Source organism: Platalea leucorodia (genome assembly GCF_965183815.1).
Source record: "Platalea leucorodia genome assembly, chromosome: 4".
Lineage (NCBI taxonomy): Eukaryota > Metazoa > Chordata > Aves > Pelecaniformes > Threskiornithidae > Platalea > Platalea leucorodia.
In genome coordinates, this window is record NC_138826.1 from 72,811,209 (window position 1) to 72,871,460 (window position 60,252).

The window sequence follows — 60,252 nt, forward strand, 5'->3', positions numbered from 1 at the left end:
TGTGGCGCTCAGAGGATGTTGCTTGTGGGTACAAGTTCTCAGAGGTGAAGTTCCCCATGCCCTGGGGACATGTGGCAGCCAAGGCCTGGGGACCCTAGAGTGATACCCGGTGCTGTGCTTGCATGGCTGGCTGGACAATGCCACCACCTTTGATGGCTTCATTCCACTGCTCCCCAGAGGTGGGTCTAGCTCGCAAGGATGGGCCGTGTGTCATGCTTCAGGTCTGCATGCCTGATGCTCCCTCCTTTTCAGATTGCAGTTAAGTGACAATGGATTTTCCTCGCCATGGTCCATTGTCCCACCAACTGCAGAGGCTTGTGCAAGGGGTCTGCGTAACTCCTGCTCCTGACACAGGGTCCTCTTCCTCAAGAGCCACGCCATAGACAGAAGAACTGCAAGCTTAGCAGCCACTGCCTAACAATTACACTGCTTTCTGGTGGCTTGTCATGAAGAAATCCCAGCAATTCACAGGAAGACCCTGCCCTCCGAAACAGCAGCAGCAGCGATTGATTATTGAGTGCATTTTACAAATCTGTTCTATCAAAAAAAAGCTGCCTCTTGCTTTTCACCTTTTGTAATCAGACACCCACCTCTTGATGGTTGTAGGAAAAGCTGTGGATGGTACTATGGCCTCTCCCTGTGCATGGTTCCCCAGTGCTTGTGGTCTGCTTTCCTGCTCCTCTTCTATGGAAGCCTAAGAAAAAGCAATGCACTGGACTTTCCAAACCTATAAGAATTCATGTTCTGATTTCCTTTCTAATGGCTCACCTAGAGGGGAGGTTGTGAGCTGCATAGCTTTCTTATTTCTTTTCTGTGATGGGTCCCCAAGGTTACCTTTCAACTGCTGTGGTGCAGAGCCTATTTTGCCAGGATGAGTTTGAGCTAGGCAGGAGAAACAGGGCGGTAAGTTTCTATGCTGGTTTCTTTCAAGCTTTGCAGGCTGTTCTGAAAATGTATTGTGTAATTTAGGAGACTGATGTGCTGAACTGAGCAGAGAGTTTTCAATTACCAATATAAAAATGACTCCTTAAGAACAGACATTCATTCTGTTCTCTCCAACTGTTCCAGCAAGATGTCCCACTGCTCACAGCGCAGTTTGACTTTGCTTCATTTGACTGCCGAGTCCTTGACTGAAGGGGAATGGTTGTGGTCTGCATTAGGCCTCCTAGACTCTGCTGGAGGGAACGCGAGGCACCAGCAAGCAGTATTCCCAGACAGACTCGGTTATCGACTTTCTCAAAGCCTGGTCTCTGCAGCCACCCCCTTTCTGGGCAACTAATGAGAAAAACTGTGTAGAAACCTCTCCGGCTGAGAGGGGTCTGTTTTTGCAGAAGAGGAGTGAAGCGGCTAAGGCAGTGCTGTCTGCTGTTCATCTGCTGCAACTTGGCCCCGCAGTAGTCAGTTCACTGCGATGGGTCACAGTATGGGAGAGTGACTCTCACCCCGGGAGCAACGTGATTCCAGCAAGCCTTAGAATTCGGAAGAGTTTCTCCATCAGAGAGCGACAGAAGTTCAGCGCTGGTGTCAAGCACTGAGCCTGTTTGATGTCGCTACAACGCTCCTGGGTCACAGTTAAAACATCTCACACTGCGACGCTGTGGTACAGGCGGTTTCCATTATCAGTAATGTGTCTTCTGGAGGTAGTCAAGGACGCAGCCGTACCTCCATGACTGCGACTCCTCACAGGTCCCTATCATGTCCAGTAGGTTGATGGCAGCCTCAGACCCCACGGACATCATTAACTCCTCGTCACTCTTACAGAGCCCCATCCCAACCCAGGCTCCGTGCAAGGCACCGGCTACCTCCCCACAGCTGCTCCCTGCCCCAGAGAGCTTGCAGGAGCTGGGTCCGGCCGGGGGCTCAGGACCAGCTGGAGGAGGCAGAGGCTGCTGTGGTTTTACCCGTTTGCACAGGCGAGAGGCTTTGGGGCCTGGAGAAGGGGGCAGGCTGCGTGCTGTGACTGGGGGAAGAGCCAGGCCAGGAGGAAAGCAAGTAGGAGCGGTGCTGTGGAGGGTGGCGTTTGCCAGGATGGCCCCTTGCTGTAGGGCCAAGGGTGGGGAGCGGTGGGGAGCCGGGAAGCGCTCCCCAGGCGGGGAGGCCGCGCTGGTGTGCCCCCACCCGCCCACCACCCCGTTTCCCAGCTGGACCCCGGAGCCGTGAGGTGATGAGGGAAGTCAAAGATGGCGGCACTCCCCCCCCCGCGCCGCCTCCCTCGGGCCGTGGCGGCCCCGGGCTGGCGGAGCGGCAGAGGCCCGGGGCGCCCCGGGGAGGCGGGGAGCAGGGCGGCGCAGCCGGCCCGGCCCGCCCCGCCGCCGGGCTGCGTCCTCCTGCCGCGGCCTTACTCTGCCCGTCCCGGCCAGACAGAGCGGTAGGAGGGGGCCGGGGCGCAGCGTGCGGGCGGCGCGGGGAGCGGGGCCGGGGCGGCCGCCAGCAGCCGCGGCGCTCCGGGGACCGCTCTCGGCGCCGGACGGGGGTCGGTCCCCGGGCGGCCCTTCCCCGCGGCCGGGACCAGGTGCCCCAGGGCGCCCCGAGGCGAAGGCCCGTGTGTAGCGGCCCTTCCTGCCCGCCTGGGAGGCTCCCACCCCGGAGGTGGGGGCGACCCCAGGGCCGAGCCCCGCTAGGCCCAGGGAGGGCAATGAGGCTCTGCCAGGAGCCCAGGTGGTCGGGCAGGTCTGTGAGGAAAGGGCCGGTCCATGGTCACGCCAGGCAGTCAGCCCACGGCTGTCAGTATCGGGCCCGGCAAGGGCAGCCGGGGTCAGACCCAGCCCCAGGATCAGCAGGCCGGGCCTGCAGCATGGCCGGGGCTGGTCCTCGGCTGGGCTTAAACAGGAGGGAAAGATGTAGAGGGGGGCCGAGATGTGCCCTGACAGCAGCCTCCCCTCTCAGCCCACCACCTCTGTCCTCACACCTTACAGAGGTATGGGCTCGGGAGGGACTTGCTGTAGAGTGATTTAATTGCTGTGGGGTCTCAGGGGGCTATTTAAGAGAGCAGACACCTGAGACAAGTCACTGGGAAGGGGATATGGCATGAGAAACGTGAGGATGAGGATAGTCAGGCTGCCCATGAGGGACCCCGGGGGTCAGAAGGGCTTGGGGATAAAGGGGAGATACTCAGCCACCCCTGGAAGGTCCCGAGAGGCTGGGTAGTACTGGGGGGTTCACTCAGGAGCCTGGGGTTGCGTAAAAGTCAGATGTAGCTCAGTGATTGCCAGGCCGATCGGCAGGTTTGAGGTCAAGCAGGTGCCTGGCAGGTTGTGGACCCGTATCCCATGCAGGGTTCCTGGCCCTGAGGAGTGCACGGGAGCGTGGCAGCAGTGACCTGCTGTGTGGCATGTAGCCAGCTGCTCTCTCGAAGGTGCTGACTGGTGGTGTGAAAGAGGGGAAGCACCAAGGTAAAAGAGGAGAAGGTGCTAACAGTCTAGTACTGGAGGCAGCATCCTTATTCCTGAAATTTCCTTTTTGGTCTAGGACAGGTGCCTGGCTGACAGCAGCTAGTTGGGGGAATTCTGCGTGGTTCCCTCTTGCCAGATCTCCTGTGCCTTCTGGTCGGGTTGCAGCTGCTGCAGAATCACAGAGAGGAGGCTTTCAACTTCTGCGTAGAGAAAGCTTGTTTCTTCCTAGGAGCATCGCTAGTATGTGCTGGGAGGAGGATTCCCCAAACAGGCAGGCAGGGACGGCAGCTTGGGATGTTGAATGGGGAGCTATAAATCAGCAAGCTGCTAATTAAGACCACAGGAGGCTGGTGAGTTACTAAAGACCTGTATTACTCTTTTCAGAGCTCTGGGCCATTAATGAGATCCCTGGGACCTACTTCCAGCACGTGGCTCTCCAGGGACATCACTTGCAAGCACTCTATTTTGGGCATGTTCTCAGAGTTGAAGTTCCCTGTGCCCTGGGGCCACGTGGCAGCCAAGGCCTGGGGTCCCTCGGAGGGACACCCCGTGCTGTGCTTGCACGGCTGGCTGGACAACGCCAACACCTTTGACAAGCTCATTCCACTGCTCCCCAGAGGTAGGTCTGGCTCATCAGGATGGTTCTTGTTGTGTTGCAGGGCTGCACACTTGATACTCTCTCCCTTTCAGATTGCTATTATGTGGCAATGGATTTTTCTGGCCATGGCTTGTCATCCCACCGACCTGCAGGCTCCCCCTACCATTTTCTGGATTACGTGACCGATGTGCGCCGGGTGGCAGCAGGTGGGTTGTTGAAGGGACCCCTGAGGGGATGTTTATGCAGGGGGTGCTATATTGCTCTGCTCCTTAGAACGAGCAGGCAGCATTTACTGCCAGGAGAGGGGTCAGTTCCCGCTGCTTCTCCCCAGCCCGATGTTATCCGGTGCTCTGTGACCACAGAGTGAATAAGCATCCCTCTTTCTCACTATTTTGTGAGATGAAGAAACAATAAGCCCTGGGAAGCAAGTGTTTATACTAAAAAGCAGTAGTGGCAAAGTGGTGGCTGCAACTAAATAGTTTTGCCAGACTGACTTTTTGTAAGGAGCCAGTGACCTCTAACCAGTGTTGGGTGGAAGCTGGAGACTCTTCTTGTTCTCCCTGATGGCAGCTTGCTGCTTGCTTTAGTATTGTACAAACAAATCTGAAAGCCAAGCTGTCTTGGGCTCCTAATAACTCCTGATCTAACTGCCCGTCTGTATGCTGATCTTGTGGGAGGTTGTGGCATGTGCAGTTTTGCATCCCTCATTCAGTATACAAAGAGCCTCTAGAAGTTCTTTGACATGCCAGAGGGTAAAACACATCTTTCAGTGAGGTATATTTCAGATGGGCATCATTGATGAAGCAGTATTTTCCGATAAGCCTCTCAGAGTGCCCTAAAAATGGACTGAAGAGCCTGATGTGCTAAATGGTGCAGAGAGCTTCCACTTGGAATAATCATACATTCCTTAAGGCAGTGGACCTGGCTCTGTGTCCTCACAGCTCCTGTGGAATGCCCTGCAGCAGGATGCTCTGTCAGGGTCTCTCTCTTCCAGCAGATGCTGCCCAGTCAGGCTCCTTTGCTTCTTGCCAGTCTCGTATCTGGCAATGAATGGGAATTTGCTGTAGTTTGTTTGCAATACAGAGAGAGTTCGAGAGCTGCGTGACTTAACTACCAAGGAAATGAGGTGGTGGATGTTCTTTTTCTTTAAAACTGGCCTACTTAGCCACCTCATTTCTGGATTAGGAAGCAAATTAAGCAGTGCAAAAGCCCTCCCGGGAGAAAGGGCCCGTGTTGGTGGAGAAGCAGCAAGATGCCGCTGCTCTGGTTTCTAACGGAGCACTGTCTGTTTTTGTCTGTTGCCACTTAGCCTTGCAGTGGAGACGGTTCACCCTGATGGGTCACAGTATGGGTAAGTGGCTCTTGTCCTTGTAAGCTGTGAGATTCATGGAAATAGGAGTAGATAATTAACTTACAAGACATGCTGCTAGGAGCTGGGTTGGAATATTTATTATATTGTGTCAAGTACCAGGTTCCTGCTTGAATGATTTAAAAATCTGTGTCCTTGTTTGAAATGCCTCTGCTGTCAAGACCCTGTAGTACAAACAGTGGTAACTCTTGCTGTGGGCCTTTCCCCCACGCCCAGGAGGGAACAGCGATGGGCAAAGAGGGGTGGTCTACAGCGGGAGAATTCACAGCAGACCTTGCTGCCTGGTCCCCACAAGGCCACAAAGCCTGGGGACAGCAGGGCCCTTCTTGGTGGGTCATGGAGCTTGCTGAGGGGAACCGGACTCCAGGCTCTATCCCTTTGTGCCTGGGACATGATTGGGTTTTGCCATGATTTGGGTTTTGCTCCCCAGGGCTGCTCTGGCCACAGCTCATGGGACCTGCACACCACACTGTTTTAACTAGTAACCCCTCCCTGGCCTTTGCTGTCTGAAAGGGAGATGGGGATGGCGCAGGACGGGGAGTCCAGCTGGCCAGTAGCCTTTCTCTCTGCCTTCATCCTGCCTGCTGGGAGAGCTTTAATCTGTAGCTGGGGCTTTGTCCCTTGGTACAACATGCATTTGTGCTCCTAAGGCAGCTCGTGCTGTGGGGAAGGGGAGTTTCTGTTACCGGGGGAGGGTGTCCAGTGCATAACTGAGCACACTTCTTTCCTTTGCAGGTGGGTCTGTGGCAGCAATGGTGAGTAAAGCATCCGTTCTTCGCGGGGTTTGTGATTTCTGCAGCTGGAACAACAAATGGGAGAAGAATGAAGGGACAGACTATGTGGCACTTGGATCTCAGGGGAGGATAGGCCCTTCCCTGACCCCCTCTCCAGTGTAGCAGGATGAAGACATCACTCAATGCTCAGGTTTTCTCTTTCTCTCATATTGTTTCATCTCTCCTCAGTTCTGTTTCCTTTATCCTGAGATGGTGGACAAGCTGATCCTGCTGGAAAATCTTGGCTTTCTGCTAGCTCCAGAGGTTAGATTTCATGTGTCCTTCCCCTCCCTTTTTTAAATAAAAAATGGAGAGGGACTGGGCTGGGCTGGAAGGTGCTCGTAAAAGGAACACGGTGAAGTTAGCTGAGCTGTCTGACCATGCAGGGTGAGGACTCACACCAGGGGCTTGGTGCTACATTCCCAACCTGTCATCATCGCTACCAGATACTGGGGCTTTGGCTGGCAGAAGTGGGACAGAAGCCCAGGGTCAGAGAGACGAAAGATACCAGCTTTCCCTTGTTCTTTTGGGCAGTTGTCCTCAACTCAAGAGTGAGGTAGGAAGGGGTAGAAAAGATTGCAGGGGTAAAAAGTTAATAAGTTCTTTACAGCAGTGCTTAGCTTTCTGTTCCTACCTTGCCTTTTAAGTATTGCTGCTCCCTTTTTCCCAGAAATGGGCATTTTTAATATGATGTCCATAACTGGTAGCAGTTATGAGGGATGCTGAAGGGTGAAATGCCCTCTTCTACCTTCTGATAAGGGGTCAAATGATTCAGAGGAGAGGCATTACTCCTGTTCCCTGCCTCTCTTTGTTTCAGGACACTGAGGCGTGGGTGACATCAAAACGGATGGTGATTGACAGATTACTGAGTCTAGAGGCAAAGCAGCAAACTCCCAAAGCACGGAGTCCCAAAGCAGCATTGCAGAGGTGGGTTCCCATCTCTCGTCTTCATTTGCTGCCTGCCCTCTCCTTGGACAGTTACGGCTGCACGAACAAGAAAGGGAAACCGTCCCTGCACTTCCCTGTTCAGGTCCTCTGGAATCTCAGCGAGACCTTTTGCTTCTGCTGCCAGAAGCTGCTGCTTCTTCCTGCTCTTTTCTGAAGCAGCCTGAGAGCTCGCTGTCACCTTGTCATGCCATTTTCGCTTCACTTCCTCCCTTTTCCAGCAGAACAATCTCTCTGCCATGTCTCCCCCAGGCTCTTAGAAGCAAACAGACATCTGACAGCAGAGGGTGGGGCAATCCTGCTGCAGCGAGGAGCAACTGAGACACCCGCTGGTAAGGGGCTGCTTGGAGACAGCTCATCACGGTGCTGGGCCAACGCTGGGTGTGGGAAGGGAGCGGTGCCAACAGCCATTGTCTTCCACGGGGTACAGGGTGCTCTAGCTACAAGTTTACACAGCCTGAATGTGATCAATTAGGTCTGGAGGCAGAGCGCTCTATTCCCAGCAACTGGGGCTGGTGCTCGAGTCCTAGAACGGCGAAAGAAAAGAAATCAAAAAAAGGGAAAATCTGAATTAATCCTGTTCCTCTTGTCTCAAAAAGTCTTCGGCAGACCCCAAAGGTGAGGAAAAGGAGAGCAACTCCTGCTCGTGTGAGACGTGAAAACCTTCTCTTGTTTTTTCATTCCAGGCCTGGTGTATAACAGAGACATGAGAGTCCGTACGGTGAGCATTGCTCTTTGGATGTGCCCCCTGCTGCTTCTGAGCCCCGAGCTTGCTGAGCCCAGGCCCTGCCTCCACCCAACTGTTTACTTTCTGCTTCCCTAATTCCCACCTCTCTTTTAAATGCTGCTGTTAAAAGAGCCTGCACTTGATCAGTAACTGAGTCAGCTTACAGTCACTGGAAAATGTTACAGATTTTTTTAGCAGTTCCGCTGCCCCAGGGCCTCCTGGCCACATTTTCCTGCCATTTATAACTCTTCAGGCAGCAGATGGATGGATGCTTTCGGTCGGCTTCTTTGTCAGGTCACCTGTATAAGAAGGGGTGAGAGAGTGGAGCAGAGTCCTGATGTTTGATATTCTGATAGCTTTGTGGTACTTTTGAGCAAGTAGGGCCTCCTCTACCTGTGCCACTGCCAGGCTATGAAAGCCAGAATATTGTACTGTCTCCTTTTTAGTAAAAGGATTTTTAAAGCTTTTCTCTGCTATGAGATCATTCCCATATGTGCTGCATCCTAGCAGGCAGCGTTGTTGGCAGCCCTGAAACACAGCTGGACAGAAGGAGCCTTTGCAGAGCCAGCTACTCTTGTGCGCAGCCTGGCCGCCTGTCATGTCTCAGCACTGCAGCTTTGGGGCCACAGCCACTTCTGCCTTCAGAGCCGCTGGTGCGGCAGGGGTCAGGGACACCCTCTGCCCCCAGCTGCTGTCCCTGACCTTTGCCGTTCTCTCTGTCTTTGCACCTGTAGCAGAGTCGAGAGTCCTTCACAGTGGAGCAGTGCGTGAAGCTCCTGCAGAAGATTCAAGAGCGCGTTCTCATCATTCTGTGAGTGAGGCACAAGCCAAACCAACCCTTGCTGCCTCCCTGTAGCCCTGGGTGGAGGGGATGAAGGTTAGAAGGGAGTCCTCTGCTACCCCCTCCTCTGCAGCGGCCACCCAGACCTTTGGGCCAGTTGGCGCAACAGTACAGCCTCACACATGAGAAGCGTTTCCCGGTTCCCCACCACTGCCCTGGGCTGGGCAGGCTCCTGGAGCAGGCAGAGAGCAGCTGGCACATCCTCCTCCCAGCCTGGCACTGCATTTTCAGGCTGGGCCTCCCTGGTGCAAGGCTGACCAAGGAAATGCTGGACCTGCCCTGGTCATGCCTTCACACTGCCATCCCACGACTTTCTGTCCCTTGGCCCTACAGCAAGCGGCCATCCTGGCATACACGCAACCCTCCACAGCACCACTCCTACTTGCTTTCCTCCTGGCCTGTCTCTTCCCCCAGTCACAGCACCCAGCCTGCCCCCTTCTCCAGGCCCTGAAACCTCTTGCCTGAGCAAACAGATGAAACCACAGCAGCCTCTGCCTCCTCCAGCTGGTCCTGGAGCCCCTGGCCTGACCCAGCTCTTGCAAGCCCTCCCCTGCGGTGCCCGGGGCAGGGAGCAGCTGTGGGGGCATAGTCAGTGGCTTGCACAGAGCCCCGCAAGCTATTAGGCTGCCTGGGTGGGTAGCTGGTTCTGTCACTCCTCCTCTGCATTTTTCCCATCTCCTTGGAGGGCAAGATGTACAAGGCTCTGGCTACCTTGGCCTGTGCAGCGCTGTTAAAAGACACTCTAGGAAACAAGAGGAAGTGCTAGAAGTTGAGAAATGAGGTGCAGTTTTGGCTTCCCTTGTCTGTTGAAATCTTGTAAGAGCTTAAGGATTTTCCTGCTTGCCCAGAAATGCAACATCGTGGTGAGGACAAGCCCTCTAGGCCATACACAGTACACCCCTTTGAGCCTGGGCTGTCACCTTGTCCCATCACCTGCATCACAGTAGGAGACATCATGACCTTAACTCTGCAGGAGGTCTAATGGTGGTTTCTCTGGGAGGACTGCCCTGGTATTTCCCTCTCCAAGCAGGGCACACCCTGTTTAAAACAGCAGCATGCAGTAGAGAAAGGGACAGAAGGGAGGTGTAGAAGCTGGCTGGAAGGAAAAAGTTAAGAGTAGAAGACAGGGTGGGGGCAGGCAATGATGTACTCAGAGCAGTTAAGGAGCCAGCCCTGGGGGGATAATATTTAACCAATCTCCACTCTGATACTACTAGGCAGTCACCCAAAACCAGATAGTTTGATAGAAAATAGCTGCTTAGCCAAGCTGTGCGCTGCTCCTCTGACTACCATGTATGACCCTGTAACCCTGCTGCTTACAAGGAGCCTGGAAAGAGCAGCTGGGTTGGTTGCCCCAGTCTTGGGGATACTGCTGCTGCCCAGGACAGGAGCAAAGACAAATGGAGGCACACTGTATGCTGTACTGAGCCTTGCTGTTGCTTTTCAGAGCAGAAGATGGACTCTTGGCACCGCACAGCCTAGAGCGCAGAAATCACTTTGTGAAAGCCTTTTGGGAGGTGTTCAAGTCTACCCTCAAAGAGGTGAGAGCAAACTCCATCCTTGCACCTCACTCTATGCACCACCAACCTGGGAGCAGCAGCTAGGAAGCAGCTCACCTTGGTGGACACCCCCCCACTAGGTGATTTGTCCTGACACGGGAAGGAAGCCAACTTTGCCCCTGCTGGCAAAGTCCCAAGGCAGTAATGCCCTCTGGACCCAGCTCTTCCCTTAGTCCTCTCATCCCTGTCCTGCCTCACCCCCCGCGGAGTGCCACACAGCAAGCAGTGTGCCTGAGGGAATGCTTTTTAGGGCCACGTCTTCTTGTGTCTTCTCCCTCCAGCACATCCAGCTAGTCGAGGTGCCTGGGAGTCATTTTGTGCACCTGAACGAGCCTGAGGTGGTGTCTGGGATCATCGGCAACTTCCTGATGGCGCAGAACACCAGAGCCAGGCTCTAGGAAGCCCTCACTGCTGCAGCAGTCTGGAACAGGGAGCTAAAAAGCAAGCTGTGGAGGAATTGTCACCATCCTACCTTGCATCCAGCATCAGTTTCATGACACCCTTCCCTAAGCTTAGCTCACTGCAGGGTGGAAGCAGGTCTGCTGGGGGTTCCCTGGAAGAGAGCTGAGCAAAATATCTCAGTTGTCAAAGGGAAAAGGAATCCTTCCTCCACTTCCAGCTCTGTGAGCACAGGGGTAGATGCCTAGAGCGGCTTTCCCCTTGCTTGCTCCCAACTTGCACCCCAAAATGGAGCAGGATACAGGCAGAGGCACCCTCTGTGGGAGCAGCAGCAGCACCAGCTGTAGCATTTCAAGAGAGAGGTGGCTTAGCCCACTTCCTCCTCAAGGATGGCGCGACCAGCCTCCTCCCAGGGTTAGACCTACTGAAAAAACAGGAAAGCATTCTGCTTCTCTGCTTACTTCCATGGGTGCCTGAGCTCAGAGGGCCTCAGTGTCTCTGTTCTGCTCTGAGAGCTGCTGCTTGTTTAAAAATCAGCTTAAATAAGAGCCCACCTGGGCATGGAAGGCCATTTCAATGAACTCCTAGGGAACGAGTCACTAATCCTCTAGCTGAAGCAGCTAGGAGAACTACTAATAGTGGAAAAGTCGGCAGATGATTTCTGTCCTAAATAAAGATTAATCTCCCAATGTTAACTCTGTCTTCTTGACTATATAGAAGAGTGAACCTCCTTTCTTTTAGGATGCTCACCCAAGCAGCTAAAATGCCAGTCTTAGGAGGCAGTGATTTTTACATGCATTCTGCTTTAGATACAGCATATTAAGGATCCATCTGCCTCGTAGTTAAACTGATGCAAAAAGCCAACTGAAGCAAGCAGGCCTGGCAGCCTCCCCATACAATGGAAGCTGCAGCTGCAGTGGGTTTTCTAGGGGAGGGTAAACCCATTTTAACCCAGCTCTGTGGAATTTACCAGCATTTCTACCTTACACACCCATATTGAGGCTGCAGGCAGTAAAATAAATGTGTAAAAGCCTGGGGGTAGGTGGGTTACAGCCCCTTTCCGATCACAGAGTGTGCTAGGGTGAACAGTCGTTAAGTCCAAAGCTGCACAAATGGGTATGTGGGCAGTACAAAAGCGTTGCCCCGCAGCTGGATGTGCCCGTCACCGTCCTCACCTGCCTCCTGCAGGCTGGTGACAGGTTAAGTGGAAATGGGCCTTGGTGAGAGCCTGGTTTCTCCCTCCAAAGCCAGGCTGCCGTCTCGCCTTGCTCCAGTGATGGTGCTGAACAGCAGAAGTTCCCATAGCCCAGGCTATGGCTGTAGAGGTCCACGCACAGCTGGGAGACGGGGCACCTCAACACCTGGCTGAGAGGGAACTGCCCAGGAGGGAAACGCCAAGGGAAGGGGTAGGGCTCTGTACCGCACCGCTGATCTTTGCTTGTGACAACAGGTCTGGGAACTTCCCAGTTGGGCTTTTCCCAAGGTCACTTCCCTCCTCTTCTTACTCACCCCAAGACAACATGTGCAAAGGAGCACTGGCATACAAGCCATGACTTTAATCGCCACCCCAGCACACAAGAAGCTGTCCCCTGCAGCAGACCGCGGGAGAGAGTGAGGCACTCCCATGTTCTGAGAACATAGCAGCAGTTTGTTTACAGTTCTTCAGCCATTCCCTGCTCCTGCAGAGGCTGTGCTAGGTCAATCCCAGCTCTCACCAAGCTTTAGGAGGGCCTTGGATGGCTGGGAGATACAGGTTGCCCCAGGAAGTGCCTCAGCCCCTTGACCTGAGCACCCTGGGAAGTGGTGCCACAGGGCTGGAGGATGGCTGGGAGAGCAGGAAGATACCAGTGCCAGTGCAGGAAACTCCCCCTCCAGCGGTGGTTGCTGGGATCTCCCATTTCAGATCCAAAGGCAGGGACAACCTGAAGCTGCCTCAATTCCTTGAAATCCTTGGAGTCCACAGGCATCTGAGGAATAGCTCAGCACAGCTTAGTATGGCCGAAACTTGCGCTGGGCTCGCATCAGCGCGATCCTCTGCTTGTCCTCCTCAAATTTCTTCCTTAACTGGGCGATGTCTGAAACAGGCAGAAAGAGGACAGGTCACAGGGGAGCAGCAGATCTCCCTCTCCTGGGGAGCTTCGCTTCATGCACTGGGAGGGGCTCAGTCCCGACACTTGCAAACACACGCTTCCCAGAGCAGGTCCTTTTGCGCCTGGGCTGAGTGCCAAGCTGGGGCTCTGGCCATTCACCTCCGGCAGTGCTGCAGCTCCCTCTTGGGGAGGAAACAGGCTAGTTTTCCCTTTCAATTGCCTTTGCGCAGACTGAAGAAACATCTATTGGAAAGCCACAACTTGTGCACTCTCCCGCAAAATATTCCAGCAGCCCTTGCTAGGACAGGTGGTGGCGAGGGGCCCCCAAGAGCTGGCAAGGCCATTCGCACAACCACCCAGCCAACTGTTCACCTGCAGCTGGATGTAGCCTCCACTGAGGGAAAAAGGACGCTCTTTGGGCCACAGTGTGAGAGACAAGAGACACGGACAGGGGTAGGAGGAAACTCGGACACTCACGCTCCCTCTTGGTCTCACGATGCTGCCAGGCATAGAAGTTGAGCAGCTCTTTGCGGGCCCTCTTCTGCTTCTCCCTCTCCAGCACCCGCAGGTTGGCAGCCTCTGTCCGGGGTAGGCCAGGCTTCCGTCCCTTCCGCGTTACCTTCACCCAGCCCTCCTCATCCGGAACGCCCTCCTCCTCGGCCGCTTTGGCTTCTTCCTGTAAAGACAGGAGGGTGAGGCAGGCCAGGGCAGACAGGCTGCCAGCAGCCCGATGCACGGCTCCCCCACAGTCCCCCTTACACACATGCAAAGCTACAGCTCACGCTTCCGCACAAGATCTGAAGGCAGGCGTGGGACCAACGGCGCAGGTATTCAACTCCCAGTCACAACACTGCACGCCAGCCAGGACCCAGTTCATTTGTGGATACCTGTTGTAAGCCCTGGGTCAGGTGTTGTGGACCAAACCAGGACCTGACTGCCCACTAGCAACTGGGAGTAAAATGCTGCCAACCAGTGTGTTTCCCTCTGTCCCTTCCACTGAGACATCTTCTCTCATCCCTTCCTCTCCCCAAACGAACTGCTTAGCTGGGTTCCCTCCCCAGCCTGGCCTCACCTCTGCTATCTTTTTGTCATAGTCTTGCATGTAGGCATCCACCTCAGCCTTCAGCTCCTCCTGATCCACGACTGAGGCCGCATAGTTGGCGATCCACTCTGAAACAGAGAAGGCTGAAGTCAGCGGTAGCCTCTGTTAGAAGCAAGCCCTAGTGTGATGCCTTTGGGCAGCACTAGAGAGAACTGCTGTGGGGAAGGACACACTCTGCTCCCATTCCTGTTCAGCCTCCCCACTGCCACAGCTCAGCCAACTTGCGGTCCAGGCCACGGCCAGTAAGCGATGGGAAGAGCTTGCAACTTTCCCAAGCAGGAGTGGGCTAGCCTTAAGCCCAAGAGGTGCAACATTCAGGGCTGCGTTCCGGTCAAGGGGTCACATCTGAAGTGCTGTCATCTTGACAGGCACCTGGTGCCTGTTATTGAGTCTGGATTCTATTTTGAGGGCAAGACACAGCCAGTTTCTCTGAACCTATGTGATACTGAAAAGATGTTGGGAAAAACCACCCTTCCATTGAACCAAGTGACCCCATTCTCCCATAGGGTCACTGGACCAGATGACAACATCCAGTACAAGACTGCTACCTTGTGAACAATAAAAGCAGTACAATGAAACGCTAGATGTCTCCTGGCTCAGTACAAAATGGTGAGAATTAATCTGGGACACGCACGGTAGGATTCAGCAAGGAAGGCGTATAGTTTTTTCCCAGCACTAGCTAGCAGGAAGACAGCTAGGGCTGACTTACTGCTAATGCCGGTTTTCACAGGGTGACTCTCTGTTGATATCAGCAAGGGACCTTCCCGTGACAGGGCCTTGGCTGCCTGGACACCAGATGGTTTCCTGAACACCACATACGCCACTCGAAATCCCTAAAAGAAAAAGACACCCAGGCCAGTCAGATACACCAAGGAAACTGGCGATACAGCAAGGAGCTGCAGTACAAATAAAATAAAATAAAATAAAATAAAATAAAATAAAATAAAATAAAATAAAATAAAATCAAACCACAAGTTACAGCGAGATAGCAAAAAACCATAATGTAAACTTAAATAAGCGATCATGTCACCCAATGCCCCCAAATGATTTTCCATATCTCATGTTCCAAACAGCACCATCCAGTGCTTGCAATCTGTTCCCGTTCTGACCACCAAAGCATCAGCATTCCCCCCTCTCCCCCGAGCTTTACCGTTGCAGTTTTGTGGTTGAAGAATTTGGATGTGAGTTTTTCTTTTTTCTCTCCTGGCCCTGGCTTCTCACATATGTCCACAGCCTGGACGTGCCCGCAGCGGGAGAACAGCCTAGACAGAGAGTCCTTGACGCGGAGAATAAGGAATAACAAAGGGTACGGGAAAGCAGGAGTAATTTCTCTCCCCACCCTCTCAGGCACGGACTCCAGGGCGCACCGGGAGGCTCCCCGGCACGACCCCAGCCCCTCTGCCCGCGGCCACCCCGGGGCACGCCTGGCTCCTTCGCCCGCGGCCCCGCGCCCCTGAGGCGATGCCCTCGGCCTCCAGCCGCCCCCCGCCGCCAGGGAGACGCCCCAGCCCCACTCACCGGGCCGCAGTACGGGGGGACGTTGAGGACGAAGAGGGTGCGGCGAGGCGGGTGCGAGGTGCCGGCCCCTTCCCGCACCTGGTGCTCCTTCACCAAAAGACAGTGGGGCGAGCGCTGCCGCTCTCCGAACTTCACCGCCAGAGCTGCGGGCGACGCACCGGTTAAAAAAAAACAAAACAAAACAAAACAAAACAAAAAAACAAAACCCCGCTGCCGCCGCCCCGGTCCCTCCCCGCTGCCCCGCGTCCCCTCCTCACCCGTGTAGCCCGCCGGCGCCGCTCCAACCACACGCTCCATGGCGGCCGCCATCTTAGCTCGGCGGGAAGCGGCGGGGCGCGGGGGCCGCCGGGAGTTGTAGTTCCCCGCCCCGGCGCGGCACCGCTAATGGCGGCGGCGGCTCCCTCAGGGCGGGCAGCGCCTGCAAGGCGCTGCCCGCCCTGAGGGAGCCGCCGCCGCGGATGGTTGAGTGCAAGAAGAACTAAATCTTCAAAGATATCTAAAACCATTCAAAGACAACTGTAAGAACAGCTGTTTTTAAAGACTCTTGTTCATCGGGAAAAGAAAAAAAAAAGATGACGCCCTTTACAGAGGAACTTGTATTTATGACTGAATGGAAGACAGAAGCACTCCGAAATAAAGATATCCCGGCAAGACATATGTACAAGGTGAAAAAAGGGTCAGTGAAAGCAAGAAATAACATGGAGAGTCGACTCACCAAACAAATATCCAGGTTAATCAACATAATCAGAGGAAATGGTACATGCAAAAGCCATGAAAATATACCAGACAAACTTGGAAATTGTGGCATGGCTTCAGAAGCCAGCATGTTTTTGAAAAAGCCAAGGGAAAAGAGAGAAACACTATTACAAATTGCCTACCACCCATCTTGGCCAGCCATATTGAATTACTGCAAGCAATCAGTGTTTCATATGCGAGTTTATAATCTCTTAACAGCCCAGAAAAAAACTGAACAAAAATATATAACCACGCTGCATGAGGGCAAATGTGCAGAGATGCGAGGTCAGAAGGTGGTAGGTGAGCTCAGTGGAATGCAAGCAAGATTAGGATGACAACTGCAGGACAGCCAGAAGTTGGAGAGCTGCAAGGTGAACTGCTTGAAGGTTAGTCTTCTTTCAGTGCCCGACCAAAGAAACCACGCTATTAAGTATTAGAAGACTAAGATAACTTCAGAGAGCTGACTGAGAACAAGAGCAGCAATGCACACCAAGACATTGCTGTAAAACAAATCATGGAGTGGTGTTTAGATAACCATTGACTTCACCAATTTAATAAAATTAAAAAAAAAAAATACTGCCATAGATCGCAGAGCTAGAGAACAGTAGTTCTTCCAAGGAAATATGTTAATGTCATCATAATTTCTCACAGCTAATCTAAACACAATGCACAACTTAACAGCAAGTTACAAAGTGCATCTTGCTCTTTGGCTTTTGGAGTGGATATGAATCTATTAATAAAAAAAAAATGCTTGAATCTCCCCATTCTTTCAGAAGAGGCAAGATATGCACACACAATATAAGTGTCTTCACATTTCCGCAGCTTTGTGTCTAGCTGATAATGAAAGTACCTGCCTTCACCTAGAACAGGTACCCTGATTTCATGGCTATTTTTTTTTTTAATTACTTTTTAAATTACTAGGCTGTCAATAACAAAGGCCATTCTTTTTCTTCTCTGTGACAACAGAATTGGAACTAGGTGGGGACACAAATTGCTCCCACTTAGTAGCAAGAATCAGATACTAATTTCAATGATCCAGATTAAAAGGCTTATGAGCATCAATTCTCTTATCCATATACTCCTCTTGCTCTTCATCACATTATCAGTTTTGAAGCCTCTATATTCTTCTAAAAGCATGCTTGATTCAATGTTGCAACAACTCCACCTATCTTTAGTTATTTCACAGCATCTAAAAAGGCTTAGAATCCACTCTCTGTATAACAAACGTTTATTCAGAAACAGATAATACATTATCTTCTCCAATCCCTAATGTTTCCTCCCCCTCCCCCCGCTTTTTTTTTTTTTTAATAAAACACAGGTGTTTGATGGGCAATCTAAAAAAGGAGAACAATAGCTGTCTTAAGTCCCCTCCCCTACAAACATCCGCTGTTCACACGAAGCACCCTACCAATAATGGTGTCGTTGGCTTCCAAACCAAAGAGAGTACTCTGGAAAAACAAGTCCTGCCAAATCCTCAGTTATTTCCATGGCTAAAAGGGATCCAGTGAGATAGAGGAATGGTTTGCACGAGCTAGATAAGAGCAAAGAGTTAATACAGAACAAGAAAGCAAAAGAAACATAGGGTTGACCGAGAAATGGAATCTGGACCTACAACAGTTACAGAGAGCTCATTAAAGTTCAGCAGAGCTGAACAGAATGGATTAGGTTAGTCTCCTAGCTAGAAGGATCAAGTTCAAACCCCAACCAGATTCTGGAAGCGGCTCTTAGCTTTCCTCTCTTATAATACAATTTGAACAAATACAAATGAATGGTGCTACTGGGACTTCAAACACCCATGGAAACGACGCTGTACTAACAAAGGAAGTATTGGAAGTGCCACCTAGTGGCCTGTGGCTCATCACTGGCCCAAGGTACATCCTCGCTGCTCTGCATGGGACTTGCTTAGCACTCCTCTCCTATGTGTTCCTTACAGAGCGCTAACTGTTCTCCTCTCCAAAACCTCTCCCTGAAGCCATGAAGTGCAGCAATCATCTTCCGAATCCATGCATACAAGCAGCATGCCCCCACAGCAGCCAAACACTGCCCAAATGACATCTCTCAAAGAAGTGAGTTCTCAGGCGCAAGAAAAGTCTGCTTCCTACGTATTAGTATCTGAAAAAGGCCCCAGCTCCTTCCTTTTTATAGGAGTCTGGGTAAGTTAGAAGGTAAGAAAAAAAATGTAACGTTCCTGTGTCAGCAGGAGGATGCGATACAGTCTAATGGGGGCGAATACTTGGATTTCCTCTGGCTCTGAACACAAGACTGGTTTTTATTTTTCAGTCCAGAAAGATGAGAGCAACTGAGCCTGACCCTACAGGGCTAACATATTCATTGTACAAATGCCAGAGCCCTTTTCCCCGCCCCCCACCTCTCTGCATTACCAGAGTTGAAGCATCCCTCCCACTGCACAATGGGTGGTGCACTTGTGCATATGTCCTTTCTGCCTCTGTTGGCTGGTATACACAGCTGGAAGCTCCGTTTTTCACACTTCTCAACGTCACAGCTGCTGAGCAGAAAAATGTCCAACAGCCAGAATGAAGCAGTATGCCACTGAACGCACACAAGTCAAAGATGCAAGATGGCACCTCCTGTATGGGGCCACACCTGACTCTGTACGCAGCGCAGCAATTTCAGAAACAATGTGGTGTTCTTGCCTGTTGATAATCAAGGGGATGTACCTTTTAGTTAAAGGTCAGTCAGAAGAAAAGAGAAGGAGATCACCTCTCCTTCCCTCAAAGTTTATGTGCACTTTTAATGGCCACTAGGGACTTTGGAATAAAGGAGGGAGTTACATGGTATATGCTTAGTAATACATTACTGGCAGAAGGGGGAGGTTATTCTTTTGGAAAAAAAATCATGGAAGAAAACTCCAACTATGAAAACAGAAAGTACACACACAAGAGGAAACACTATTGTACAGTAAGGTAGCGATCATAGAAAACAAAAAATTTCAAGGCAGGCAAATGCAAATAACATCTGCACTCCTGCACTTCTCTCATTTCCCAACTTAAATGAGTTTTCCAGTCCACTGCTTGCTCCCCCTTCTCAGAGTTTAATTTTGAATTCTGTAGGCTGCACAGAGGCAGAGACCCCTGAGGATTTGAAGAGTGCCTTCAAGATAGTGTCAGGGTCCACCTCAGCTGGGGGATTTGAGGAGGCGCTTGCACTTGACCGGCGTGGTTCCCCTTCCTTCTTCACTGAAGGGGTATCACTCAATCGGCTGGAGGATTAAAAAAAGCAGTATTTAAATTTTATTTCATAATGAGAGGTTAACGCTATGTCTGCAATTACTGTTCTCTGTGTTGCCCCCTTCCCAATATTAGAGAGGGAGATTTTAAATACGCTTTCCTCACAAGAAAACTTCCTCATCTCAGGCTTGTTTTGAGCCTCAGGGCTGGGAACACTATGGAGTCAAGCTATATTGCACTCAGCTCAACAAAGAGCACCACAGAGAGGAAGAGAAGGAGAATATTCGTGGGACAATAATTTGCCAGCAGTTTTCTTCCCCTCCCCTCAGGTTCTCCTCAAAATAGAACTTGTAAATGTATTTGGTTCTTCCTCCCACCCAAAGTACACTTACAGCAATATAGGCTGGTCTGAGGTGATGACATTCCCATTCATATGAAGATTGCATTTCATTGGTTGACCTAAACACACACAATTAAAAGAGTCCTTATATCAGAATCGTGGTAAGGCAAGACCCCAGAAATATCACACATCAGTGCAAGCAATAGAGTTCCACATGCTGGGGAAACATGAGAAAGAACAGCCGATAAATCTTTTGTTGCAAAAATCACAGCAACAGAAGAGCCACTGAAACAGTCAGTACAATACGAAGACTCACACTAATTAAGAAATTACATAGAGGTACAAAACCCTTAGCAGAGACACAAGAGAATCTCCCATTCTCAGGTCTCTGCTCCTCATCTGACATTTGTAACATGTCGCTCATCTAGAGAAAGAAAAAGCATCTATTTACAGCTAAGAATTAACACCTAATTTCAGCCTATTACAACATTGTAGGTGGATCCAGATTAACAATTGCATTGTTCAGAGTTTATGGAGAAGTTGATACTGATTGTTTTACAGGTCTGATTCAAAATGTCTCTGACTATGCCTTGAGAGTTTTGCAAATATTAGTTTTACTTGTACTTTGCAAACAGCTACTCTGTAAGCAGGTAAAGCCTCCCTAAGGGCTATTTAGCTCTTGGCACTGGATTAGAAACAAGAAATTTAATCTGGAAGTTAGACCAGTGGAATCACCAGGACTCTGCCTCTAGCTTTGAGTATTCTCTTTCTAGGAAGACTTCTTTTTTAATTTCCCTTAAATAAACTGTACATATATTCAGCTAGTTACATAGGAGCGTATTACACTGTCTAGCTCTCAAACTGATTTTCTGGCACTTCCTCTCTCTTGGTAGCTTATGAGATGCTTTTAAACTCTCCACTGAGGTAGAAAAGTCTTTGTTGATTTATCTATCCTAAATGCAACTCTGGCCTCAAACTTACCATCTAAGCACCTGTTGTTGTATTTCTTATATGCTGTGATAGCATCTTCTTTCTTGACAAATACTACCTCAGCCACTCCAGGGTGCACCAGCCGGGCTCGCTTCAGAGCGCCACACACACAGAATAACTCCTGAGGGCAGAGAGTTAGTCATGACCATGGTCACATCAGAGGTACCATTTCAGCCAAAGACACTGAGTGAGAAAGGCTTAGTTTCCTAACTGCACCACCTGTCCTGCTTAGTAAATACATGGCAGAATCTTGCCACTTGCCTTATTTTGTGTTTGCTACAGTATGAGTACTTGGCATTATTAATACAGGTTGCACAAAGCTCCATACTGCTACCGACACAAGCAGAAAAGTTCAAGGCCAGTACTCTATACTGTTTGTCACACATGAAGACCAGGCTCATTCTCAGCCTGCTGAGAATGTAAGTGCCTAGATAATTTGGATAGTTTGAGGACAACACCAAGCATGATTTGGCATGAACTCTAAGTGATGCCAGGTATCTCAGTACATCCCAGAAATGGTATTTTGTTCCAACTTCTTAATCATAGAATCATAGAATACCAGGTTGAAAGGGACCTCAAGGATCATCTGGTCCAACCTTTTAGCACAATCTAGACAAGATGGCCCAGCACCACGTCCAGGTGAGCCTTAAACGTGTTAAGTGTAGCAGAGTCAACCACTTCCCTGGGGAGATTATTCCAATGATTGACTGTTCTCATTGTGAAAAATTTACCTCTTGTGTCCAATCGAAATCTCCCTGGGAGTAACTTGTACCCATTACCCTTTGTCCTCACCATGTGACTCCTTGTAAAAAGGGAGTCTCCATCTTCTTTGTAGCTCCCCTTTAAGTACTGGTACATGGTGACAAGATCACCTCTAAGCCTCCTTTTCTCAAGGCTGAACAAACCCAGCTCTCTCAGCCTATCCTCATATGGCAGGCTGCCCAGACCCTTGATCATCTTGGTGGCCCTTCTCTGGACCCCCTCCAGCCTGTCCACATCTTTTTTGTATAACGGGGACCAGAACTGTACACCGTATTCCAGGTGCAGCCTGACAAGCGCTGAGTAGAGTGGGATAATGACTTCTTTATCTCTGCTGGTGATGCCCTTTTTGATGCAACCCCGCATCCTATTGGCCTTCTTGGCCGCAGCAGCACACTGTTCGCTCATATTGAGCTTCCTGTCCACCAGAACCCCCAGGTCCCTTTCCACAGAGCTGCTCTCTGGCCAGGTGTATCCCAGTCTGAGCTGCACTCCTGGATTATGTTTTCCCAGGTGCAAGACCTTACACTTGTCTTTGTTAAACTTCATAAGGTTAAGCACACACTTTTAAAAAAATTTAAGAAAAAACAAACCAAAAAACATCAGGAACTCTCAAAGTTTTTGCAAGGAAAGCAAACCCACATCATACCCCTCTTCATTGCATTCACCATAGATTAAGTGATTTATCAAAAGAGGTAGGTTAAGGGAAGGAAGCATCACTCATCCACAGGTCGGCAGTAAGCAACACTCACAACAATGTCTTCCTCTGTGACTCGAGGATGCAGATTGTTTACGGTCATCTTTGTGCCTTCCAAAGGACTGAACGCCAGCTGTCAACACAAACAAATGCACCACATAAAAAAGGTCAGAAATGCAGCAGGCAAGACAGCACAGCAGAGAAAGCGAAAAAAGTCACTAAAGGGATGTCTGGGAAAATCTGTACACACACAGGCAAGAGCTACAGCTAGTAATGGGAAGTATCAATGCTTAAAAAAGCCCAGCTCATCTGATGGTGAAAAGGAGCCCCTTTTCCATGCTAATTTCTCTCTGAAGTAACTTTTCTCTTTCATTCCCAAGTATAACACTAACTTAACCTGCATACACACGCAGTACTCTCTGGTCATGCCCACACTTTTAAGCGCTTGTCTTTGCTGCACTCTATACCATCCAGCAACCCCCAAAATATGGCTCCAGCCCCTCAAGGGCATGCTGAACTCAACATGCCTGGGAACACCCAGTGGGTTACCCGTACCCAACATCAGGCAGTTTGGCAAAGCAATTCCAGGCACCTTGTCTACAAATTGCCCGAGAGGTCTTGTGTGGACAGCAAGAAGTTGTATTTGGAAGAATCCTGTTTTTCTCCTTGCTAACAGGAGCCCACAGAACACAATGTAACTAGTACTGTTAAAACACTATTCCTAGGGACAGTCTCCAAGGAGTGTCCAAACAACAACGGTAACCTCCCTGTAACATGGACTCCTCCAGGACCATGTGCTCCCATGCTAGATAAAGTTGAGAGAAGCAAGATGCACTAACCAAGAATTCCAAGTTTCTCAAACGCTGAAGAGAAGGATCTTTAGACAGGTTTCATATTCTTGGGACATGGGTTGCAGTTACCAGAATAAGCTTGATGGAGTCCCAGAAACAATGGTGGAAGGCAGGCAGAAATGAGCTGCTTGCATAACTGACGAAGAGCAAGTTTCAGATGTTTCAGAGACTTCTATAAAGAGCATCTCCCACTTCCCTGAGCTCACCTCAACAGGTGCCGGTTCTTTTGGAGGTTCCTCTTTTGTCACTAAGGTCCGGGACATGTTTGTCAAGGCCTTCGTCCGCATAGGAGAGGGAGGTGCAGGTGGAGCTGTGTACGTATCATTCTGGACCACTTTAGTCAGGGGAACAGTCTTGGACAGAGAGAATTTATTGCCACTCAGCCCGGTCTACAGGAAGAAAGAATAAAGTATCTGAGAGCTGCAGGCTACAAAAGTCATCCCTCCTCTTCAAGCACCAACAGCGGGAGAGCATTACTAGCATGCACTAAGAACTGCATGTCCTTCCTGGTGTCAAAACCACTACAGTGATGGATACTTTCAGCTTTGAGACAAAAATCAACTAAAGTTTCCGGTCATATGTTTATCCCAAAAGAGCACTTCCCTCACTAACGAGTACTTTCTTCAGAAACACAAAGCTAGGGCACACAAAGACATGAAGCGTAACTTTTCTAGCTGGAACTACCTGAGGAGTGTAAAGCCAGAATAAAAATTGTGCTTGGCAGCTGCTGTGAACACTGGAAATAACACATTCACTCCTGCAAAAAACCCTAAGGCTGATTTTAAGGATCACAAATGGCCAGGAGCTCTATTCTGAACACCCACATGAGAAAAAAAACATAGGATAATCATTGCACTAAACTGCCTGTGTGATGGTAAAGCCACATTAATTTGCTTTCTTAGAACCACAGAATAATTTAGGACAAACTCATGTCCAGCCCTCATGTCTGCAACAGGGCTCACTTCAAAGACACATCGGGTTGGCTGACGGCCTCATCCGGTTAAACTCTGAAAATCTCCGAGAGCGGTGATTTCACAACCTCTCTGGGTCCCTGTGCCAGAGGCTGACCAATACCCCGAGAACTGCACAACTCTCCCCCCATATGTAACTAGAGTTTCTTTTGCTGCAACACATTTGTTGGTTCACCTTCTCCCTGTTCACTTCTGAAAAGGACCTGGGGTTTGCCTTTTCCATGACCATCTATGAGGCAGTAAAAATGCATGGGCAGATCTCACTACAGCCTTCTCTTCTCAGCCTTAAGAGACACTGCTTTCACCCTCTCCTCAGCCCCCTGACCACCCTGTTGTACCAGTTCCAGCCTGTCAGCATCTGTCTTGTATCGCAGAGCCCAAAAATAGACACAGTACTCCAGGTGCATTCTCAAAATGCCAAACAGACAGCAATAATTATCTTCCTTGATTTGCTAGCAATGATCTTACTCATATACAACCTACAGTTGGCCTTCGTTGCTGCAAGGATGCACTAATTCATTCTTAGTGTATCACCCAGCAGGACCCCCAGGCTCTTTACTACAAAGCCGCTTTCTAGCCCGTCAGTTCTTAGCTTAAGTTGCAGAGGGTTATCCCATCCCAAGAGCAAGATCTCGCATTTGTCTGTGTTGAAATCCCATCTTCTCCAGAGCATCAGTACTCCCCAACAAGCTGCCAACCAAGATTTTGCATGGCAAGAGACTTCCTGCTTTGATGTCCAGCCTCTAGAAGCAGCAGAAAGCTTCCCTTGCTTGCCTGCTCAAACAATAACGAGATAGGTTCAAAGCACTTCCTCACCAAGAAGAAAGTCAAGAGCTAACATGCAGCAACCTGCCAGCAAGGGAGAAAGTGCGCATTCTGGCTGCAACAGGCCTATAAAACCACAGTTAGCCTAAAAGGACTCTGTCCCAAAAATAACACTAAAAGCATTGGCACAAAGGGAGGGTTGGGGTGAAGAGCAAACATTTCAGGAGTAAGCATCGTTTACATACTTTAAAAGAACATAAGCCCCGTAAAGCCGCAGCCTGTGTGTCCACCCAATGTGAGCATGGCGTGGTGGCGACTGTTCAGATAATCCCTTACCGCGTTGTGCAGGAAACTGTTTGTGGTGGTGATTTTCATCTGTTTGCTAGTAAGGGGAGAGACACTTTCATCATCATCTTCCATGTCATACAGACCCTGGAGAGAAGCAAGGTAATAGTTTACAAGCAGGTAGATTTAATCTAGACATCATTTCCAACATAAGTAGTTCTCCCCTGCGTTCAGCCTTCTTCAGGTAATGAACACGACTACACTGGACTTTACTCCTGCCCTTGCAGCTTGGGGACACAGAGCTGAAGGTATGCAAGTCCATTTCAAAACACCAGTGTAAAAACTATCAAACTTCTTTTCCAGAAATGCCACAGTAAAGCTATTTCCCTAGGTGTACTGAAACCACAGATACATTTCTCTAATCCCTAGACCTCATCAGGACTGATGAAACCACATTAATGGAATAAAGCATCAGTGTCTAACTTTTTAGCACCCTGCTGCCTTTAAAGCTGAAGCCTGTGCATATGATTTTTTTCTAATTAGTTGTTTTAAAATTAAGCAGATGCCTGCCACATACATCTGAACCAAACGTTCCTTTTGAATAGTCTGCTTTCCTCAGCACAGCACATATCCGTCTGGCACTAGAAAACACTGCACTAGGAGGTTTACTGAATGAATAATTAATTTCCCAGTTCAACTTAATGCTCATAGCCCTGTCTTAAAATACTGAGGCTAACTCCTACACAAATATTTTTTCATAGGTTCTAAATAACGTTAAGAAAAAGTCTGTACACATATGTCACTGCCCAGAATATAAGAAGTCAGAACTCAAAACAGCTTCCCATTAATTCAGTAGAAAGGTGAAGAAAAATTGGGGGAGTAGCAATGAGAGCTTGCAAAATAAGTGGGTTGCCATAGTCAGCAAGATTCTGGTTTACAAACAGGAAAGTTGTTCTAGTCACAGAAATGCTATGAAGGAAAAAAACAAAAGGGGATAGTAGAACAAAGGAGAATTGTGCAGAAAAGAACTGGGGAAAACACTAGCCATGAGGACAACGGATTTGAGTTTGGGACAAAGTAAAATGGGTTCAAAGCTTATAGTGATGAGCTCAGAATAATGAAGACACTTCTTTAAGTGACAGCATCTGGGATAGGCAAGGGCAGCAAGTCAATGTAGAGGTAACATACACAAACAGCTAGCATTACCATAATTGAGACAAAAAACCCAAACCAAAACAGGACATGATATTGTGAATTACAGTTTTCCAATATTTCATATAATACTTTATGTACACACACAAAAAAATTAAGTAATAAAAACGTGTAATTCCTCTCTGAAAGCACCCAAGGTGGCAAGGTGGCTGAACAGTTGGGGGCTGTGACAAAGGCCTTTATAAGTGATCCCAAAAGAGACAGCACAAATTCTAGGGTTTTCCTCAGACAAAGTCTAATTGATAAGGGATATGGCAAATTCGATAGTACATCGGAATACCCGTTAATACCGTTCACTATCAGGTTTCCAGCAGGGACCCACAGCTGGGATTTCACAGGAAGGTTATACCCTCTCCCACCTCACTGCAGAACACATGACCATCTACAATCACATCTACTCTCTGAAGAGGCTGGCAGGATGGTGAATCAAAACAACCAAAACTTGATTTCATGTGGTGTCACTGAGACATTTACAGAAAGGCATCAGAGCTAAAGGTCACAGTCTCTAGAAAAAAAAAAACGTTAGCGCATACAGATAAAAATTGGGAATACTTGCTTGGCGTTCATAGAACACACAAGGAATCAAGATCAATTAGACTAAATGAAAACCTCAATTGCCATGAAAGTATCTCAACCATGCAAGAATAGGGAGCTAAGCTGCTGGAGAACTTCAAACACTTTTCTTTCCTGCTTAAAGTTTTCTTTACATCTGCCAATGTTTCTGGACACGTTTCTTCCCCCCACAAAGGTAACAAAGACCACAGAGCAGGCACACCTGTTTGTGTGTATGGTTGTTCACCACATTGATCCTCATTCCTGCCGGATGAGAGTGTCCAGGAACTGGAGCTTTCTGCTACAGTTAGAGGGAAAGAACCAAAGCATTAAACACTACAGCCCACCAGATCCCCATTTCAGAAGATCAGAGCTGTTAGTTGATACCCTGAGACCACTTAAATGAAACTCTCTCTCCTGCTCTTGAAACATATTACCACAATATGCTATTAGATAACATCTGTGTTTCCTGTAATACATTCAATATGAGATAGCTTCACTTAACCGAAGAAATTAAAACCTAAGGCCATGCAGAGAAACTGATTCAAATTACTTGAGTTTTAGTCCAAGATTAGTGGGAAGGGGACTTAACTCCAGCCCTGCCAGGACTGACTAGATCTACATTTCTGCCAATACAAAACCACGAATGGGGTAGATCAGTAAGTAAGCTTCTCTTCTTTCATGCTACAAGAGAACCAAAGATACCTATTTCCACCAAACTCAACAAGCTGGGACACAACACAGTTTAGTTCCATTCCATTTCAAAGCAGAAGTGTATACTGTCCCTTCACACTAGAGCTGGAATAAGCTGTAGCAGAATAAAATGATGCATGGAGTAGTACAGCTGACCCTTCTGCAGCCTGTAATCCTGTGAAACAGGGAAATCACAACAGAAGTAGTCAGGGAACATAGCTGTACTAATCAAAAACTGAACTCAAGCAGCAGCTCTCTTAAAAAAGCCCTTTGGGTTTTTGAAAAAGCTGGAAGCTGTCCGTTACAGAAAAGAATGGGTCTTCTTACAAAAATATTCCATACCAGCAGTAAGATCTTCAGATTTGCATTTTCTCTAGACTGTAACTTACACCACAGCACCCTCATGTTTCAATTTGCTAATCAATTCAAAAACAAGGGTACTTGTCCTACAGAAACACCAGGAAAGCTATGGAAATTGAGTTTCAAAGACTTTTTTCCTTCCTTTATGAGAAACAAGACCACAGTACAGGATATTAGAGCTGTGTGCTGCATCTCAGATCAAGATACTTTAGTTTGATTCTGCTCCCACATTTGGGAAGAGAGGAGGGCCATGGGCAATTTGAAATTTCAGTGTAAATCTTTTAAAAATTATTAAATAATTGCTCATGTGCAGTTTTGTCTACAGTCTTAATGACTATTATATTCTACAATATTTTTTCTTGCAATATGTTGTCTAACAAACAGAAAGTACTGTAGGCTAAACCACGTCATACAAAAAAAATCAGGTCAGAGCAAGTTGCTGCTGTACCAAGTCTCTAGAAACTATTTTAACTCCTAGAAACTTTGTAGAAAATGTTCAGCTCCTAATGGCTGATGGTGGTGATTTGGCTTAGAAGGACAGCATGAGTACTAACTACCCTACTAATTAAAGACTACTGAACAGACTGCTCTATTGCTCTGCGATTAGCCCTTCTTACTGCCACAAGAGTCCTTTCTCTTTCTTATGTCAGCCTGGCAGGAAACCTGCAGAGTAATGGGAAATTTCCTAGGCTAACTTAAAGAAGAAATATGCTTAATGCTCTTGAGCAAAACCCACAGCTGAAGAGAAAGCAGACTCATCTAGGCTTTCAAACTGATGAGAATAGGAGATTTTCTGTGTATGTGTAAGCACACTGTTGATCTTTGGGAGGAGGAAAATGAAAGAGGTAGGCTAGGAACTTCAGTTACATGCTTGTAGCGGTGAGGAACAAAACCACTTCTCAAACAACAATCCTGACAGTCTGGAAACTTCTCTTCTGACTCTACCCACTGTACGTAACACACACATTGTTCAACAGCAGATATTTCTCAGAGAAGTCTGCTAAAAATCCAGTTACTGCATAGACAGCAAAGTGGAATTAGAAAATTGTCAAAGGAAATCAGCAGATTAGGGTGATCAACTGATTATACTGCAACTGAAATAAATCTTGAGCCTCAGCAGGAATGCATCATGTAATCAGGCAACTCCCTGGAAGTCAGGGCTTTCCTGAAAACCAGACAAGTAGAAATAGAGAAATTGTAGAAGGGGTCATTGAATTTTAGATCTTCTTAGATACAACGTAGCTGATATTCTAAACTGTTATCCCACCACTAGGATAAACCAGTTACCTAGACAGGACAATCCACCACATCAGACTTGCAAGGAGAGGTGGTATAAGAATGACAAAAAATGCATACATTTTCTTTGTATTTAGGTGGGAAAGAGACTACTTAACCATTCAAGACAACTACTTCAGTGCTGACAGGAGCACTGCTTTAGTCTTTATTGGGCCCAAAATTCAGGTGAAAATTTAAATGAAAGCTGGGATTCCAGAAAAAGCCCCAAGCAGCTGCAAGGACACCCAAAAGGCTCCGAATCCTGCCCTAAAGGCTGGACTGAACTGTATCACCATAGCTTCTATTGCAAACATGTGAACATATTATGTATTATCATTTCTACGGGACTGCTACAGAATAACCGAGGGGCTCAGAGGTGGTTTGTTTGACCTACTTGGATAGTTTTGGTGATTTTCATGGCTGGATTTACTGTCCCCATAGTTGGGCTGATAGCAGCTGGAGCGCTCCTTTTTAAGCTGATCTTCTCTCTGGCATCCACCACTTTGGTCACCTTTTCAGCAGCAACACTTTGCTGCTTGCGGGAATTCAACATCTCTCGAGCATCCTGCACCTTCCCTTTGATTTTGAATCGAGCGTCCTTTTGAACCAGTTTTTCACGGGCATCTTTAACCCCCAGTTTGTGTCGGGCATCAGTGAGTCCTATCTTCTGTCGGGCATCAAATGTTCGCTGGAAGCTGACAGCTGGTGATGATCTATTTAGAAGATTCTGCTGGATCCCAATGCGAGATCTTATACCTCCAAACACCGGCCTTGTGTTAAGCCTGGGAGAAAAAAAAAAAAAAGTGTTTCAGACATTATAAGATGTGATACAGTATAAATAAAAGTATTTGTGTTGCTGCAAACAAAAGCTCATTATTACTGCACAGAAATCCACTCAGATTAGATGTCCAAATACAATAGTAGAGCTCCTAAACTGTTTTATGCTGGATTTCTACATAAACAGCTAAGGAACTGATTTCCAAAATCCATCCTTAAGCTCACATTCACAAACTTAAGTAAAGGGTCAGACTTCAGCAAAATTCATCAACAACTTAAGTACTTTGGGGAAACCTTTGAAGACAAAGAGGAACAGAAACAGACTTTCTAGCTTTAGGACTAAGTAGGTCTGCTAAAGCATTTTTTGTAATACAATAATATGTCTTGATACAAAGGAAACACAGAACAACATGGGACTTCAACAATTCTGGGCAGCAAGTTCAGATTTCTGGGAGTGTAGAGGCTTGGATTTTAGGATGTACAAGCACAAGTACCAATCTCAGTTCAAAGCCACCAGTTTCAAAGCTGATTAACTGCCACCAAGAATACTTATCAGTCAAATTACTTTTTAACATCACTGCCTCTTCTTTAATCTACTAACAGAACTGCTGCGCTCGGTGGCCTTTACTTTTTAAGCACATCATTATCACAATACTGAGCACAGAAAGATAACAGCCCACAGACAGGACAGCATTTGTACTTGTACACAAGTATTACTAAGAAGCAGCCCATTATGTAGTGAAAGCTGAAACTAGCTTCTTGTTACAGGTCTGATTCACTTTTTCAAAATCTCCCCTAAAAGGAAACAGCTTGTCTAATTTTTTTAATACAGTTCCTCCTTTAAGTATTTTTGAAGGTTTTTTTTTCCTTTTTTTTTTTTTTTAAGATGAAAAAGTGGTAAGAGAAATTTTAAAGTTAAGGTATGAAAAAATATTCTTGCTGTTGGCTTTTTAAACTTCAAAATAAGCTAGAGGGCTACAGTGTTCATCTGCTTTCTGAAACGTACTGTCCAGTATTACACAGTCTAAAAGTAGATATCTAGAATTTGTTGTAATACTCAAAAGGCTAACATCACAAATTCAAATGACAATGCAATTTGAATTCTTCATAGTTTCATATCAGTATTTCCCGATCTAAGCCTACAATCTTAACATTATTTACAGTCATGTATTTTCAGTGGAGAGATCTGTAAAAAAAAAATAAGATGAAAGACTAAACCTCCTCTTGTGTCTCTCTCATTCTTGTGCCCAGACAACTGGAGAGGTAGGACTGGGGTCCCATTTTGTTACCTAGCTAAGAATCCTATGGCTGCTCTCTTATACAGCCAAAGCATACCAGCTAGAAGAAACAAGAGTATCAAGACCATTTATTAAAATATATCCAGAGTAATACAGAAGACTAACAGTACCCATAAAGCAACAGTCGCAGAACAAGACTTCCCTTGCAATTTTGAAATGCATTAATTTAGCTACGTTGAAAGCATTCAGAGTGCTGCAGAAGGGCTTGATGAGTGGTTCTTTTTAATAAGCATAAAAGAGGTCAAAGTAAACCCGGAAATATATGTATCAGCATTTAAGCCAGAATTAGTTAAACCTGTTAATAACATGAACTAATGAAATCAGTTAGGAAACTCAGTACTGAAGATTACACCATGTCTGAAGACACAAGTCTTCAGTTTATCCTAATAAGCAACTCTCTTCCACAAAGAATTGCTTACCCTATAACATCATTAACTGTTTAGGCATTTTGTGCCACAGCACCTGAAATAAAAGGGAATCTCAAACATCTAATTCACTTCCCAGAACTCCAAGTTCTGGCTTGAACATTTTGTGGATTAGTACATTTTATAGGTGAAGAGTTTTCTGTTATTTCCTCTAGACTACTGAACAGCATAGATATAATGATTTAAGTTTATTCAGCCTTCACAAAGTCCAGTTAGCTACCTCAGAAATCTTGGGAAGTGAGCTAAACATGACAAATAAGAGAAATGCAAGGCACAAAAATTTCTACAGTGCTGCAGAGGAATTAATGTTCAGCAAATAAAAGCAGGAAGAATTCCTGGAAGAAATGAGAGTTAAGGAGGGATTTGAAAAAGGAGAAAGGAGGTCCTTGGCATATTAAGCAGCATAAAACTGTTCCGAATACACAGGATAACATGAATGAAAGCACAAAGCCAAGGCCTTGTCTAGACTAGGATTTAAATGTGTTTGAATATTTTGCTAGTATACGTTAGCAGATAACTTTTAAAATGTTACTCCAGACATATAAGTGTAGACATTCAGAGTTAAAACCTAAGATTCCCCAGTGACCATTAAATTAAAAAAACCCACCAACAAAACAACAACAACAAAAAGGAGCACACTTAGCTAACACAGATGGGGAGAAATCCATGGACAAGATCTTCAGAAGCATCAAGAGACAATGACAAAAGGGAAGATGAAAAGCTACCAAAGGAGAAGCCAAATAAGAACTGCCAACAGCTGCACTAGAGTAAATGGCCCAGCCTACACTGGAGACACCTGCCATACAAAGAAAGAATCTAATCTTGTAGCTAATACATAACACACTCCACATCCACACAAGCATTTCAAACGATCTGCCAGGGTATCATTAACCATGCTACAGAGACTGCAGTTTCCAAGGGCCAGGCAGCAATTTTGACGAAAGCCGTCGCAGCCTGAAGCCTCGCCTGTGCGGATCCGGATCAGCTTTGCCACAGTTACGGCTCCCTGTGGCACAACTACGCCTCCCACGGCTCTCCCACAATGCACCGTGCCGCTCATCAACGCACCGCTTCTGGGAGCTGCGGGGGGACCGGGCACCCCCCGGGCACCGCCTGACGAAGAGCTGCAGCCCAGCAGCAGCTCCTCCTGCAGACACAGGGCAGCCCGGACACCGAGGGGGCACGGGAGTGGGGGGCGCCGAGGCCCTGCTGATCCCGGCTTGGGGAGCACCGCTGGGTTAATCGGCGGGGAGAAGCAGGAGGTAGCGGGGCGTGGGAGGCACAGGTGAAGCGATGGGCTGTGCCAGGAATCTCAGGAGAAAGGAGAAGGGGGCGGGAAGGGGAGCGGCGGCGGGTGGGCCTGCCCGGCCGGGGCCAGAGCCCGCGCGGCAGCGCCAGGCGCAGGGGGGCGAGGTGGGGGGACAGACCCCCGCCCCGGCCCCGGCCCTGAGCGACGGCCATCACCGCCAACCTGCATCAAAGGCACGGCCCCGCAGCCCAACGCCTGAGCCAATGGGAGGGCGAGAGCGGGGAGCAGGGCCGGGCCGGGCTGAGGCAGGCTGCGGCCCGCAGCCTCCGGAGCGGAACGACCAGAAGGGAGAACAGCGGAACCACCGGAGGCCGCCGGGCCCGGGGCGCTGCCCGCCCGCCCGCTTACCTCCCTTTCACCGTCACACCGCGTTTCCGTATCAGCTCGTCCAGAGAGAGGTCCGCCATCTTGTCGCGGGGCCCAACGATAAGACGCAGCGAGCGAGACCCGGACATGACATCATACTGCTTCCGTTCCTCACCCCGCCTCCAGAAGTAAGACAGTCCCCGCCCCCGGCCCCGCCCGAGTGCGCGACGCGCGGGGCGGGGGGGGGGGGCAGTGAGGGCGTCCCACAACCCCCAGCGGCACCGGGGCCCCTCATTTGCATACGGCCCCGGCACGTCCCGTCCCGGTTCGGCCCGTGGCAGCGGTGAGGCGGCACAGGAGGGGAAAGAGACCGGGCAAGCGCTCAGGGCAGCCGAAAGTTAGCTGGGGCGGCGTGGGGCGGCGTGGGGAGCCGCTCGCCCTGACCTAGAGAGCTAACGCGTAGGGTTCTCCCCGCGGGGCGCAGAGGGGCCCGTTATGCCTTAAACTTATGAGTAAGGAAAATAACGACCCGGGGTGACGCCCGGGTCCTCACTGCCAATGTGAGAGGAATTTTTGCGCGGGTACAGGTCGCCCCCGGGTGGCCCGCTTACTTCGCGGGATGTCCGGGTGCCGTGATCTGCCCGACCCTCCGTGCCGCGCGTCCCAAGGACAGAACCGGCGGCGCGGGCCGCTGCCGGCCGCCTCCGGTCCCGGGGCCGCGGCCTGGTGGGGTTGGTGGGCTCTGGGCGGTGGAAGTGTGGTGCTGAGGGGCGGAGCCCCGCCCGGCTTTTCTCGCGTTATAACAAAGAGTTCGATGAAGTCGCCGTAAAGAAAATAAATCTTAACTCGTGTCTTCCCCCCCCCCCCCCCCCCCCCGCCTCGGTTCCGTCCAGTTTCTGCGTCATGCAGCCCGTCTGAGCTGGCCTAAGGGTCTTCGCGAGGCTTAGGAACACATCACCAAAACCCTCCTAACGTTTCACGCGTCTGCGGGAAGCCGTTCCTTTTTTTGATGCTTCTGTGGGAGGTATCGCGCTATTTAAAATCAGACTAAGGGGAAAAAAAAAAAAAAAAGTCCAGCGGCAGGGAAAAGCCGCCTTGCGCAGGCCTGGGCGGAGGTGAGCTTTCCGGAGCTTTTCCAGCGTCGCCTCCTGCCCTGCCCCGGCTCCCCGGCTGCAGCATCTGTACCCGCAGGACGGCGCCTCTGGGTTTCACCACGGGCCCCGGTGCTGCTGGGCCTCCCTCAAAACGCCCTTGGCAGCACAGCATAACCCCGGGGCCCTGCGGCGCGGCGCTTCTCCCTGTCGTTGGACGACGCATCGCCGAAACGCAGAGTTTTGCCTCTGCCCACGGCTCTGTCTCCCGCCCCCCCCGGGCAGCTGTCAGGAGGATGGCTTGCGTGGTTCCCCTCCGCGCCTTCATCGTTCGCCTCCTGCCATCTCCCCGCCGCAACGCCCCGAGCTGCCGTGACCCTGAGGCATCCCAGCGTCCGCAGCAGCGTCCGCCGCGTCGCTGTGGAGCTGCTGGCCCCTGCGTGCTCCGTGCGAGATCCACAGGAAAGGTCCTGGAAGGAAGCTCTTGGACTTGAGCAGCGCCCACAAGGGCCGGGGACAAATGCAGAGCAGACCGGTGCGGCCAAGGCGGCTGCTCGCAGCCACGCGAGCTCAGGATCCCACGGCACAGATCGTCTCTCAGGAACGTTTCCAGCCTTCGCGAGCCCCCATCACCAGCAGTGATGCCAGGTCACTGCTTATAGTTGCCCACTGGTACTTGATCCAGATTGAGGGTGGCACATGACTGCATTGCTATCAAATTAGGGTACACAATAAGAAGTTCATGCCCTTTTTGGGCTTCTGTGCTGCCTTTCTGCAGCTGTCGAGATGTTTTGCTTGTTAGTGCTGTTCTTTTACTTTCAATTTCAGTTGACATTTCTGCAACAAGCAACCCTTTTGATTTCTTTAGTAATGTTCAGACTTTGCTCTTCTTGAGCTGAATACAATTTTTCTTTTAGCCCAGATTTTAAATCCTTTGTGGGTGGACTGCAGGAATGCTAGGAAACAGAATGAGGTTCCCAAACGAGCTTGGCAAATTGAAGAACCATCTGAGAAGGCAAGGTGCTCCCCAGGTAGGACAGATGTAAAAGGCTGTGTCCTGAATCTTGGTTGTATTGATTTGTCCGAGAAGAGGAATTTCTGCATGGAGGTACCTCCCATAACACAGACACCCACCACCCATTTCATTTTTCAGAAGCTGGGAAAAGACCATATTTGTTCTTGACAACCTGTCGGTTATTGCTTGCGTGTCATTTAAACCATAGCAGTTCTTTTTTTTTTTTTTTTTTGTGAATAGTTATTCTACAATCTAGTCGTAGACAGGATCTTTTTCACCTTACAGTAGTTCCCTGGCTGTAATTGTGGGGCTTTTTCAGTTAACGGTGTTTGCTCCCTCTTAGTTGTCTCCAGCTGCCATCACCTGCTGGCAATGCCTGCAGCAGCCGCTCACCAGGCGGGAAGCATCTCACCAGTCTGCCATGAATCCCCTGAACAGAGACGTGCTCAGGTACACTAACCACATGCGCTGCCTGCCTCTAGGTAAGTATAACGAGTTCTCTTGCCAACCAGAGGTATCTTTCTTCTTTTGGTTGATATTGGCCCACTCAAAGTCTATTTTTTATTAATATTAGATTCCATGACCGACATGGGCTTATCTGAATCTGAATTCTCTCAGTGCTAGGAGGCACACAAGGCGCGAACATCGTTCTTCCACTTCGATCGGTCTGCGGCTGCGTGCTCTGGAGTCCCAAGGGCCACAGCGCAGTCGTCTGTTGTTTTTTTCCTCAAGACATGACCGATCCAGTTCCATCTCCTCCTCCTCACTTCATTAGTGATTTTCTCCATCTCCGAGTTGATGCTCGTCGTTTCTGCAACTTTTTTTTTTTTTTCCGGGAGGAGGTAGTTGGCCTCCTGCCCAACCCCCATGACTTGGAGGGCCAGTGGTTTTTCTGTCAGGGTGGCCTTCCCTTAGGCTGCGTTGGTTCGCGGCACCTTCTTCAATTTTATCCGGTGCACCCTCCAGAGAGGGATCCCCTGTCCACCACCCAGGGGACGCGCCTTCTAGCCGTGCAGCCCCAGCCGAAGGATGGGCTTATACTCCACGCTTAAAAGCACAGCCTTAATTTACACCTGAAGGGAAAGCAAACAATAGGAATCAAGCAATAAGTTGTTTAGGATGTTAGAAACACTTAGGAAAATTGGTCCCTGCCCCACATAGCTGTCCTCAGAGTATATGGTCAAGAATGTAATCCAAACCAGTCTGAAAAGAGGAGTTTTAGTCCTCTTCAGTTCCTAAACCACTGTTGCCTCTGCTTTGCCAGTGTGTATCGGGGGCATCCTAAATCAAGGAATCACTCAGGAATAAAAGCTTGTGCTGTAGTGGTTTCCATGCACGTGGAATTTGAATTGCACCAGTGTTTTGCATATGTATTTAGTGTATTTTCTGCACTGTTCAATTCTAGCTAGATAAATAGTGCTTGGTAAATATGTGAGTTGTCAAATGCCAGTTAAATTTGTCAAATAATTCATACCACAGATAATTGCTCTGAAGCACAGCTAACCCTAATATAAAATAGCATATGTTCATCAACGTTATGCTGTTGATGTTGTTGCTCTTTAAGTCCTTTAAAAGAGTAGATAATGAGAGCTGATAAAATATGCATTTTTCACCCAGTTTATCGTTTTGATCCTTTGGTTTGTGTGCATTTGGGTGGGAGAGGCAAAGGGGAGAAGAAAAGAAATATCAGTCCATTCACTTCTCTTGCTCATAGGTGAACAGTCTCCCAGTCTGTTATCCTATGTTGTGAGAATTTGGTTTCAGTATCCTGAGACAAGCCTTTGTAGAAAACTGAACTGCTTGAAATGTCTCAGCTTCAGCTATGAAAGATCTCAGCATTGCTCCTCAGGTCAATTGCCCAGTTGTTCTTTCGAAATTACGCATGTTGGTATTTTAATTCTTAATTCTCACAGGAGTCTGTTGTGAGGCATAACGAATTTCTAAGGAAACTTTTTGGTGAAATAGCTGGTGTTTGCCTTCCCAGGTACCCTTCTGGAAAATAAGCATGTAAGATGTATCTCCATGCATTTAACCAGAGTCCGGTCATCACGTTCAAAAGCAAAAAACCTTCTAAAGAGAAGTTAGTGATATAATCCAAGTATTAATCATGTGTTGTTGCAAGATCTGGGATAATACAGAGGTGCTGGCTAGCTGTGGTGGTGACTGTGTCTGGGGTCAGGCTTTCTCCCTCTGAGGGGAAGGCACAGTGGTGGGGCTGGAGCTTCTGCTGTGTCTATGAAGTATTTGCTCTGGGATAGCTAAGGGAGGACGTCTGTCTTGCAGAACCTGTAGGTTTCGTTATCATCAAATTGACTTTTTACACACACACACACACACACACACAAAATATATCTGAGACCCTAAGGGCACTACTAACAGCACTGACCAGGTACTTCTAGTGATCTAAATGGGGTCCAGGGGATAATCGCAAGGCTGGCTGGCTCCCTCTTCCAAGAGCTGAGCCTCCTGCGTGCTGCTCCCATTACTTTCTTGCAATGGGCAGGAGACTTGCTCAGAGCCAAAGCGTTTGTTTGCACTTTCTCTCTCCACGTATCCGAACCCTTGAACCCTGGTCCTTTGCAGCTGTTAGAAAGTAGGAGACTGAGGGACGAGAGACAAATCCCCTGGCTCACTGACCCATCCGTTCTCTCACCAAAGCTTCCTGCATGCGTGAAATAAATGAAAGTACATCACAGAGGGAGAAAAGGTCAAAGCACAGCTAACAGCTAAGCAGATTTCCATGGATTATAACTGCTGGCATACTTATCCTCTGACAGAGGATAGCCTACCCTCCAGAAATTGGGGCTCTTTGAGTTATGGAGCAACAGATGCCAGCTATGCACAAGGCTGAGACCTCAGACGTTGTCTGTGTGTCTTCCAAATTACTTAGCTAAGGCAGTGTAAGATCAGTTCACCAGAAGCACTGAGGGTCACTGAAGTTGTGGGATGTTGCTGCTGCAGAGCACGAGAGGTAAAGAGCAGGATCAGAGATGCTCAGAGTCAGAATAGTGACAAACTTGTGCGGGAGAGGCAGGAGAAGCCAAACGCAGGATACTTCCCATTTACCCGTCCCAGCTGGCTTTGCAGTTTGCTAGCATGTAAAGTGAATAACCAGGTCTGTACAGTGGCCCAAAGAGAGAGCTCTCAGGAACACCCCAAAAGCTGGGGGAGGCCCCAGCCCCCTGCATTGTTTATGCTGTTCTTCAGTACTATGTCTCAGTGGTATGGTCGACCTTTTACCTCTCTCACTTCAGTGAGGATACTAGAAAAACTGTTTTCCTAGGCAAGTTGTAGTGTTGGGTGACAGAAGTGGAGAGCTGAGTGTGCTGCTGCTGTTTTAGTCAATGTCTCTACCAGGATATAAGTGATGTTTTTAAATAGCACTGGGAACAGGCTCTTTCTCCCTCTCTGGGCAGTGGGGAGAGCAGAAAGGAAGAGAACACCTAGGCTGGGTGTTTGGTGGGAGCAGACAGACAGATCTCCCACCAAAGTCTGAAGGACTGAGATAGCAACTAGTTGCATCCTACAGAGCCGAAGAAAAGCCCTGGGGCCTCAGCTCCATGGATAATCCTGTATCACTGGTAGGATGATAGTGTAACACAGAGGAATCCTTTCCAGATGCCAGGTGGAGGATCCAACCCACTTGACTATGTGAATTCATTTGTGCAGAGCTCTTGTCTTGCAGGAGATGTTGTCTCTGGCAAGGAGGAGCAAACTCAGACTCCCATCATTTTTGCCCTCCGTCTGTGAGATGTAAGGTGTAGAGATACAGGTAGACTTGTCCCCCTTCTTCTGGATGAAGAATCTGTCATCAGGGAAAGGGTCTCAGGTCTCCACTGAGATTTGAACAAAGTCTAGGTCAGAACTATCTTAGCTTGGTTTAGATAGCAAATGAGACCAAGTGAGGGGGAGGCTCTTGCATGGTTGTGTAGACTGATGAAAAGGGAGAGGAGGAGGGGGAGGACATGGTGAGAAATACAATACACTTCTCAAGCAACGGAAGAGTCTGCTTGTCCTCAAGAAGTCCAGGGTGGAAGAAGCTATGGGAGAACAACATGTCAGCAGTAGCAGTAGCATTTCTCCAAGTCTCTTAATGATGGTACAGAGCCAAAGCAGGAAGGGAAGACAACTCTGGGTTATTTCATGATTGCATCCTGTACAACATGGAGGAAGGCAGGATCTATATCTGTGACTCAACCTGTTCTTCAGGGACATTCTTGTTCGGAGGCTTCAGGCTGTCTCAGGACAGCACAGCAGCACAGCAGCAGCCACAACCATTATCCCTGCCCCCAGTGACCTGTCTAGAACAAAGGTGTTTTGTTGATTGCTCCAAAGTGCTTAGTAGCTGGGACATTTGATACTTGAATCCCACATCTTGTTTTGCTGGTAGGAGTGGTTTAAGGAATGCAACCCACACCAAATGTGTGGCCTAACTCACCACACCAGTGCACCGGATGTTCAGCCCAGGTGAAATCTCACCCTCGAACATCAAGAACTGGGAAAAGAGGTTGTGTTGAATCACCGGCTAGATGTTGTCCTTCGCACCAGGAGTTGTGAGAGTCTAGCAATAGGGAAATTTCATGCACAGGGACCCTTTGTGGCAATCTGTGGACCTTTGTTGCTAATGGATGAAGTGCCTGGTCTGTTGTGAGCAGTTAAAAATCCTGTAGCTGGGCAGGAAAGAGGCAGCCCATTCACTGGTTTGGGGCTACTGCACTCTAGGCCAAATGACACCTTTTGCAGGGAGGGGGAAATTGTTGCTCCTTTGAGATCAGCTGAGCATATGTAACAGGGAAAAGATGTTTCAGCAGTACCTCAGAGCCCAAGTCTGCTGGATTCTGCTGGGTACTCTACAGACAGAGCAAAAAGTCTGCTCCTGCTCTTGAGAGACTAGGAAGTGTCTGTGAAGCCTACTAGAAAGGATGCAGCAGTTCTTGTAGCCTTCTGAAGGCTTTTAAATCAGCCTTTGAAACACAAAGCTTTGTAACTTGAGTGTTTTAGCCTAAAGCCAGCAAAAAAGATGTTAAGGACAGAAAAAATCAAAGGAGAGGACCATACATGAGAAGCTGCAGGAGCAATGAGCTTCAGAGATAAAACTGATCCACAGAACAGGACCAGACTGACTCAAGGAGCCACAGGGTCATAAAAATTAGGCTAACAAAATTTCTAAGCAGGTAACAAATAGACCACGGCAGCTTGCCATATATGTACTATTACACCTATATAATCACATGGCATTTGGCTCAGGGTCATTCTGAAGCTCCTGCTTGCTGGTACTGGACAACTTCCCTGTCATTTACCTTCCAAAGCCTGGACAAGATGAAGCGTTAATGCACTGCCCACCTTAGTCTGCAACACCTTACAAGGTATGAAAAACTAACTATTGTGCTTCTTTCTTTTTGTGAAAGTTGTAGGAAATACGGTGCATATGTAATTTTAGTTCACCTGCTCTATTCCATAAGAAATATTTCCAGTAAACGTCTTTTACAGTCAGTTTCTCAGAATACACTGGTTTTCTAAAAGCCAATTTTCTTGCACATACCTGGACCCTAGCTTATGTTGTCAGTGACCTGCAACATGCTCACAGAATAGTGGATTCCTGAGAGAAGCAGAGCAATTTGCTTGCAGAAAGCTGCACGGAAATTTGCCTTTCTTTCTGGGCACCCTTGAGAAAATGTCAGGGAGTTTGTGCAGCCAAGGAAACTGCTGGACTAGAAAGCAGAACTGGAGGAAAGGACTCAGGAGGCACACAGCAGGATTTCCAGTCTTTTGTTATTTGGCAAATCTCAAGATTCTTACTGAATATTTTGTCACGCAAGCACATAAATATGCATTTGCCTTACTGTATCCCCCTTATGCTGTGAAATACAACTTCTAGAGCACTTTGATCAAGAGCTGTGGCAGGTATGTAGCTAAAGGGCTATGGAGCAGTAAATTGTACAGACGTAGGAAAGCAGCTGAGTACTAACAGGCAGGCGGCATTTGTGTGGACACAAGTGGCCTTTTGGCATATAAGAGCGGGCCTCAGTGTCTGTGTCTGGGTACACATACTTACACACCCCTGTCTTCTGAGAGTCTGTCGTAGCCTTTGTGAGCCTTGTCTTTTAGTGCCTTGATCTCTTTCTCAGCTAAGTACATTTTCACCAGAGAAAGCTGCCTGTTTCCCAACAGGCCATCTTCATCCTCGCTGCTTATTCATTAGCAGAAAGCATGAGCCTGCAGTTTGTGTCCCTGCTATAGATGCAGGGGAGGGCAGTGATACCACTACTGTTAGAGGTCCCGCAAAGCATCGGTCCTACTACAGGCTGTTGGTGAGGAGACAAATGCCTCCACAGGGTAGCTGAGATCCCCACTGTTATCTGACAATGTCATAAGCATTTGTGAAGAGCAGGTAAGGTAGGCTAGAAACACAGATTCTCTTTCCACATAAATGCAGTTTAAGGACAGCAAGGAACAAATATTACATAAAATGTATGCATGCTGCTGAGGCAAACATCTTCAATTTTTAACACGTTTGTAAATAAAGATTTATCCTAGTGTCCCAAGCCATGAGTGTCTAACTTACTAGCTCTGAAAAGCAGGCACTTCATGGGAGAAAGAAAAGCAGCATATTGTGCATCAGCTGTTTCATCTTCTTGTGGTCACACAAGTAAGTAGTTTGCCTCTGAAGTCATGCTACTTTTCATCCCAGACTACACCTTTCACAATGACTTGTTCCCCACATTTCATTACAGGCCACAGAAATGCTGGGTTTATCCAGTGCTTGCAGTCTTTCATGTCCACGTGCTCTACATCTTGCATCAAGCTTTCCTGTGTGCTCCACATGGCTTTAACTGGTGGATCCTGAAGAAGCAGCAAACAATAAATTTTGCAGCACTGCAGTGCGAACTGTCTTTGCAGGGCAGTTGTTGCGTCAATGCCAGCTTGCTGAAAATCAAGTGAGAACAGTTCTCAAAGCTTTGTAATGTTATGTTGATGTAATGTTACATTGCCTCCCTGCTCTCGTTCTGTGCAGCTGCTTCACATGAACTAAGCCGTGAAGAACTTCATTTGTCAAAGCTGATGGTACCGTTCGTGTGGGACAGGCAGGGGTCCCAGGGTCACTGTAAAGGTTCTTTTATTTGCTAAGTCCTGGCTTCTGGACTGTTCCAGCTTCCAGCAACTGTCTCTATTTCCTCATAGAGAGATCTGCAAGGAGCTTGGTAAGGCTAAGCTTTAGGAAAGGCCCAGCAAGCTGCAAAAAGAGGAAGCTGCTCTTTGGAAGCCTCATATATATGTGATATATATATATATATTTACCAGAAAAAAAACACTAGACTACAGTCTGTTTGGATAGCAAGTGACAGGGCTCTGTGCACACCACCAGCCTCTGCAAGCTCTCCCCTGCCTCCCCAGATGTTTGGCTGGTTGTGTTCAGGGTCAGCTCTGACATAGCACGGCCATATAACCTTGGATTCGACTGCTGCGAAAACAGCTAAGCTGGCAGAAAGGGTGGTATGAGATGGAGTTCTGAGAAGCCTTATCTCCACCCACAGACCCTCTACCACTTGGCCCGGGAGCTGAATCAAGCTCAGTGGTGGCTGGTTGCTTGCCTGAGCTGTGATGCTGGGATGCCTGTGCCCAGCCTTGCTGACCCTGACCCACAGACCCACTTCCCAGCTCAGTCTTGACCTTCTTGGTCACTGTGGGTTTGCCCAGTGATCACTGGTCTGTGGCTGACCCTGATCACCACCACCACCGGCCCTGCTCTTTGCACCTTGCCTGGGTCTGGTAGGAGTGTGCCCTTGTTGGTGAGGGCACTGCCCTGCCTGTCCTGCCATTTCCCACTGTTCCTGGTGCAGCTTTGTATCTCTCTCATCTCCCTTACAAGGTTACACATACCTCTGTGTGTGCCTGTGAGAATATTTGGGAGTATATGGGCTGGAAGACCCTCAACACAAGTGGAAAACAACCCCAAGCAGAAGGGAGACTCCCATTTTTTTAAATATCAAGCTGCACAGACATGCCAGAAAATTGAACCACTGCCCCTGTTCCTGGGCTGTATCTTTACTCACCGTGATAATATTGTTGTAAAACTCTGAGTGGTTTTGGTAATAGGAATATCTGAAGAGGTGCCTTATCTCTTGCATCATCCCCTACAAACCAAGCACAGTACAAAGCAGACTGTTAGCATGTGGTGTGGCCTGCAGTGCAGTCCCTGAGTACTGGGAATTTTTGTTTCTCAGATCATGTCAATCAGCAATGGAGAAGCTGCCCATTTTAAGCTTTGGAAGAAGGTCCCATAAAAACGACACAGAGCTGGAAAATGCTTTGTGCACTCGTGTATGTTCCTCAGCCAGCTGGACAATTCAGACATGGAGTGTATGTCTGTGTATCATGGGACACAGAAAGGTTGCTGGAGCTCAGCTTTCCACACCCCCATCCCTCTCAGCTCATAAGTTATCCCCACTGTCATTGCCAATATGTTCTGAGCAGAAGCTAAGTTCTAAATGAACGGCAGATGCAGATGGCCCTTTTATCCCACTGCCTGGGTCCGGCTACACAGAAACATAAAATACCTGTTTGCTGTTGGTCATAGTGTCATTCGAAGGTGGAATGTCAAGAACTTTAAAAATGTTAGTTATTCTCTGCTGTATGTCTTTCTCACAGGCATCAAACAGCTTCTGCAGCACAAAGACAACAGCTGATTACAGCAGCAATCACATTGAAACGAGAGGTGTAGTGTGGAAAGCAGATGCTGAAACCACATCGGCATTAGAGTAACTTGTAGGGCCACTAATTGATTGAAATATGTCTTCAATACCTGAGAAATAAACTGTTTCATTGAGCTGTTTGCATGTTGAAGCCCATTCTTCAGCATCTGTGGGGCCTTATTGTCACAACTAATGCTAATAATGGCCTCATCTCAGTCTCGTCCTTTAAGGTGTGCCATTTTGGTATTTTCCTTCAGATCCCTCCAGCATCAGAGCAGGGAGTCAGACATCAGAATGAGGTCTCCCATCTAGTACTTAAAGCGTTAACCATAAAGAAACTGGACTATGTTTTCCCACTTGTGCTTAACATGAGTGAGATATGGGACTGGGATTTGAATGTGCCCTTCTGAAAGGCAGGAGGAAGCAGGTCACCGTCAGTTTGCTCTCTGCAGCGTTGTGCAGGCCCTGCTGGACTGAAAAATCAGAGACCCAAACTTAGTCCCCAAGCCTGTCTGATACAGAAATACTAATACTCAAAGTCTGCGGTACTGGCTACACCATATTGATCTGATAAGAGTCAGATTGAGAAAACTGACATGAACAAACCTTAATCATACTGCTGCCAGTTTTATATGACAAATAGGAGGCTGTGGAGCTCCTGAGTTTTTCCCAGTCACGTAGCCTGAGCATCTCGTACATCTGCAGCGTAGTAGACAAACGTGAAGGCTCATTCATGTTCTCGGAGTCCTTGTGCATGCCCATTGCTTTAGACAAGAGCTCTTGGTTTCTAGACAAGAGCTCTTGGTTTCTAGGGCAAGAAGGATATTAAAAAACTTTTAGCTAAGACAAGATGAAACAATGAATAAGCATAACAATTTTACAGCATGTTATGAATCTATTTCATCAATGCCATGTTTTCTACAATGCACTCCTCAACTATATTATATAGCTGGCAAGAAGCTTTCATGTGGGAAACAGTGCTTTCTCAGCTCAGTTTTGCATGATCACAGTGGAATCTGGTCAAAGAGTGGCATTTTGACTATGTCATTGTAGGCTGATTTCTTTTATTAACAGGTTCACCTAGGAATATCTCCTTCCCTTTCCAGAACAACCCAAGCCATCTTTCAGAAATCAGTTACAAGGAGATGCTGGCAGGTTGAAAGTCTGGGGAGAAGGTGTCTAGGCTGTCTGGTCAGAAGCAGAGTCCCTAAGGACTGGAGGAAGCAAGAAGTATGCGGCTCTTCAGTGTAGAAACACACATGGCATCAGAAATCTGAATAAATACCTTACCTTGCCTCTAGCTCTTTGATCTTCTCTTTCAGCTTCTTATATTCCTCTTTCTCCAGACTCTCTTTTTGGATGACCCTTTCAGGAAATACTCTGAAACAGATGTTTGTGTGAGATCTCTTTATTTGTACTTGGACACTGGGACAACAGTGGACTTGAATAGTCTGAATTCCAGCAAAAAAGCCCTGAGGTGGGAAAGCACAGAGCACCCAGGAAAAACTCCAGGGGAGCTTAACAACCTCCCCTGAAAGTCCCAACCTAGGATTTATGCTCAAATCAAGGGGAAAACTATTTACATCAGAAGAAAGGGAGGTGGGATTGTAAGGATCAGAGGTTGAAGGCTTGAAGAAAACACAACTAGTCTCCACTTGTTAGAATCTACTTTTGTCTTTTATCTAGTTGTTTTCTCCATCTTTAACATCAAAACATTATCACCAAACATCTCAAACCCTCCAGAGAGTTCTGTTCTCCTGGATTCCTTTCTCCACAGATGTCTGGGTAATGTCAGTCTCCTACTCTTCCAGCAGGTGAAATTCTCCCTGTTTCCAATGCCTGCTCTTTAGGTGATACTACTAGAGCTTAAAAAAGCCCTCTCTACACGATGACCCTAGGTCGATTGCATACTCACACCCTAAAAGTGCTGGAATTTTTTTGCTTTTTATCATTCACCAGAGGTTTTTAGAGATTGTGTCTTCTTCTGTATTACAGATCTCAGAACAAGTACATGCAACCCCAGTATAAAGGAGACCTCTTGTCCCATGTTTCTTTCCCCTCCTTTCAGAGTAAGCCATACCATCTTATATTAATATTCTGATCTTGTGAATTATCCCATCAAGTTTCTGTTCTGTCAATTAAATGATGTTCATTACTGCACACAGAAACGTTGTGTTCAGAGCCTGTCTAACCTTGGAGGTGGTAGATGTGTTACACATAGTGGAGGAAGTGAAAGTGGGTGGCTGTGGGTGAAAGGACAATACTGAGAAGAGGAAATTCAGAAAAACCCAATACTCACTCCCGATGGCTCCCATGTCCCTTCTTGTAAGGAGGATCAGGGTTGCTGGTCTCCTGCGTCTTGTAATGATCAGATGCAGCATGCTGCCTGGAGATGGAAGAAAATAATCTGTGTTAAGCAGACAGACCTGGGAACAAACCAAGAATGAGGACCTAAATTTGGGAGGTGTAATCTGGATCTAGACTGGTTTCCTGACAGCTTTCTGTAATTAGGCAAACAAACTCAGGGACACAAGTGATGGAGCTTGGTCATCATTTGAATCTAGGTCCAGTGTCTGGGAACCTTTGCCTTACATCAGCCCAAGTCTCAAACTTGAGCCACTCCAGAAGAAAGCTCCAAGGTTTCAGAAAGTGTGAGTATTCCTCCACTACCAGGCTATCCATGACTGCACACCTGAAAACCCTTCACGACCCCACAGATACCCCAGCCATGATCATAAACTTCAAAATACCACAGCCTGTCTTCATGGAAGTCCCAACAGGATAGCCTCTTCTCCACAAAGCTGTTCGGGAAGGGTATGGAAATCCAGCTATACTATTGGAGTTTATTCACTCCTGGCCTTAGACACTGAGAATGATTTATGTTGGCATTTTATCCCCAAGATGCTATTATTTAGGCTATTATTTCTTTTTCTTTCCTCCTGATTTACAGCTTCCCTTCTTCTTGCTAGTATCCCAGCTAGTATGCCTTCCATCAGTGCTTGCCTAGCTCATGAGAGGGCAGTTTTCTTGATAAAAACCCAGGACTGCCTCTGCACACCTACTCAAAGTGTCCTCAGAGCCGATTTTACCACCTCCCCTTTCTATATTAGGCTGGATGCCTTTAACTTGAGAGCTGCTGTTGTTAAGGCAGCCATTTCCTATTCAGAGAAGTATTTGCACGGAAATGAAAGTTCATCTCACAAGATGACATGTTTTCATGTCACGTGCCCTGGTCACGTGCCCTGACCTCCAAGACAAACCTGCTTCAGAGGCAGCTCATGCCTGGCCATGACGATGCAGTCAAACAGGAGAATGAAAATTTGGTCTGCCCTGCAGGACAGAGCTGTGATAACCAAGGCTTGAGTATGTGTCAGTTACAGTCACAGAAACATTTATGATTTTTCACCTCTTATGTATATAATCTTAATATGAAGAATCACATTACCTGTACCAACTCTCCAGAAATTGTAGTCGAGTATCAACAGAGTCAGACCAAACTCTTTTCTTGCTGTCCGTCAGTCCATCAGGGGAAGAAAGAAATAATAAAACACATTACAGTCAGTAGGCACGTATCCATTAAAGTCCTAAGAAATGCTAAACAAGCTAACCTTCCCCTCTTCAATTCCTGATCAGCCTGTAGGGAAAAAAAAATCTAGATGCCAAAACGTCTCAAGGCTGTGCTTTGCCAGGTAGGTGGTTTGTGATTTTATGGGTCAGTACCAATAGTGCAAATAAAATACTGCAATACCAGGCAGTACCAATAGTGCAACTACAATACTCTGAAAGTGTAAGACCTACACGTTATATGATGCAGATCAAACAGCTTCTGTAAATTGGCTTTGGGTTCCTAATATAGCCCAGGCGAAATTTGGTGCTAACTCAGAGCCCTCCTTATGTCTGGCTTATTTGTAATCTTCTGTCCAACTTGTCCTAGCATACACCAGCTACAGTTGATCATCAGGGGCCACGCTAAACGCTGTAATTTCTGGTCACCAGACTCACCTTATTTCTTTTTCCATCCACGCCAGCTTTTCTGTCACACCAAGATATAATGCCTCCAGCCTTGAAATGTTTTCTCCACAGGCTGATGGTTGACACGGAGTGTCTAATATTTGTCTGAGGAAAAAAAAAGAAAATGGAATTCTTAAAATGAAGGGAAAATAATCACATACTCTAAACAGGTACCTTATAAAGGACAGCCCCATGAGCAGCGGCTCCATGGGTACATCCATGCTAGCGAATAGATCAGAGCCAGGATACAGGCTCCAGTGCACATGATGGCTCAGCACACTCCCGGGCGCAGTTTTGGCACAAGTGAGCTAGCATGCTCCCAGATGATGCCTGGCACAGTTCAGAGGTCTGGCACAGGCCAGGATTTTCAAAAAAATAGATGGAGGATTTGAGCAATCATTAGGGTTGGATGAAGTGGGCAGGGTACAGGGACAACTCCTGAAAAACAAACTCAACCCAGACCTACAGAGTGTGGAGAAGAGCAAATGCAGGTGGCTATTCTGCTGAAATCAACTTTGCAATGTACGGGTGTGGGGCTTTTTCATAGACAACAAAGCTATATGTTCTCAAGATAATTTTCATTTCTACAACTGCTCTGTGCCCTATTTCCTAACAAGGATCCCGAACATCAGCTATTACTGCAGAGACAATCCCAGGTTGAGGTGCTCCTGCAGCTCGGGTACAGGTGGAGCAGACAGCACGCTCCTTCCTGCAGTAAGGCAACATCAGAGAAAGCCTAAGCATGAGACTTCATCACTTTATGCTGATCCAAGTCTGCACGGCTGCTGGAAGGGACTGTCCTGCCCCTCTCTCCCAGCACCTCCTCAGTTAAATCACTTCATTTCCAGTCTTTCACTGAGGACATGTTTTTTTTCTCTTTAAACTCAACAATCCAGTATAAAAAAAAATTTGCGTTTAAGTCAGCCTATCCCTGTGAAACTGATGGGTTCAGAGACCGAGTCCCCGAAGTCCAGGCTCTGTTACGCTATTTCCAATTTCTCTTCCTCTCACACGCATTTAAGATCTGCCTCACCCTTTGGAGCTGAACTTGAGCTGAATCTGAGGAAATTAACCCTCCCTGTGATGGATAGGAAGGATAGGAAGTAGAAAATAGAGCTTTTACTGAAATATTTCACAGTCGGGAAATGTTTGCAGTCCCTTGTTGCAACCCCCCAAGGGACTTCGTAGAAATATTCAGACCTACTAAGGTTAAACTCGGTAAGTTTAGCCAGAGACACCCCCTGTGCAACATACCTGCCGCCTTCTGCAGTCATCCCTCTAGGATCAGTGCCCTTACGCAGTCCTTCAGACACCCTCGTTCTGCTGCAGGAAGAAAAGTTGGGTGTCTCCATGCCTTTACAGCAGCAGAAAATGTTTGCTGAAATGAGTGGCAGCACAGGGGACGGTGCTGCTGGGAGCACAGGAAGCGGCTGCAAGCGTCAGGCACTTTCTTGCTTTCACAAAGGGACTGTTCCACTATAAGTAACAGAAACAAGCCCTGCCTTTTTACGGGAAAAGGCACTCTTTCTTTGCACTGTGTCTAGTAATATCTCCCTCCAGCCAATAAAGTTGCAGCAGGGGGGTGGTTTTACCCTGCAATGTCAGCCAGAGTGGTTTCGGTTTTATCCCAGTCACATCTGTTTACTCCACTGTAGCTCCTCGAGCTGCGGACCTCTGCACTGCCGTCGGCCATGGCCAGCAAGTCAGTCTTTGTCGTTGCTATAGATTTTGGCACAGCCTACAGCGGGTACTGTTTTTCCCTTGCTTCAGGTACAGACCAAATCCGCCAGGTGTACTGGGGATCAGAGCATGGGCTCAAGACCCCAAAGACGCCCACATGCATCTTGTTCAATCAGAAGCAGGAGTTCAGGAAGTTTGGCTACGATGCTGTGATGAAGTACAAGAGCCTGCCCTCCAGCGAAGCTGACAACTGGTACTTCTTCCAGAACTTCAAGATGAAGCTCTACAACCCAGTAGGTGGAACGGCTACTGCTAAGGGGAGTCAGAGCTGTTCATTTATTTAGAGGTGTGGGCGTTAGAGGAACTGGTGAAGAGGGCTGAGTAAATCTGGCTGATGAGGATGAATGAACGGAAATGAAAGGGCATTTTGATGAACTGAAGAAGAAATTATTTATTTTCTTAATTAGCCACAGGCTTCACGGGTCCTTCCTTTATGATGCTGTTCATTGTCTAAAGACAATAAAACCCAACTGCACACCTTGGTGAAGCCAAATACTTTTTCTTAATGAAAAGCCTTGACAGGGAACAAATGAAGCTTCCTGTAATTCAAAGGAGGTGGGCAACCTCGGGATCACTATGTTATATACCTCACTCTAGCTTGCCTCTCCCTCCCCTGAAATGGTACGCTGAAGCCAATTTAAGGGTGGCTAGCTGTCCTTCAAGCATGTAATGGCTATCATTCCTCTCTGAATGCTCTGTGCTAGTTCAGAATTGTTCACAGCTTTTTCTGGGTTTGCTCGTTCAGCCAAACCTTAGGCTACCTTAGAGCCTCCTTGTCTGTGCGCCGGGGTCTGGAATAACCCAGAGTACAGGGCCAGCCCCAGATAAAATCTCAGTCTGCTCTTTGGCATCCCCCAGTTCCAAGCAATGAGCGCTGAACTGGATGTGGGGAGGCGGTACGTGGGACACCTCTGTGAAGAGTTCCCTCCCTGGGAAAGCTGGGAATGATGTGGTCTGCCACAGTGTCACCTGTGGAGTGGTGGGTTCTCACTCACTTTCAGAGGGGGCTGGAGAGAGGTTTTAGTTCAACCCCATTTCTCTGCACCCAAGAAGAAAATGTTTAAGGGAAATTTCATTACAGAATTGCAGAATTGTTGAGGTTGGAGGGGACCTCTGGAGCTCATCTGCTCCAACCTCCCTGCTCAGGCAAGGCCACCTAGACCTGGTTGCCCAGGACTATTGTCCAGCCAGCTTTTTAATATCTCCAACGATGGAGATTTCACAACCTGTCTGGGCAACCATTAGAAGGGCTCAGAGACAAGAAAGGGGAACACCAGTTCCCAAGTACATAAGCAGCTATTTCTGAATCTCCATAGAAAGTGTCTGTGGAGGACATGTTGTAAAAGCTTACTCGTATCAACTTCTAACTGAGCCAGGAACACTGACAGGAAATGAGACTGTAAGTAAAAATGAACATAGATTCCCTTTCTCTTAAGTGGCTGCACCTGCAGAATAGGATTCACTTCCCCTTTCCTGGTTGTGTGTTATTTAAGCCGGGCAGCAGCTGGATGTGCCTGTTTTTCTCCATTGGCTGTAAGGGATCCCAGGTTGATGGAGCTAATTATCCAGTCGATAATCCTTGTAATTTAGGGCCATTTTGGTGGCTGCTGAAGCAAAGAAAAGGGAAGAACAGTGTGGTGAATGCTGGCCCCTGAAAATTCTTCAGATACAGGCAACAATTCCCACTCTTTGTAGACAGAGCGGGCGATCAGGAATGGATGGAAGGAGTTTTGGTCTCCTGGGAGAGACTAAAAAAGTGTCAGAGCAGCCACCTGCCTCAAGATACACTCAGGGAGATACATAAGCCAAGAGGACACATTATAGAGAAACTGTCAGACCAGAGGGTTATTTGTCTACATGTTTGTCCGGCATATATTTTGTTAATGCCATACACAGAAGTATAGGTGCAACCAGAAAAGGCTGAAGTCTCTATATACACACTGGGGAAATGTATGATGGTGTCACATAGAAAGTGTAATTCTTCCCACTGGATGTTCAGGAGGGTCTACAGGGTCTTTACAAAATTTGGCCCAGGAGAAACAGCTGGCTTATCAATCAACGACATCATTGGTATTTTGCCTATTGAATCGCAGATGTGGCAGGTAAGCATTCTGGTAGCTGACCTGTGCCAGTTAGGCTGCAGTTCGCCACAATACTGAAGCCGTTGCTGGGAATTTGCTCAGGTTTGGAGACAGGACTGCCTTCTGTGCTATATGTTGGGCAGTGCTCAGTGCGAAGGGGACAGGTCTCTTGCTGAGACTGCCTCGTGTGACCCTGAGACCTTTTTTTGTAGAAAGTCTCTTCTGGAATGGAGCTGGAAGCCAGCAATGGAAAGACACTTCCTGCCCTGATAGTCTTTTCCGAAAGCCTGCGCTACCTGAAGGAACATGCCTTGAACACCATCCAAGAGGCCTCCTTCCATACTGTCTGCAACCAGGAGGAGATCACCTGGGTCATTACTGTCCCGGCCATATGGAGCGCTGCTGCTAGGCAGTTTATGCGGCTGGCGGCAAAAGAGGTAAAATCGGGGGTTATCCTACTTCCTCAAATTATCTTTGGAGATTATTTACCCATTGAGGCTGAGGAAATCCTCAACATTTAAACAACGTGTATTTCAAATTTCAGTCTATCAGGGAGAGAAATCTCCCACGTTGGGGGTGGTGGGGGAGAGGATGTCCCAAACTGGCAGTTATAACCCTCCACCCTTTCCCCCCACCGCCGTGTAGAAATGAGCCCCACGGAGATCAGCTGTGCAAGAACCACCACCCCAGCATGGGCTCCTGGGGTGAGAACAGCCTTCCTAGCAGGTGGCATGCGTGCAGCAGTGATCTTGCCACCTTTCCTTGAACTGAGTGCTCTCTCTTGTGATTTCAGGCAGGACTCATCTCTCACATGATTTCTGAGAAGCTGATTATTGCCCTGGAGCCAGAGGCTGCATCGCTCTGGTGCAAACAGCTTCCACTTGAAGGGTTTATGGCAGACAGCAGTGACAAGAAGAAGTTTGAAGACTCCCCTGGAATCCAGTATGTTGTTGTTGACTGTGGAGGTAAAATTTTCCCTGTTTAATAGGTACCATCTTTGCTGGGTGCAGAGCATGGCTGTTTCACAGTGTCCCCAAAGGTCTGCAGTGCAGTCCCAGAGCTTGGACTTCACTGCTCTGCTTGTCACTGGGTTTTTATTTTTATTTTTATTTCTCACTTACTTAATGAGATCCCATGGGCAGGCAGAAAAATGGGAGGAAAGGATAGGACTGCTAAAGGCCCGATCCATGGCAAATGGAAGTCACTGAGTGTCTCATGCCGCCATGCACTTCAGGCCAGACAGTCATAGCGAGAACTCCTGCCATCATGCCAGATCAGTCTGCACCGTGTCCCAGCTTCAGCCACTGATGCGCACCAATGTGCTATTGTATAGCTTGATCTCACACGCTCCTCTGTAGGAGCAAGTGTAGTGCCCAGTGAACTGACCAAAGAGATTAGCTAGCAGGCCCTGTAGAGTAAATCATTAAGAATATTTGATGGAGCACTTAGTAATTTCTCTAGTTTCCCGTGTGAGTTTTTTTGGTGTGACATGAATTCCCTGCCAAGAGCAGTCTGGTGATTGTGAACAAATACTGAAAAGGCGTCAAGAGGACCACAAGTTTCTGAGAGTCTCAGCACCACTGCTCATCTTTTAACTCGGAGCTCGTATATCAAAAGGCAGGAGTCAACTCTCTATGTGAAGAGGCCAGTCTCCTTTTATGATCAGAAAGGAGATCAGCTTGTGCAGAGAGCAAGTCAGAGCACCCAGCTCTCATCAGCAGTTACTGTAGGAACCTTGAGAGACCAGGCTTGTAAACAGAAGTGCATAAATTTAGGAAATCTAGAGGTGTGCAGGCAATAGCAGAGGAGTGAGGATGAGAAAAGAAAGCAGCAGAAAAGCACACTTGTGAATCAGGAGTTCAGAAGGTAATATTATATTCAGTGGAAAGTAAGGACCTCATGTACTTTAAAGAAAACAGCTAACTTCATTTGTGTTTGTCTGCGTGTGTGTAGGTGGCACAATAGACATCACGGTTCATGAGATTCAAGAAAACCATTACCTGAAGGAGTTACACAAGGCAGCTGGAGGTGGATGGGGTGGCAACAGAGTGGATGAAAACTTCACTCATTTCCTCAAGGAAATATTTGACGATGGCGTATGGGATGAATACGTAAAGAGCCACCCTACTGAATTACAACATATGATGTACAACTTCAGTCTACAGAAATGCTCTGCTAGCAGGGAGGCGGTCTACATACATTGCTACTACAACTTGACCAGAGTAGCAGAGCGCAAGAAGGACATCTCCCACTTCTTCAAAAAAGCAAAAGGAGCTGTGTGGTGTGATGGGATGATCATGATTACATATGAGAAAATGAAGAGCTTTTTTGACTACAGTATCAAAAATATCATTTGTACTTTGAGGGAAATTCTTGACAAGCCTGAGATGGCCAAGGTCCAGTACATTTTGCTTGTGGGAGGCTTTGCATCTAGTGTCATCTTGAGAGACGCTATCAGTCAGGCCTTTAGCAAGAAGTATCATATCCTTTGTCCAGTGGAGGCTCAGGTGGCCATTGCAAAAGGGGCTGTTTTATTTGGAGTCAATCCACACATTGTTGCTTCAAGAGTCAGTGCTCTGACTTATGGCATAGCAGTAGCTCGTAAATTTGATTTTGCTATCCATGACTACCGTAAACAAAGGGTCTCAAAAGCTGATGGCTATATCTATTGCACAGATCTCTTCCAGAAATTGGTGGGAGTTGAGGAGTCAGTGAATATAAATGAAGCTGCCCACTATAATTACCATCCAATAGAATCAGATCAAACAGAAGCACGCTTTTCTTTCTATTGTACAGAAAAGCGGGATGCTCAGTATGTAGACGAGGAAGGGATGGAACATCTTGGCTCCTGTATAGTGCCAATGCCAGACACAAAGCTGGGGAGGAACCGCCAACTGAAGCTGGATATTAAATTTGGGCTCACTGAATTTAAAGCTACATGTACTGACGTTACTTCCAAACAAAGTCGGGCAGTTATAATAGATTTTTTAGCTGTGTAAATGCTTGGTACATTGAGCAGCAGGGATGATAACTCAAGGGAGAGCATGGCTTTAGTGGAAAGCAATAACTACTACAACGGAGAAGGCAAATGGACCATAAAGTCCATCATCCAGCCTGCTGCTCGCACAGGTAAACAGTTTGCTAGGCTGAGTCTCTGGTTCTTTCCATTCCTCACCAACCACCCTTTCAGTCCAACACCTCTCTTTCTTTCTGTTGTATCTGAGAGTGGGTTTATCTGCTGCTTTATCTCTTGCCCTTCTGTCTTAGCCTCATTGCATCTCTGAACACAATAGTCCATACCACCAATATTATCATCTGTACTCTACCTGTGTTTGATACAAAGCTTCTGGACTGATGTTTAACTTCCACATATACCAGCTTGTAACTATTTCTTTTAGCCTAATGTCTTCTTTCAGCTACATCCTCTCTTCCTCTGATATCAGGTCTTTTTATCTGGAGTCTGGGTTTAACTCTGCCAGGGGTGACATTCAATGGATTTGAGTTTTCTTCAGAACATCACTTATATAAATTGTGTGTAATTATTAAAGAGCTCTTGTCCCAGTCAGGATACTCTGTGAAGCAGTAACTCAATGTAGTCTGGGGGTTTGTATCCAAAACCTGTGGGACTGTTGTTTCCATTAAACCATTGAGTGGTTTGATCTCATTAACTGGGCAGATACGAGTGCCAGATTGTAACACTACAGATATGAATAGTGTCTGTACTGCTGCCTGAGCCCCTCTGTCCAGCTGTGGGTACTCTCTACATCTCTGACTTGGGCTTGATATTTTCCACGTCCATAAAAGCTCATTTCTTTGCCTCCTGCCTACAGCACCTGTGCACAGGTTCAGCACAGCGTGGCCTATGTAAGCCCAAATTTGTCCAAGAAAAGGATGTGATCCTGCAGTGTACTGGGTCTGGCTGGGGTGGAGTTAACTTTCTTCATAGCTGCCCTTATGCTGCTGTGTGATTTATGACCAAACCGGTGTTGATAGCACACCAATGTTTTAGCAATAGCTGAACTGTGCTTGCACAGCGACAAGGCCATCTCCGTTTCTCACTCTGCCCCTGCAGCGAGGAGGCTGGCGGGGGGAGCCAGGGGCTGGGAGAGGACACAGCCAGCACAACCGACCCCAGCTGACCAAGGGGATATTTCATACCCTGTACCCTCATGCTCAGCAATTAAACTGGGGGGAGTTTCCCCAAAGTAGCTATTGCTTGAAGATTGGCCGAGCATCAGTCTGGTGGTGGGATGTGGTGACTACCCTTGCATGACCTGTTGGGGTTTTCTTCCCCCTTCACTGAGGGTGTGGAGTTTCTCCGCCAAGCACGGGCCTGTCCCAATGCAAATACTTGGTTAGTTGGATACACTGCACGAAAACTCAGTGCTGGCATCTTTATTAGCTGTAATGACTGTTAGAATCACTGCTAGCCATGTACTTAATGCTGTCAATCATTCAAGTAGCATTCAGAGGATTAATCTGTACATATACTATGCCCTATGATGTATAAAAGCTGAACTATTTTGAGTACGTTGCCTTTGTTTTCACATTTAAAATCTTGTGTGCACAATAAAAGTATTCACAACAGAAACCTGTGTACATTTCTATCATGTCAGATGGCACCTGCCTTTCATCTGTGTGAGGGCCCTTCTGGCTGGCTGGGTCCCAAGAAGCTGAGTACTCCTGCTTTTTTCTTACCCTTGGGCCTTCGTACTTTCACCCAAGCAAAGCGCAACACAGCTCCTCCCCAGCCCACTACCGCTCTCTGAATGGGAGAGCAAAGTGCAGCTGGGAAAGCTGCGTGCGTCTGCCCCAGGTCTTTCCCACCCGTGTGCTATGTGGGCTTTGGCACTGACACCCACGGTTTTGATTGCAGCTCCTAATTGTCATAGAATCATAGAATGTCCTGAGTTGGAAGGGACCCACAAGGATCATCAAGTCCAACTCCTATCCCTGCATAGGACAACCCCAAAAATCACACCATATGTCTGAGGGCGTTGTCCAATTGCTTCTTGAATGTTGTCAGGCTTGGCGCCATGACTACCTCCCAGGGGAGCCTGTTCCAGTGCTCCACTGTCCTTTGGGTGAAGAACCTTTTCCAAATGTTCAACCTAAACCTCCCCTGGCATATCTTCCTGCTTGTTTGCTATCCTTGCTTATCTTCTTTTGCTTGTTTTGATGAGCTAGTGATGTTGACAACCTCAGATACTGAGCACAGAGCAGATACAGTTGTTTGTCATCTCTGCAAAAGCAGCACTGAGTGTCAGCATCTCAAGCTAAGCATCCGAGAAACCTGGCAATACCTGCTATGGGGGGGCTCTAACCTCCGTCTGACAGTATGGGGGGTGCTGGGAAAATAAGAGTTATAGCTGCCAAGCCCTTTCCAGCCATCCTCTACAACAGATGTGTCTGCTGAGCTGCGGATTAACTGCTGTTGCATAATAAATAGGGTTGTTTATTTATATTAAACATGAAACTTAAATAACTCATCACAAACTTTCAAGGCAAAGCAAACACGGGCAGCTTTGCAGTGCCTGTGACAGGGGCATCAACGAGCTCTGCTGCCGGATCCTAAATGGCTGGGTGGGTCGAAGATGCCATCCGTTTCTGTCGCCGGAGCTTGCTGCCTGCTTTCTGCCTAGACCACGTGGTTTCTTGGAAATCGAAAGGAAACAAATCCACTTCTCAGCACCGCTGCCCCTTTCCCTGCGTCACAGTGGTAAACATGTCCTCCGCTTCCCTGGCTGGGGACAGAGCCAGGAAAAGCTTGGCCACTGTGCGCAGCCTGGAAAAGCGCTGCTGTGGTCCCTGCTTGGGATTTCCCAGCGCTCGCTGCCCCTCGGCCTGACCCTGCCTGCTGAGGAGCATCGCGTCCGTGGCTGAGGCTGTCTCTGCAGTGCTGCCCAGCGCCCCATTAGAAAATATTTCTCCCTATTCAGCAGAAATTACACTTAAGAGCATTCACTTCCTTCGGGATATTAAACAAAACAAACCATGGGAGAGGAAAAAGAAAGAAACCAAGCACACGTCCTCTTCCCCTGGGGTATGGGGGGGTGAGTGTTGGCAACAATGTGACGACTTTATGATTAAACCACAAATTTTTCACAGCAATACTATTTCCAGGCCAAAAAAAATAGGCTTTTGGAGCTTTTTTGTTTCAATCTCTAGAGACCCCTGAGGTGTAGTACAGATGCGTATAACCCTATCAGAGATGTCAAAATTTTATGAGGTATTACTGTGTTCGTCTTACAAGGACTTGGCAAATCGTGCAGGGGGAAAATAGAAGATAATTTTCCAAAACAGTGAAAGTAACACCTGAAGGTGAAAGGAAAGAATAGAAAAGCGTGTCACAGAGAGCACGGTGACATGCTTGAGGGCATCATTGTTTTGTCTGTGCAGGAGGAGGTCGGGGACTGCCCTGCGCTGCTCACAGCTGGCTTGGCACCAGGCAAAATTGACCTGCTGCACCCCAAAACTGGACCAACCAGATGAGTTTACGGTGCCTCTGTGGAAACATGTTTAAGAAAGGGCAGTGAATGCTGAAAAAGAAGAGACAAGGCCAGGGCAGGTACAGGACCCAAAGGGACAGTGACTGGTGGAAGAGCCCATGCTGGAGCAGTTGAATAGGACACAAGGAGCAGCAAGAGCAAAGGGACACCCACGCACCAACCCCCAGCTCCTGCACCACCCACGGTCTCACTGAAGGGCCTGGGTGTAATCTGTGGCACAGGGGTGGGGGACCAGGATGCGGGGGGGAGAGAGGTGTCTAAGTGTTTGTTGGTTTGTTACTTGGCAATAAATTAATTTGATTGAAATTTCTGAACTCAAAACCAGGTATTTTTTTGGCCCATGACAGGATGTCTGACAATATATCGAGTGAATGAGCACCTCCATACTGCAGTGCCCCAGGTAAGGTTGGGGAGAGCAGAGAAGTCCCCTAGGGAAGCTGAGGTTTGCTTGCAAACTGCTGCAAACAAAAGCCAGAGGGGAGGGAAATGAAGCGCAAAAAGGGACATGAAGAGGTAAAGACTAAGAAAGCTAAGAGGGAAGACTTATCCTTGAGCAATGTGCACTGCTACCACAGTTCAGGCCAGAGAGCCCGGCTTACCACCACGCTCCAGCTTCTCCCACCAAGAAGCGTCCACAGCAAGTCAGGGTGCACCAGGATCTGCAAGGAGAACATGGCACCTACAGAGAGGAGGAAAAGTTGCAAGTGAGTAATATCGTCCACATTCACATCCCAAAGAAAAACCAGCTCTACTTCCATGCTCCTGACCTGCCTGAGCCCCTTTCCCTTTGGCTAAAGTCGGTGCTGCTCTTTCTTCAGGAGCTTGCTCCCTCCCAGGCCACCCATGACAAGCACCTGATGGGCATTCTGCTCTCAGCTGAAAACCTGGTGCTTTCCCCACTGAGCTCCTCCCAGGCAGTTTTGGCTCGCAAGGTCTGGGAACCACCAACTCCTGTGGTGCCATCCTCGCTCCTTCCTCTGCATCCCTGTGCTGGCAGCTGGGCTCGGCCGACCGGCGTTTCCCTGGTTTGTGTTTGCCTTCAAAGAGGCAGTGGTCCCGGCAGCACAGCGTGTGTGGCCCCCTTGGGGCTCTCCTGAAATCTGGGACATTTTTGTGAGGATTTTGGGATAAGAAAGCAGAAGGCTGTGCAGCTTTCTATCAGACCACTCTTTGTTTGCTGTGGTGAAAAGGGAGAGGGAGGGAAGGGGGGGTGGTTTCAGTGAAATATTTGAGGCATCCCTTGGCAGTGGTGGGACACAACCCCACCAAGATCGATCAATCTCTGTGAGGTTGCAACCACCACTTTCCTTCTGACCCGGGATATTGGGCTGGTTTTGCTCTCCATGCCGCACATTTCTCCCTCGTGCCTGTTCCTTCCCTCCTCTAAATCATCCCACACAATACAAGGTTTTGTCTGTGCTCAGCATCCAGCAGCAGTTCCTCAAGCCCCTTAGCCCTTATTTCATGTGCGTGCCCTGGACTTAACCAGAACATTCCTGCCAGAGGTTAAGCCCAGGCACCGCATGGATAATCCAAGATTTTTTTTGCCTTCAGTTCCAAGCGACCATGACAATAACAGGCCCATACATGCCATCTGCAGCTCCGCACTGGCCCTTCTGCCCCTTATCTCTTTCTCCCTCCCAGGCAGGTAGGGCTTAGGGAAAGGACAGAGATTCTGACTGCAAGCCAGGAGGATAAGGGTAGCAAAATGCCTGTGCTTCCACCTTGGGTGTCCTGCACCCATTTATCTCCTGCGTTAAAACAATGTGGCTTGCTAGGGCACTGTGGCCAGGGATACCGTGCCCAGGCTGCCATCCCCATCCCCACAACGGTGTCATTCTGGGCTGGCAATGCCTCGCAGCTGCCTGGTACCAAGGCTGGGAGCAGCGCGGGGTGAGCCCCTGCTAAACCAGAGGGCTGTGGGGAAAGCAGTGACCGTGGCATGAAAGCAGGACTGGGGAGAGTTGCCAGAGCTGGAAGTGAGATCTTTGGACTGAATGAGCGAGAAGTG

The 60,252-nt window shown here is 48.1% G+C and overlaps 5 protein-coding genes across 11 annotated transcripts; 2 read left to right on the forward strand and 3 right to left on the reverse strand.

Annotated features, from left to right (window-relative positions):
• The first annotated feature begins 2,270 nt into the window (after positions 1 to 2,270).
• SERHL2 (serine hydrolase like 2) lies at positions 2,271 to 11,577 on the forward strand. The gene is made up of 12 exons (XM_082310701.1): positions 2,271 to 2,368; positions 3,777 to 4,011; positions 4,083 to 4,196; positions 5,300 to 5,341; positions 6,095 to 6,114; positions 6,322 to 6,396; positions 6,950 to 7,059; positions 7,330 to 7,409; positions 7,764 to 7,798; positions 8,539 to 8,615; positions 10,093 to 10,186; positions 10,486 to 11,577. The coding sequence occupies exons 2-12, from the start codon at positions 3,792 to 3,794 to the stop codon at positions 10,600 to 10,602; spliced, it is 984 nt and encodes a 327-aa protein (XP_082166827.1). The 5' UTR covers positions 2,271 to 2,368; positions 3,777 to 3,791; the 3' UTR covers positions 10,603 to 11,577.
• Positions 11,578 to 11,725: 148 nt separating this feature from the next.
• On the reverse strand, positions 11,726 to 15,709 carry RRP7A (ribosomal RNA processing 7 homolog A). 2 transcript variants are annotated; one of them, XM_082310703.1, is made up of 7 exons: positions 15,571 to 15,709; positions 15,314 to 15,456; positions 14,946 to 15,071; positions 14,505 to 14,628; positions 13,766 to 13,863; positions 13,171 to 13,369; positions 11,772 to 12,678 (listed from the first exon to the last, which is right to left on the reverse strand). In XM_082310703.1, exons 1-7 carry the CDS (start codon positions 15,620 to 15,622, stop codon positions 12,593 to 12,595), a joined length of 828 nt encoding a protein of 275 aa, XP_082166829.1. In that variant the 5' UTR covers positions 15,623 to 15,709; the 3' UTR covers positions 11,772 to 12,592. The 2 variants fall into 2 exon arrangements, with proteins under 2 accessions (XP_082166828.1, XP_082166829.1); XM_082310702.1 differs by having other exon boundaries at positions 11,726 to 12,678; positions 15,314 to 15,709.
• A 57-nt stretch (positions 15,710 to 15,766) lies between these two features.
• Positions 15,767 to 33,266, reverse strand: POLDIP3 (DNA polymerase delta interacting protein 3). 3 transcript variants are annotated; one of them, XM_082310678.1, is made up of 9 exons: positions 33,144 to 33,266; positions 29,381 to 29,768; positions 26,882 to 26,956; positions 24,946 to 25,041; positions 23,080 to 23,262; positions 22,078 to 22,155; positions 20,558 to 20,687; positions 19,629 to 19,695; positions 15,767 to 19,268 (listed from the first exon to the last, which is right to left on the reverse strand). In XM_082310678.1, exons 1-9 carry the CDS (start codon positions 33,248 to 33,250, stop codon positions 19,094 to 19,096), a joined length of 1,299 nt encoding a protein of 432 aa, XP_082166804.1. In that variant the 5' UTR covers positions 33,251 to 33,266; the 3' UTR covers positions 15,767 to 19,093. The 3 variants fall into 3 exon arrangements, with proteins under 3 accessions (XP_082166804.1, XP_082166803.1, XP_082166805.1); XM_082310677.1 differs by having other exon boundaries at positions 26,882 to 26,959; positions 33,144 to 33,265; XM_082310679.1 differs by lacking the exon at positions 26,882 to 26,956 and having other exon boundaries at positions 33,144 to 33,265.
• Positions 33,267 to 33,413: 147 nt separating this feature from the next.
• Positions 33,414 to 55,983, forward strand: LOC309589141 (heat shock 70 kDa protein 12B-like). 3 transcript variants are annotated; one of them, XM_082309038.1, is made up of 6 exons: positions 33,414 to 35,689; positions 35,782 to 40,573; positions 49,682 to 49,884; positions 51,945 to 52,169; positions 52,526 to 52,697; positions 53,686 to 55,983. In XM_082309038.1, exons 3-6 carry the CDS (start codon positions 49,804 to 49,806, stop codon positions 54,729 to 54,731), a joined length of 1,524 nt encoding a protein of 507 aa, XP_082165164.1. In that variant the 5' UTR covers positions 33,414 to 35,689; positions 35,782 to 40,573; positions 49,682 to 49,803; the 3' UTR covers positions 54,732 to 55,983. The 3 variants fall into 3 exon arrangements, with proteins under 3 accessions (XP_082165164.1, XP_082165163.1, XP_082165162.1); XM_082309037.1 differs by lacking the exons at positions 33,414 to 35,689; positions 35,782 to 40,573 and adding an exon at positions 42,073 to 42,145; XM_082309036.1 differs by lacking the exons at positions 33,414 to 35,689; positions 35,782 to 40,573 and having other exon boundaries at positions 49,575 to 49,884.
• On the reverse strand, positions 41,848 to 49,437 carry LOC309589143 (uncharacterized protein). Of its 2 annotated transcripts, XM_082309041.1 has the most exons (9): positions 49,166 to 49,437; positions 47,903 to 48,016; positions 47,346 to 47,408; positions 46,200 to 46,286; positions 45,191 to 45,280; positions 44,507 to 44,708; positions 43,766 to 43,870; positions 43,262 to 43,342; positions 41,848 to 42,134 (listed from the first exon to the last, which is right to left on the reverse strand). In XM_082309041.1, the coding sequence occupies exons 1-9, from the start codon at positions 49,261 to 49,263 to the stop codon at positions 41,883 to 41,885; spliced, it is 1,092 nt and encodes a 363-aa protein (XP_082165167.1). In that variant the 5' UTR covers positions 49,264 to 49,437; the 3' UTR covers positions 41,848 to 41,882. The 2 variants fall into 2 exon arrangements, with proteins under 2 accessions (XP_082165167.1, XP_082165168.1); XM_082309042.1 differs by lacking the exon at positions 43,766 to 43,870.
• Positions 55,984 to 60,252: the final 4,269 nt, after the last annotated feature.

Bases quoted from the DNA above. Each gene is read 5' to 3' on its own strand.
- LOC309589143 (XM_082309041.1), bottom strand. From the start codon at position 49,263: ATGGAGACACCCAACTTTTCTTCCTGCAGCAGAACGAGGGTGTCTGAA. The intron at 46,287-47,345 runs GTAATGTGATTC...TTCCATCTCCAG, and splicing joins TTTCTGGAGAGTTGGTACAG to GCAGCATGCTGCATCTGATC. The intron at 45,281-46,199 runs GTGAGTATTGGG...CATCTGTTTCAG, and splicing joins GGACATGGGAGCCATCGGGA to AGTATTTCCTGAAAGGGTCA.
- LOC309589141 (XM_082309036.1), top strand. From the start codon at position 49,603: ATGGCCAGCAAGTCAGTCTTTGTCGTTGCTATAGATTTTGGCACAGCC. The intron at 52,170-52,525 runs GTAAAATCGGGG...TTGTGATTTCAG, and splicing joins TGCGGCTGGCGGCAAAAGAG to GCAGGACTCATCTCTCACAT. The intron at 52,698-53,685 runs GTAAAATTTTCC...GCGTGTGTGTAG, and splicing joins TGTTGTTGTTGACTGTGGAG to GTGGCACAATAGACATCACG.
- RRP7A (XM_082310702.1), bottom strand. From the start codon at position 15,622: ATGGCGGCCGCCATGGAGCGTGTGGTTGGAGCGGCGCCGGCGGGCTAC. The intron at 13,864-14,504 runs GTAAGTCAGCCC...TCTCTGTTTCAG, and splicing joins TGTGAAAACCGGCATTAGCA to AGTGGATCGCCAACTATGCG. The intron at 13,370-13,765 runs GTGAGGCCAGGC...CTGTCTTTACAG, and splicing joins ATGACAAAAAGATAGCAGAG to GAAGAAGCCAAAGCGGCCGA.
- SERHL2 (XM_082310701.1), top strand. From the start codon at position 3,792: ATGAGATCCCTGGGACCTACTTCCAGCACGTGGCTCTCCAGGGACATC. The intron at 6,115-6,321 runs GTGAGTAAAGCA...ATCTCTCCTCAG, and splicing joins GTGGGTCTGTGGCAGCAATG to TTCTGTTTCCTTTATCCTGA. The intron at 7,799-8,538 runs GTGAGCATTGCT...TTGCACCTGTAG, and splicing joins GAGACATGAGAGTCCGTACG to CAGAGTCGAGAGTCCTTCAC.
- POLDIP3 (XM_082310677.1), bottom strand. From the start codon at position 33,250: ATGTCCGGGTCTCGCTCGCTGCGTCTTATCGTTGGGCCCCGCGACAAG. The intron at 26,960-29,380 runs GTAGGTCAAACA...CTCTAACTGTAG, and splicing joins AAATCACCAAAACTATCCAA to CAGAAAGCTCCAGTTCCTGG. The intron at 20,688-22,077 runs GTGAGTGTTGCT...CTCTGCCCTCAG, and splicing joins TCACAGAGGAAGACATTGTT to GAGTTATTCTGTGTGTGTGG.